Source organism: Takifugu flavidus, chromosome 9, assembly GCF_003711565.1.
Source record: "Takifugu flavidus isolate HTHZ2018 chromosome 9, ASM371156v2, whole genome shotgun sequence".
In the NCBI taxonomy this organism is placed as follows: Eukaryota; Metazoa; Chordata; class Actinopteri; order Tetraodontiformes; family Tetraodontidae; genus Takifugu; species Takifugu flavidus.
Genome location: NC_079528.1, coordinates 2,213,928 through 2,282,703, shown reverse-complemented (window position 1 = coordinate 2,282,703; position 68,776 = coordinate 2,213,928). Strand labels below are relative to the sequence as shown.

General features: G+C 44.2%; 6 protein-coding genes and 1 long non-coding RNA gene across 19 annotated transcripts in view; 1 reads left to right on the top strand and 6 right to left on the bottom strand.

Annotated features, from left to right (window-relative positions):
* Positions 1-1,654, bottom strand: part of tspan17 (tetraspanin 17) — a 12,690-nt gene extending 11,036 nt beyond the window's left edge. The window contains exon 1 of one of the 2 annotated variants that reach the window (XM_057042511.1): positions 1,077-1,654. In XM_057042511.1, coding sequence (XP_056898491.1) covers positions 1,077-1,163 — 87 coding nt within the window. In that variant the 5' untranslated portion in view covers positions 1,164-1,654. The remainder of the gene's footprint in view (positions 1-1,076) is intronic. The other variant, XM_057042510.1, reaches the window with a different exon arrangement.
* Positions 1,655-2,829: 1,175 nt separating this feature from the next.
* LOC130530920 (synaptopodin) lies at positions 2,830-16,986 on the bottom strand. 2 transcript variants are annotated; one of them, XM_057042508.1, is made up of 4 exons: positions 16,816-16,986; positions 12,782-13,871; positions 7,189-9,191; positions 2,830-5,367 (listed from the first exon to the last, which is right to left on the bottom strand). In XM_057042508.1, exons 2-4 carry the CDS (start codon positions 12,951-12,953, stop codon positions 4,216-4,218), a joined length of 3,327 nt encoding a protein of 1,108 aa, XP_056898488.1. In that variant the 5' UTR covers positions 12,954-13,871; positions 16,816-16,986; the 3' UTR covers positions 2,830-4,215. The 2 variants fall into 2 exon arrangements, with proteins under 2 accessions (XP_056898488.1, XP_056898489.1); XM_057042509.1 differs by lacking the exons at positions 12,782-13,871; positions 16,816-16,986 and adding an exon at positions 11,060-11,623.
* Positions 16,987-34,752: 17,766 nt separating this feature from the next.
* On the bottom strand, positions 34,753-41,480 carry dctn4 (dynactin 4). 2 transcript variants are annotated; one of them, XM_057042378.1, is made up of 14 exons: positions 41,302-41,480; positions 40,565-40,635; positions 40,271-40,449; positions 40,092-40,135; positions 39,815-39,922; positions 39,361-39,381; positions 38,716-38,789; positions 38,195-38,307; positions 38,007-38,116; positions 37,820-37,893; positions 37,500-37,554; positions 37,048-37,155; positions 35,967-36,064; positions 34,753-35,890 (listed from the first exon to the last, which is right to left on the bottom strand). In XM_057042378.1, exons 1-14 carry the CDS (start codon positions 41,434-41,436, stop codon positions 35,671-35,673), a joined length of 1,410 nt encoding a protein of 469 aa, XP_056898358.1. In that variant the 5' UTR covers positions 41,437-41,480; the 3' UTR covers positions 34,753-35,670. The 2 variants fall into 2 exon arrangements, with proteins under 2 accessions (XP_056898358.1, XP_056898359.1); XM_057042379.1 differs by lacking the exon at positions 39,361-39,381.
* Positions 41,481-41,665: 185 nt separating this feature from the next.
* Positions 41,666-43,249, bottom strand: LOC130530861 (uncharacterized). Its single transcript, XR_008951934.1, has 2 exons — positions 43,122-43,249; positions 41,666-42,571 (listed from the first exon to the last, which is right to left on the bottom strand). It is a non-coding gene; the product is annotated as an uncharacterized LOC130530861 (long non-coding RNA).
* Positions 43,250-43,269: 20 nt separating this feature from the next.
* gpx3 (glutathione peroxidase 3) lies at positions 43,270-45,922 on the top strand. Its single transcript, XM_057042381.1, has 5 exons — positions 43,270-43,430; positions 44,391-44,541; positions 44,646-44,763; positions 45,089-45,188; positions 45,455-45,922. The coding sequence occupies exons 1-5, from the start codon at positions 43,347-43,349 to the stop codon at positions 45,665-45,667; spliced, it is 666 nt and encodes a 221-aa protein (XP_056898361.1). The 5' UTR covers positions 43,270-43,346; the 3' UTR covers positions 45,668-45,922.
* Positions 45,923-46,379: 457 nt separating this feature from the next.
* Positions 46,380-55,067, bottom strand: tnip1 (TNFAIP3 interacting protein 1). Of its 9 annotated transcripts, none has more exons than XM_057042368.1 (19): positions 54,771-55,067; positions 53,773-53,955; positions 53,166-53,309; positions 52,962-53,047; positions 52,816-52,875; positions 52,014-52,223; positions 51,623-51,717; positions 51,095-51,263; positions 50,802-50,951; positions 50,638-50,703; positions 49,429-49,560; positions 49,013-49,141; positions 48,792-48,926; positions 48,578-48,703; positions 48,375-48,458; positions 47,981-48,097; positions 47,741-47,866; positions 47,408-47,492; positions 46,380-47,259 (listed from the first exon to the last, which is right to left on the bottom strand). In XM_057042368.1, exons 2-19 carry the CDS (start codon positions 53,918-53,920, stop codon positions 47,108-47,110), a joined length of 2,214 nt encoding a protein of 737 aa, XP_056898348.1. In that variant the 5' UTR covers positions 53,921-53,955; positions 54,771-55,067; the 3' UTR covers positions 46,380-47,107. The 9 variants fall into 9 exon arrangements, with proteins under 9 accessions (XP_056898348.1, XP_056898343.1, XP_056898350.1 ...); XM_057042363.1 differs by having other exon boundaries at positions 47,741-47,956; positions 48,047-48,097; XM_057042370.1 differs by having other exon boundaries at positions 47,741-47,956; positions 48,047-48,097; positions 50,802-50,894.
* A 3,741-nt stretch (positions 55,068-58,808) lies between these two features.
* On the bottom strand, positions 58,809-67,778 carry anxa6 (annexin A6). 2 transcript variants are annotated; one of them, XM_057042374.1, is made up of 25 exons: positions 67,640-67,778; positions 66,925-66,978; positions 65,649-65,733; positions 65,450-65,544; positions 65,225-65,338; positions 65,051-65,141; positions 64,906-64,985; positions 64,768-64,824; positions 63,738-63,831; positions 63,507-63,602; positions 63,372-63,430; positions 62,918-63,040; positions 62,763-62,821; positions 62,112-62,190; positions 61,543-61,624; positions 61,361-61,455; positions 61,171-61,284; positions 60,858-60,948; positions 60,699-60,778; positions 60,467-60,520; positions 60,295-60,388; positions 60,112-60,207; positions 59,973-60,031; positions 59,760-59,897; positions 58,809-59,140 (listed from the first exon to the last, which is right to left on the bottom strand). In XM_057042374.1, the coding sequence occupies exons 2-25, from the start codon at positions 66,925-66,927 to the stop codon at positions 59,081-59,083; spliced, it is 1,998 nt and encodes a 665-aa protein (XP_056898354.1). In that variant the 5' UTR covers positions 66,928-66,978; positions 67,640-67,778; the 3' UTR covers positions 58,809-59,080. The 2 variants fall into 2 exon arrangements, with proteins under 2 accessions (XP_056898354.1, XP_056898355.1); XM_057042375.1 differs by having other exon boundaries at positions 59,775-59,897.
* Between the last annotated feature and the right edge of the window lie 998 nt (positions 67,779-68,776).

Sequence of the window (68,776 nt, the reverse complement as noted above, 5' to 3'; positions counted from 1 at the left end):
CGCCCCAGGACAGGACGTTGTGGACCGGGGGAGGACTCGCTCTTCTCGTCTGTCCGACCCTCAGCAGAGAGGCGGGAGGAGACGTCTCCCAGTGATGATTACAGGAAAAAGCCTGCAAGCCAGAACATGTTCCACAGGTTCAGACTGGGCTCAGTCAGAAGGCACGGACCTGCTGTCAGACTCTCTAAAACCAACTAAATGAACCTTCCACGACGCCACAGCCCCGTTGATTGATCAGCATAAATGAATTACACACTTTTAGGGAACATTCGTCCGATGGAGATTCCCGTTCCCTGTAAAAGTTCCTCGGAATGAACACACAAGTGGGACTTTCAGAACGCCCACTGTGGCCAGAGGTCTTTGTTACCACCCTGGCTCTTTGTGATTGTGGGTGTGCTGGTGACAGAAACAATGGTGTCCCGCAGAGCCCGAGCACGACGCTGGGGGGGGGGGGGGCGCTGTCTGGAACGAGAAGGGCAGGGTAGCATTCAAGCCGATACGGCTTATTCCCCCTAACAGGGTGTGGGAAGGAACACACAGACACGCCATCCCTTCACCCACAGACGCTATAATACTGGGGGCGCACTGGGGGGGGGGGGGGGGTCGAAGCAGGCTCAACAGAGGAACTTTTCAGGCCAAGGGGGGGATAAAGACGTCTGGCCAGACAATGCAGAGAAGTCTGACATTTCTCAAACTCCAACAATGGCACCGATCCTTCAGCGCTTGCAAAGGTAGAACGGGAAAAGAAGCAAAGCGGATAAGACAACAAAAGGAAGGGCAGAAAACTTGAGAGAGGGCTCACATTTCCATGTTGTTAAATGTTAAGCCTGTAATACACCTGACTGTCGCCCTTTGGGAATTTATCGAGACAACTCATCTCAAATGACAGAAACTTTAAAATGACAGAAACTGCTGAATTATACGGAGATAAAGTACCTTTCCTGATCGCCATCATCATTGGTTTAGATAGGGATGAGCTCGGGCATGATACCACAGCAGTGCCGCTAACGTTAAGATAACTTTGCCCCAATATTGAAGACAACTTTATGATACCAACACTATCGCCATTTACTTACCCAGAATAAAATGTTGAATCCAAACAAGAAGTATTTCACGCAGCAGCTTACTTCTGCTCCTTTAAAATGATGGTGTTTCCTACTCATTCTTCCAAAGCTAGTGGTGGCTAATTGGGAAGCTAGGTTAACTCCTACGGCTGGCACTTCAAATTCTTAGCCAAAGCTGCAGCTCTTTAATAAACAAAGCCGACGGTGCCTCCATTAGCCAAACTCTGCCAGGTGCTCTCGCCTGGCAGCAGTAAGTCAAGCAAGTTATTCGACCAACTATCCCTTTTGCAGTTCTAGCTTGCTAGGCCAGCTAGCTTCACAACTTCTGTAATTAGCATTAGCGGCTAACAACAACAAATGCAGGGACGCGCAAAGGCACAGACGGACATCTGCGCTTGAGTCGATATTCAAGTAGCCTGGCGCTTAATTCGCAAACGCAGGGGGACAGAGGCAAAGCTGGCCGCCCCACAGCTACCTAAACGCCTGCTCGTTTATCTCTGTTGCCGCATCGCCTCTTTCAAGCCTCTTCCTTGTTGTTTTGTGCCGTAAAACAAGCCCCTGCTGTCAAACGGGGAAACCACAACGTTGGCGTTCGCCCTTTTCACCTCGAGAGCGCCCCCTTGCGTCTCGATGGGGGCTGGACATGAGGAGTACTCCATCGCTCGATGAACCACGCATTCAGAGTTCACGTGTTCCGACACTTGGTGCAGGGTGGATGCATTTATTAAACGTCAGACAGACACGCAGCCATGTCCTGCGTGTGTTCTGTGAAATAAAACGATGCATATTTATCTCAAGTGAAGCACAGTTTTAACACTTTTCCCCCACTGATTTATGATCAAAGCCCTCAGGCCAAGGGGCTGTGATCATATGCATAATGCTAAAAAATGGCCTTATCTCACAATGGCAAGGAATAATCCAAACATTCCTGGATCCAGATGGTAATCTGCAGAAACACCAGAATTTGTCGGATGCAATTCATCAGCATTTAGCCGAGCTGGAGCGTGAAGGTTACACAATTTGGCAGGCTGCGACCACATTTTTGAGCACTGTAGATTACGATGGCGTTGACACTGTTTACTGAGAAAGAAAAGCAAATTTCAGCTGCAGTGTTGCTCATTTCTGGACTTTTAATTATTATTTTTTCTTTCTTTCTCAGCTGCATCAAGCTAACTTTCAAAACCGCCTGAGACGTTTGTCTTTCTGCATTTGAACTTCTGTCAGAAGTCCTACAGGTGGCAGTGTATGAGCCTGCCATAGATGGGGGGGGGGGCAAGTTTCCTTTTCACTCTGGGGGATCCTGTCTGGGGTCTTTCACTCTCCATAATAAGATGGACCAAATTGGACAGTGAAGGATGGCACAAAAATGGGTAATTTACATCTACTAATAGCCTGCAGAAAAGCAAGGGCTGCCATCATACACACATTTATTAGAGGCTAAAAAGAAACACAGGCTACATAATTTATGAATATTAATGGCTGTGAGTCATTTCATTACTGTGTTGGTGCTGCATAAGTATTATAAATGCATTACCTCTTTGTGAACACAAGGTTCATTATAGTTTATTAGGGATATCAGACAGCTGAACTATAGCATGTCAATTATTTTACAATATTAATAGAGACTGTTAATGTGTCTACAGAGTGGAAGAATAATAATTTGAATCCTCATTTGTGTATCATTAGAAAATTCATTGTCTTGGAGATTAAAAAGGACAGCTGCGTGTGGAAGCAGTATAATAACGGTCGTAAAACAGGTACACCGTTTAATTCGGTGCATAATCACGGTTTATTTTGCATTCATGGCAAGTTGTGACACGAGGGTAGAAGAGCTGAACTGGAACAGATGACAGGCGTGCAAGAGAAAAGCTGGCAAAACTTTGATGTGCGGCCGTCGTGTTCTGTTTGAGGACGTGTTTGGCTGGTCCAGAGGTGACCCGGGTCTGAAACCGAGCTGTGACAGCGAGACCGGGACAGATTTAATCCTGCTGAAGGAAACAGGTCACGGCGGAACAGGTGTCCCCGTCACTCAGGAGACACGCAGGAAGTTCATGTTCCAAAATGCGCTGATGCCTTTGACCCACGTGTCAGTTAGCGGAGGAATGTGAAAAACGACATTTTAACATAGTTACACATCTGCTTCTGTTTTGTGCTGCTTCTATAGCTGCATAGTTTAAAATGCCTCCTGAGCCGTCAGAATCAATGGAAATCAAGTGCAAATCAGTCATTAAACTGGACTTTGGGAGTTCTGATTGAATTTAAAATGGAATCATTTCCTCTGACTGTTTAATGGCATTTTGCTGCCTTCCCAATAGTAAAGATGTGAGTTTACAAGTGTGCACAAAAGCAGATTAAAGAACCGCTGATGTAAAACAGGTTGTTTGTGTTGAATAAAAAGACAGAACCAGCTCTCGCACACGAGGCTGCAGTAGTAATATTACAGTCAGCTAATGCTTGTTGACTAAGCTGCTAATTGATCCTTAAATATGTTGTAACCTCATTGTTTCCTTTATTAAAGGGTGTTTTCATGGCTGTATCACCTTCCTTCTTACACTTTCATTCAACATTTACTAAACAGATTCTCCACCCACAACAACGCACCGGCACTGCTCCTCTGTGGCATATGTTGCACAACGCGTGAATCTGGGTCACATGGTCTTTTAAAAAGACATTAAAGGCTTGTTTTCACTTTTACGATCCGATACTATCGCGCCATCCCACCACACAGTCCAACATTTGTACATATCCTGAAACCTTCAGCCTCTCTTCCACATTCACGTGCACATTCAAAGCTCTAATCCTGATTTACTCATATTTAAAGCCAAGTAAAAACACATTAAATAGAAGCACAAACATCAAAAAAAAAAGTCAGTGCTATTGAAGCAGTATATTGTTGGAGGTTTATATCTTTGGTTATTTTCATGGGATGTCTCGGGGTGTAACAAGCATACAAGCCGCAACATCTTTGTTACATAACAGGCCTGTTATTGTCAGTTTATAAGAACAATAATAACTCTAAGATACGACAGGATCGCTCTAAGTTACAGAGAAGTAACCCATCTTTGGTTGAACGTTGAAAATGAAGAATCATCAGAAGCTGCTTCCAAGGCCTCAGATGTGTTCGTGCTTTAAACGCCTGCTGGGACTGCCCTCACAGGTCGGTGGAGACGGTACTTCTCTTCACCCTCAGGCTGCCCCCCCAGCCACGGGGACAGGTGTTGTAGGACTGCAGCCCGGGGGATCGGTGGCCGGAGTCCTCGGACTCCACGGAGGCGTCCGAGTCGGTGAGGGAGCGGCTGTTATACAGCCTCACTGGGGAGCAGATCCTCTGTGTTGGAGTTGTGGGGGGGCTGGTAAAGGTTGGAGACTGGGCCCCCAGTGCTCGTGACTGGAAGGGACTGATGGGCTGCTGGTGACAGTCATAGCTGGGTTTCCCCACAGGTGAGATGGGGAGGCTGTGGCCGCTCAAGGCTCCAGGCGAGGGGCTGTTCTTACGCTTGGCTGCATTGATGATGTTCTTCGCCAGGAGGCGGTGGTTGGCTTTAGAGTCGAGGCTGTTGATCACAGGGGACACGCAGCAACTGTCTCTTGGTGTGTGGATGGGAGAGGCGACGGAGGACGTGTGCACGGGCTTAGTGGCGGGGAAGGACAGTCTGGTCTGGGAGAGTCCCGGAGACTGCGAGCGCAAACTCCACGGAGGAGAGGCCGGGGACGTAGACGTTTGTGTCGGTCTGGATGTGGAAACGGAGATTACAGGGGAAGCATTCTGGCTTGGCATCGGGGACTGGCATCTGGAGCCCCACGGAGGAGAGCATGGGGATGTGGTCGTGGAGGTTTGGAACGGTTTGAATGTGGCGGGAGACTGGTTTGTTGGGGAGTGGCACCTCGAACCCCAGGGAGGTGAAAAAGGAGCCGTCTTTGAAGTCTGGGACGGTCTGAAACCAGGAACGGGCGAGACGCTGGACGACCGAGTGTTTTGGGTCATCATCGGTGACTGACATCTCGAACCCCAAGGAGGAGAGCGAGGAGAGGCGGCTGCAAACGTCCGGGGTGACGCAGATGTTGTGGTGGAGGTGACGGGAGAAAAGTGGACAGTCTGAGTCACCTCAGGAGACAGACATCGGGGACCACCGGGCGAAGACATGCGAGGAGCAGCTGGGCAGCTGGAGATGGAGGTGGAGGGACGGTGACCAGGAGTCCAGGCTGCTGTGGCCCCCTCTGGGCTGCTGAAACACTTGCTAAGGCCGGATGTCCTAGTTTGAGCTGGAGTCTCACTCACAGATGGGCCCGAATCCTTCGGTGTCTGTCGGATCAGCACAAAAACTATTGTTGAGATTCATGGAAACACGAATTACACATTCAGTATTTAAGCTAAAACTTACCCCAAGGTGAAAGGCTTATGGAATAAGTATTATGGAATAAGTAACCAATGTACTATCTAAATGATATTTTTATTTAACGGCGGAGTCACTCTAACAGGGATCCTCAGTGGGATCAAGGTCATTATTCTATATCTTTTATTCCATGTCTTTCTGCATCAAACCCCTGCCAACAGCTCCCACTGGCTCAGTCTTCTCTCTCTCTCTCTGTTTCTGTCTCTGTTTCTTTCTCTCTCTCACTCAGGTTACGATCATCTGGTTTTTCAGAGGCGCCTCACCTTTCGCAGAGATATGAAATTACACGAGTGAGGCACAATAACAGCCGCTCACATAGTGATGAAGATCAACGCTGCCCACATTTGTGATGATGACATGAAGAGCACTGCTTTTAGTTGAAGGAGCTTACATATAAGATATTAAAACATTATTGTCTGTAAAAATAGTTGTTGCTCATTGAAAAGTGTGTGGTTTGGTTAAAAAAAAGGGTTGGGGTCAAAGGTCATCCCATTAGTCTGAACTCCTCAAGAGTACCAAGACCAAAGGTCAGGTGTTAATACAAAAACACATTACTCAAATATTTCAGTGCACAATAAAAAGCCGAGGTGGAATGATTGGAACACAAATAGTGCAAAATGCGTGTTGTGTATGTTCCTACGGTGCTGACTGCAAGCTCGGTAGACGTAATGCAGGAAAGTAAGCGAATGAGCACGAGCAAAGGGAAAGAAAACAGTCAAGTCGGGAAGTTTAAGAAGGAAAAGGAGGTCACAGCAAAGACAAGAAAGCTTTAATCAGAGACAATATTGTGGACAGAATAAACACAGAAGAAAGCAGTGAATCAAAGTTTGAGAACGTAAAGGAGCAGAGCATTTGGGTGCCTGTAGAATTCTTCTTAAACCTTTGTTTTAAATCACAAAATGGTCATTATATGAAGGCACATGATGCTGGTTAGTACGCAGCCTGCAGATTTGAAACATCAAAGAAATTCCATCTCAACCATAAAAAGGTATGGTAGATGATGCTGGAAACCAAAGAAATTCCCCTGAAGATATGTGACATAAAAGGAGTTCTTGCTCAGTCAGTGAGCAGCATTAAATTGCAAATTGAAGATCATAAAGCAGATGCCAGACCATCTGCTCAAGTACTCTCAAATGGCATAATGCACTGTATTGGGAGGCAAAGTGGAAAATGTACGAGGTTGTTTTCCATCATATTTCAAAATGTCCTGAAAATTAAACTGTTTTTCCAGCACTAATGTGCTTAGCCGCTAAGGTATGTAGGCACTGATGCCATCTAATTGCATTAAGGCACATTCCTATTTGAACTGTTAGTGATGTTAGACAGTTATTCAGGAGAAAACCGGTTAAGAGTTAAACTGTAACCACTGTGATTGGATTTGAAGGTGCACTCTGCCATGATGCTGCAGCCAGTTTATCTCTTATTGGTGCAACATACTAGTGATGCTGGTAACAGTGCTATCTAACAACCAGTGCACATCACATCTTTGCTCTGGACAATCCCTTAAGATTAAAGCAATTTTGCCACGGTGTCCAGGAGCATCTCCAATATATACGATAGCAATATTTCATTTATCATACGTGCGTGGGAAAAGTTGAATGCTAAAGGGCAGCAAAATAATTCTATCTCTAGTTTAAAATAAATGCACCAACCATGTAATCTACTTTACACAAAAGGCCCTGCTGGTATAAACACACATCCTAAAAACGGTAGAGAGGAGGGCTCCACACCTGTGGTACAATCCCTGATTTCTTGGCAGAAAATGTAGGCCTTGGTGCCTGGACCCCTGACCGGGGCGAGGACACTCTCTCTGGAGAAAAAGCAGACATTGCAGAACTGCTCCTCGGTGCTCCTGAGCCTGGATGTGACACGGTCTCTCCTCTTCCTCTTGCAGGACTCAGAGGCAGCTGTGGTGACGTACACTGGGTTCTAAAGTTCAAAGTAGAGCTGTTAGGTAAGGAAGCTTGTCTTGAGAAAGCTTGGGTCAGAAGGTTTCTGGAGTGCGGGGCTCCTCTGGGTAGGGTACTTATGGGGTCCATGACTGGTTTAATGATGAAGAGATTGGAGTCTATTTGGTAAGGTCGGTGGCTTGAAAGATCCATCTCTATCTTAGAGCAACCGTTTTCTACAGGAGGTGGTTCTGGAGCTGGTTCTGGTGCTTTAGTCTTCTGTCTTGGGCGTTGTTTGGCTGCTTGTTGGGCCTGTAAGTTTTGTGATAGCTGAGCACTAACGTCAGAGTTTTTCACAATGGCTTTGACTCGTCCAGGCATAGTTGATGGGTATACCCACGATGGAGGCAAAGACATGGTAGGAGATGGAGAGCGCATCTGTCCACCTTGGTTTTCTACAACGTATTTCTCCATCCTGGACTGACGCTTGGCAAACAGCTCTGCTCCCTTTCCTGATACATTGATGAGAGTCTGTTCGGGCCTGTGTTCGGGCCTTGGTTGGGTCCTGGAGCTCTTGAGACATGATACCCATTCTGGAGCTTTTGCATCTTCGACCTTTGCCTCCTCCTTGGCGAGGAAGTTGGAGGCTTCTGCTCCCAGTGCCAATAGCTCTTCCTCACAGGCTGGTTCTGGGACAGATTTATGTCCATGTTTCTTCCTTTCATCCACCCCCTGCACCAGCAAGAGTAGGTCAGGATTCGGAGATACCACTGGTTTCTCTTTGAATGTGAACATCGACTTCTTAGTTGCTCTTTTAGCGGCACTTTCCTCAAGTACTCCTGTTTTTATTGGAGTTGTTGTCCTTTTTTCTGCAGCTGACTGAGCTGCAGGGGGACCATAATTGGGCATGGGTGGGTACTGGGATAAAATGGAAGCAGGAAACTCAGATGGTGGAGGGGAGGAAGGGGACATCACAGGCGATACTGGGGGTGGACTGGAACAGTAGGTCTGCGGTGGCTGGTTGGTAAAGGCAGGTAGAGGGGGTGTAGGATAGGATGGTGGTGGTGGAGGAGGGGAGAATGCCAACAGTTGGGGAGCAGTGAAAGCAGGGAGAGGGGGAGTATCATAAGACGGAGGAGGGGGGATGTCCATGACGGGACACCCTGCCTCTGGAGACTGCACCGTCAGCGGTGACAGGAAAGGCCTGGCGGTTCGATTGATGATTGTGCTTGTCTGTTTGGAAGTGGACACACACACTCTCTCTGGTTCAAATGCACCGTGACAGCCATTAACCTTTCCAGGGAGAACTGGCCCTGGATGGCTCCCCTTTATCTCTACTTCCTCATCAGCGTTGCTACTTTCAGGGGCAATCTCATCCTTGACCTCAAGTTCCTCGTGGATTTTATCTCCCACTTCTTCCTCCTCTTCCTTGACAGGAAGGAAATGTCTTTCTTGGATGACCTCCATGTCCTCTCGCTTGTAGAATTCCTCACCTCGGTCCGCCACGTCGTTACGTGAATGCACTGTCCCAGGAACTGACAAATGTGGCTGGGTGGTGCTATTTTTAAAATCCTGTCCTCTGACGCTTCCCTTACTGTTTTTCCCTTCCCATGTTACATTGATAGATGTTGGGTTGATTTTTACATTCTCTGGTCTGTCCTCCTCTGACCTCCCTCCACAGCTTTCACGTGTGAAGGCATCAACCCTCTGTTTGCGACGGTTGAATAGCTGCACGCCCCTGGAGCTGGAACTGGACGGGATGGTCAGCTGAGCTGCAATGATCTGACTCCTGACACGAGCTTCTTTGAGCTCCTTCTCTGATAAACTTGCACTCCGGGTCAAATCTGGAACAAAGAAAAAAGAAAGGGGAGGAACAACTTCATCAGTCAGCCATCTGATTAAAGATAAAAGAGACTCTGACTTAAGGACACTTAACAATGTGCCAAACCTTCTTTTGCAACAAAGGCAGCTCCCTCAGCATATAATTAAGTCCACCACATGAACTTTCATGTACAAATAGAGACAACCAAAAACGACAGATCTTCAACAAGTCTGGGCTTTAATATTCCCTTTAAAACCCACATAACTGTGTTTTTGCCATATGGCTCTGATTACTTTTGCTTTCTTTGAGGCACTTTTTTTATTATGGCTGCTCCGGCAAGCAAATAGAGCTTTGTGGACACTTGACTCAGCAGATCAGAGCTTTGGACAAAGAACTACTTCAACTCAACAAGCATGAAGAACTGTAGTCTTGCGTTATTATAAAGTTCTGCATTTGTCCTGCAGAGACAAGAGAACTTGTCTTTCATTTTAATGATTGCCATGAAATCATAGGATGATGCAGAATCTCGTTAAAACCACAAGATTTTTTTTCTGCGCTTAAGAGCCCCATTCCAGCCCACAGAGTTATTTCCTCTGCCATCTGCAGTAGTCCCTCCCTGAGCATTCCTCCACCACCCAGAAAACTCCCTGTCTGAGCTTCCAGCATGTCTTTGGTTTCTCTTTGTTACTAATCTTTGTGTTACTCCAACTTAAGACCTTTTTACTGTTTTGAAAAACGAACACTCGACGCTTCCAATCCCAGTTAATCTGACTAAATCTGAATCTCTGAGAGCAATGGATGGAGGCTTTGATGGGCATTGTTATACAAGCTCCTCGTGATAACACATCTGGCAAATTATTCATCAAACTTCGTCATCTCAGACAGCTGACACGACGATGAGTCTTTCTTGGATTTACCAAACTGATGGACCAGATGGTCTGCGTCATTTGATAGTATCATATGCCAGTCACAATAATTATGCCTCAATTGTCCCTGTGCTCATTCTGTATGTATTTTTTGTTGTTTTTTTGGTTTAACAATGACCCAATCAAAGGAATACTCTCATCTGTCACTGATTATACCAAACTGTTATGATAATTATAATACCTTTTTGCAGGTTGTCTGTTGAATACGATATATTTATGATCTCGTCATAAAAGGAGACTGTTTGGATAATAAACATTTGCAGTCAGTTTACATGCATTTAATTACAGGCTTCGTTCATGGTGATGTTTAGTGAGCATGAATTAATCATGCTGAAAGTGACAGGGATACATGGCTGACAAGCCAGCATGTTAATATTACAAGCCCCCCACTCTTTAGAGCAGCATAACGACGTGCTCGACTCAGTGAAACAAGCAGAATATAAATCTTTATGTAAAGATGCTGAGCTGTTATTGTTTTATTTTATTTTTTAAATAGGGGCGCATGTTACAAGCAATTTCATTTTATTAAACGGTGGGACGGTTACTATGTTCAAGTGAGAGGTCAGCAAGGTTTAATTTCTCTCTCTCTCTCTCTTTTTAAAAAGACAGTCCAGTAAGAGCCGCACTGAAGGGAAAACGCATGATTGACTCAAATAGAATTTTTAGAAAAAGATCTTTGAAGAAAGAGGTGAATGTTTTATTGTTGTCACTTCTGCCTTGATATTTATTGTCATAAGTTTTACATTCTTCATATTTTGAGACTTCAAAATTTGGATCAAACTTAGGGAAAAACATGACCCCAGAGTCAAGGTCCCCCAACAGACTTCTCACTCTACATAAACATCTCACTGTATTGAGTCATTTTCCCCCAGCTCAACAGCAGGAAGGTCAAACTCATATTTAAAACATCTAAATGATTCCGGTTAACTAAGCCTATAATCTTGCTGGATCGCCCTCGCCTTACCTTTGATGTGTCGCTGCAGGTTTCTAGTGCCTCCACCAAAGTTTGCGATCTAACTGCGACTCAGAGCTCAACACCCTCTTTCTGTAGCAAGACTGAGGATCGGATTTCTTTTTCTCGGCAGTCCAGCGTGCAGTCAGGCAGGCGGGCAGGGAGGGTGGGAGTGGAGACTGGAGGCTGCGTGACAGTCAGCCAGCTCTGTTTCACTCTTTCACGTATGTGCCAGTTTCCACAAATGCATCTTTTTATAAAAAAATTAGACATGCCTCTGAGAGAAGAGCTCAGGGCTTCTGACACTGACTACACTGTGTTTCGCTCCTGTGGAGGCGTCCAATCAAAGCATGGAAAACATGGAGCTAATCTCTCTGTCAAGCGTGGTCAGTTGCTGTTTTAGACTGAGGAAACAACTGATAGTCCAGATTAAGTGTACTAGAAGAGACCTAACATCTGACCTCTGCTGCCCCGGTGGATGTTTCTGTGTTTACTGTGCACACCACCCAGTCCTCTGCCCTCCCTGAACCCACTGGGACGGACCGCTCCAACCTGCGAGGGCAGGATTGGAATTTCCTGTCCTCCAGCAGAGGCAACACTCAGACCTGGGTATTGATGCCTCTAGATGTCTATGCCCAACCCCACTTTTCCAAGCTTCCTAACTTGCTCCCTCGACCCTCTGGCGGCCGTCCCATCCTCTCATCGCCGCGTGGGTGAGACCCGACAGCGAAACTCCCCCACAGCGAGGAGGGTTTAAGTCAGGAGGCCGAGCCTGCATTTGTGTATCAAAGGTCAGATTACGTTGTCGGATGTTATCTTTCTCTGGGCGATGGCTGCAGAGTGAGCAGGATGACAGCGCTGACCCCCGTGGGTGACGTGTGAAGCGGTATGGAAAGACATGGATTAACAGAGGTCCTGGGATCTTACCGGACTCAATGTGACCTAAACTCTCACTGGATCCCATGGGGGGATAAAAGACCACAGCTCAGAGGTGGAAACCAAGCCCCGTGGCTCATACTGTTACTTTTGTGTGTGCAATAGGTCCCTGCGGACTAGTTGGTCGGCACTTTTGTGATGTTTTTCATGAACTGTGCTTTATTTCAGGACTTTAATTAGCGAGTACTGACTGATGGCATCAACACGGAGCTTGAGAGACCACAGATGTATATCAGCAACAATTATCTGATGACCATGCCCTTTCTCTAGAACACATTTTCTCTTTGAAAAGTGGATCTGACAGATCCTCACAGCACAGACGGCATTATCCTTTCAGCTTAGGGCCTTTTTCAAAATTTTTGTACTCCCCTTTGACAGCTTAATGTCCAGTGTCATTATGAAGAGAGAGATTTCTTGTAAGGACGAGGGCCATAAAAGTAAAAAGAATGTTCCCAAACAGCCTTTTTCCACAAGTTAGCCCATTATCTTCAATGGCTGTGTTGTATATTAAGACTGGCCTTTAGCAGTACTGCTTAATTGCATTTCCATTGCTGTTAGGGCAGTTTGTGTTTTTACGGCATGGAAACAGATGTTTCTTGGGGAACCTCAGTCTGTTGATTTGCAGTGAAGAGGCAGGAGTGCCTGTTTTCTATATTTCTCTCCATTTTCAGTTTCCTGATAGGATAATGTACTGCGCTGAGGTCTCGAGGGAGCCTTCCAAGCAAACTGCTAGAAATTCAGCTTTGCCTCATCTCACACTCCCGAAATTAGGGCAGAAAACAGCAGATAAACTCTTACTTGCTTTCCGGCTGCTCATCTCGTCTTTGTTGAATCCTGCCCTCTCCCATGGTGCATTACAGTCTGTCCCAAGGGGGTGCGTGGTTCGCGTTGCACTGAAAGACTTTCTGAGTCCTCCTGGACTCCAGCTCTCCCCTCTTTTGACAGACATGTGTCCCCGCTCCATGTCCATCCCTACTCTCTGTGAAAACAGTAGAAACTACAGCAGAAACAAACCCCTCGGTGGGCAGAAGCCTCAGCGTTTCATCCCAGCGGGCTCAAGCTTCTGTCCCAGGAAGATTAAACTGTGTGTCCGTGCCTGATACCACCGGTCGGAGAAGCGGTTTAGAAAGCAGGCAAACGAGGAGAAGGAGCAGTTCGGCTTTTCGAGGTGCCTCTTCCTGTGATCGTTCTTCTCTCGTAATGTTTCTCTCAAACGTTCTGCACTCCTGCTTCCCTCTTTTTTTCTCTTCTATCTAATAGGACCTCCCAGAAGAATCATATTCAGTGCATTCCCATGGACGACTGCCACAAAAATTGCACAAGTTTGTTGTGCTGACTTAAAAACCTGGCAGCGAGCACTGAGAAACACTCGAGTCTTCTCTATTTGCATCTCTCTCACTCAACCCCTTGTTGCCCCTCTTGCTCCTCGGCTATTTTGGTCACCGAAACAGGCTTTTCGTCTGCATCCAACCTCCAGCGAGTCGATTATTTTTCTTTTACAGAGAACGATCTGCCCCTTATCTCAAAGATCATAACTCTGCAGTGACGTGAGGGGAGAGCTTTGTAAACGGTGGCTTCCTGCTGTTAGGTGCATGTGGGCAACTTTTCACTTTTGAAAGGTCAAAGCAGAGACTGGTCTCTTTTCAGAACATTGTACTCAATTTAAACTGCTTTACTCTGGTGTCCTGTGTTGTTTCTCAAAGATTGAACCCAGATGAGGCCTCTATAAAGTGTAACCATAATGTGGAAAGAGTGTTCCTGTTTCTTCAGTCTTCCAATGTTTAGTTTGAGTCCTTGGAAGTTTGGTGGATACTTCTAAGATGCACATAAGAAGATGAGAAATTGCTGCTTTTTATCAAATTCCTCTTTGTTTTCTGCCCAGAAGCACCTGCAAGAGATAAAATGCAAGACAATGATTAAATGTTAGTATCTATATTTCGTGTGCGTGATATCTGCACTCATTTCTTTAAACTGAGGCAAACAGCAGGCTTGATTTTCCTTTTCTCTTTGTGCAATGTTCCAAGAGCACAGGAGTCGAGGAATAATGGCTAAAGCATCATGAGGGCTTGACCTCTGTCCAGCAGGAAGTCTGGAGTTCATATGAACTAGGACGGCTTTGGAAAAAAAGGGTCTTGAAGAGCACTTTGCTGCACTCCTTGGCTCATCTGTTTTCATGACCAGTGATTTATTTCAAATCAATGCCTCTTTTCAACAGAGAAAGTCAATATTTCGGTCGCTGGAAATGTGGCTCACAACCGCAGTCGGGCTGAAAGGAGTCTAAAACAAAAGTAAAATAATAAGGCATAAAAAAGGAAGCAGAAGTCTGAATGCGACAAATTAGTGTTGTCTCTACTCACAATGGGAAAGCCACAATTCAAGATTTTAAGCTCATAAATCAGCAGTAAAGCTGAAAATGTGTTTTTTTTCTGCCGGGCCCTGGGGCTTGTGAAGTGATGCAGAACACTGAGGAAGTCAATCCCTTCATCATGACATGAACAGACCATAATTTGCACTTGACATTCTTTTGATTAATTTTTTATATATATATCTGTGCAGCAGTGTCACGTTACACTGATGACTGACTAGCAAATTTGTAAAGATAGACCAGTGATTGATGTTTTTTTTATGTTCTTGATCAGACTTGCCTCAGACTTGCAATTACCCAGGAGCTCACATGCGAGGGGGTGTGCAGACAGATGTGCACGAATTACTCATCAAAATGTACTTTTGCCCACCCTTCGCAGGCCGAGGACCCCTGAGGGAACATCTTCACGTCCTGTGAAGTTGATGCCTCGCCGGCATGGCAGCTGAGTCACGGCGCTGCTCACTGGCCGCTGACAACAATTGGCCTTAACAAAACAGTGCCCCCGCCTCCCCGCGCAACAAAAACAACAAAGCCCTCCACAATTAAGCCTGCAGGGGTGACGGTGTCAAACATGAGCAGATGAACGCCGCCATTGTTTTAGGAACCGGAGCGTCTCCAGATGCATCGATATGGTGGCCGCCGACGTCTCTTTCCATTAGCATTCGATCATGCTGCCATTTCTTCATTCAGACTGCTGCTGCAGATGTTCCTTCTCACTTGTCGAGGGTTCACGCTACACCTCCAGCTGATCCGTTAAAATATGACTCGATTGCTCTCTTTAATGAAGCACCGGACCAGGAACAAATGTGAATTAAATTTGACACTGACACGAGCAGACATGTGGGTGACTAAAATGACACAACACAGACATATGGACTCTTGAAATCCTCATCTGTTCATTTTATTATTTCCACTGGTCTGAGCCTGTTAGGATCAAATTTGTGGTTGGCATTTCTTTCAGCCTTGTAATATTCCCTCCTAGTGATCCTATCTGCTTCTCATAGCTGAGATCTGAGGTCATCACTCTTGTCCCCGCTTCTCTTTAATTACCTCGGAGGTATTTCACAGTGCATGCCCACCTGTCAGGCTCAGTTCCCACTCTCTTCCTGTGCCACCCATGGACCTTCATCATCAGAGCCAGGGATATAATTCCCCTCTGGCTCTCTCGGGCTTGTTAGCTTGTAATCAAAGCGTTTTGTGATGGTAAAGCTCTTCCTCAGCTCCTCCTAACATGACTCGCATAGCAACAGTAGGCCGAATAAAGGTCGCTGGCAGCTTTTCCTGCCATCGCACATTAGAAGACAAGGTGGGAATCAGATGGGATGTCTAATAAAGACATTTTCCCTCTGGGTTTGGCATCTACATATTATCACTTTGCCCCTGGCTTTGCCCTGTGAATGTATAGATGCATCATTCAGCCGTTTACCTCTGTTGGTCCTGGGTGTATATGTTTCAGGCACATCCCTTGTATTTACTCATTCTTGGTTTGTTTGTGGGTTTTTTTAACGTGATATAGAGTTGATTCAGCTGTAACCAGCCTTTTTCTCCTTCACTCAGTCAACCCGTTCAAGGACAAACCTCTACAGGACAATTTTGGGTCGCGCTCCAATCCTGGCAGTCCTGACTCATAATTCCTCAGGAGGTTGACAGTCAACATGCCCTAGCTTGTGTTGGCTGATGACTGACAACTAAAACATTTTGTGGCGCAGACTCCAAAAGAAAACAGAGCATAATTGCTTTTTTCCTTTGTTTCTGTTGTTAAGCTTAAGAAGTGTGCAAAAGCAGTCAAGAGGGAGGAAAAGGTTGCAATGCTTCTTGCACACAAGTGGAGAACTTCACTAAGTAAATACTTGGAGTACTTCTGTGTGATCTTCTGCCAAGTGGGAGGAAGCATCTAAACCCATCAGATTCATCCTCTGAAAACTATTAAACATCAAAGGGGAACGAATTGAGCACTTTAAAACCTGCAAAATGTGTTCTCTCTTTACCCGTACTATGTAAAATGACACATTCGAGCAAATTCGGGTGTTGCCAGTAGACATGGCAACATGGATGACCAAAACCCATAGTTGGGCTTTTATAAAGTAGTTTTTAGGCCTCACCTGCTGTGCTAACAGGAAGCAATTAATTATATATGAGAGTCAATCCAGGTCCAGCAGCCAGATCTTTAATTGCACATGGCTTCTTCTGTTACACAGTGAGAGTTGAAGTATATAACGTGGCTGCACAGCAAGGTCCAAACACTGAGGACAATAGGCTCACATTTCAAACCATAGCGCTAATCTAGCGGCCCCCCCCCCCCAACACACACACACACACACACACACCCCTGCAAAAGCTGGGCACACCGGAGGGGGAAACAGCAGCCACAGATGTTTGTCATCAACTCCAACAAAGAATTTCAAAGTTTCGCTCCTCTTTGCCTGCGCTTGGCTGCTCTCTCTCATGTACAAAGATAGTTTCTTACCCCGTGAAGCTAATGGGCCACAGGTGACGAAGCCTGCAGCAGCCAAAGGCAGATAAAATTCCAGGATCTGCTGCTCCTTCCTGTTTGGCAGTTGTGGACTAGTGTGCAGCTCACCTGTGCTCCTGTGGGTCTCCCTTTGTGAGACAGCAAGTGTGTACTGCCTCTTTTCAGCTTCCACAACTTCTACATCTCTCTCTCTCTCTCTCTCTCTCTCTCTCTCTCCCCCCCCCCACCCCCCCATCTCTCTCTGTGGCGAAGCAGACGAAGGATGGCGGTGGGTGGGTGGATGGGAGGGGGGTCAGTTGGAACACAGAGGGCTCTTTGTCTGGGATTTTTTTCATATGGTTTCCTTCAAGCTTGCATACTGAACACATTATTTTATAATATATTTTTATATTCAACACAGAGATGTTGGGACGTGGGGGGGGGGGGGGGGGGGGGGGGGGTGCGGACGTGGGCCCCAATCTGTTGTACTTCCCACACTTCCTTTTTGGATCCATTTTCCCGCCATGCACAGCAAAGAATCGCAAGCAAAGAGTTGACTCTTTGCAGGGAGTTGCCCAGATGATCCCGGTGCCATACTGCTGCATGCAAATGATGTCAAATTTAAGCTCTGTATGGATTTTTGAAGGTCAACGCCAAGCGTATGATTGAGGTAGAACTTTGTATTTTCACTCATTGATTAGCTGCTAACATCCCACGCGTGTCACCAAAGGTCAGTAACCCTGAACCGTTGAGATTCTCGGAATCTTTATTGATCAGAGCTTTATTTTTATAGATCTGCAGGGAAATTGAGCCATCTCGAAGACTCACGGTAAAAGGATTTCTATAGGTTTGCTCCATCTACGCTACACAGTTATGGGATGTAGATGATGAAACTTTAAGATTGAATCTTTAAAGACCTTTCACCCATTCAATAAATACCGCACTCATCCTGCTGTGGTTGACCACTCTGTCAATTCGCAGCTCACACAAGGTTAACCAGAGCACAAACCTTTTTTCCCCTTTTTCACAGACCACCACACATTTTCAGGATTCTTTGTAATTCAGATTTCTGTGGGGTGTGTTTATCTCCGCGTTTCTTTTCACCACCTCTGCTCGTCTGATGGATAGCCGCGCCAGACGACTCAGACCATCCATCACCTCAAGGCCCTCCGTACTCTGTCAACAGCCCTTTTCTCCTCCTCACTCTCCCTCTCTGTTGTTTTCAACCATTTTCTCCTCTTTCACCACGCATCTTTCTGCCCAGATTGATTTTTCATCTTCTTCTTCTTGCCTTTTTTTTTTTACTCTGAAGTGTCCCACTTTAGTCGTCAGACCTCCGTTTTGTTTTCTGTTCATCTCATTTTCTCATCAATGCGCTCTCTGTTGACCTGGCTTCTCCTGACAATCCCATGCAGCTGGAAGGATGACCATTAGATGCTACATCTAGGCTTATTCTTTCTTTTCCCTCTCCACCTCTGCAGCTCTTCAGGCCTGGTTTAAAGCAGCTCTGTCTGCAGAAGCATATCCTCCAATCAGGCTTTTATGACACTTCTCTGTATTCTGCATCAGGCTTCTCTACACTTGAAATAAGGGTGACCAGCCATCACACTAATCTTATTAAAGCGTAAGGTTAAAACATGCCTGTGCATAAGTGAGCACATCTACCTACGTCTACCCCATCCAAGCAGCATGCTAAATCCATCGCTGCTCGGAGTGAAAACTGACTGACTACGGCGAGACCGCTGGCTCAAATCAATTTGTATCATGAAATCTTCAAATCTATATTGCTCCAGTCTTCCTCTAGATTTCGCACCTCTCCGTGTAGGAGAGCAGGGAGCGGAGGGACATGTTACTACACATTCCTTCTGAAGAAGGACTTTCCTGAGAACTGACAGGGTTTCCTGAGAACTGACAGTGTTGCTGAATCTCTTACGCAGTCTGGGTTGAATTTCCTCCCGCAACAGCTCCATCTAAGGCAGTTATCAGGGAGGCCTAAATTGATTAGGCTCATATGCACAGTCCACTCTTTGCTCCCCTGCTCACCATAACAACCTGCAGCTTGTCCCCTTGAATGTAACGGGATACACACGGTTCAAACGCACCTTTTTACACAATCAACACCGGCTATTTCCATTAATTATGAGGTGGAGTTTGGCGCTCTATTTTGTGAAGGAGAGGATCTCCCTACCAGCTGTGTTACATGCCAATCATCTGGGACACGGCACATGTAAGACCGATTCACTTACAGCGCACTCGTGTTTCAGCCCCGCCGCTGCTTATTTCCATCTGAGCAGACATCTGTATTTCTCATAAAGCACTTGAGAGGGTGTCGCGGTCTGATGCACAGATGAATAACGGCTGACTGTGGGAGGGTCCACTTGTGGTTTTATTAAACAGCAGGCCCAGAATGTGACCGTCCAAGACATTCTGATGACAGTTCTTAAAAATATCTTCCTATTTCAAGGATTCCTGAATTATAAAAATAACAGACATTTTGTGGCTGCAGTCACAAAAGTCGGACATTAAAACCAGATATCCTGCGTGCCTGTGATCTTAGACCAACAAATATACTGAACAGAAACTAAACAGGCACCAAAACCTGGTTTTATAAACCTCAGAGTAAGAGGAAAAGTAGTTCGGTATGTGTCCAACACATCTCAATAATAATTCTGGTGTATATCACACGCAGAGAAGCACTGTGACTGTGAGAGCCATTACACCAATGAGAGAATCAGGTCATGAAAAGAGCTCATTTTAACAAGTCTCACTGCTTCTTAATTACTTCCACAGTGATTGTGTGTGTGTGGGTGCGTGTGTGTGTGTGTGTGTGTGTGTGCGTGTGTGTGTGTGTGTGTGTGTGTGTGTGTGTGTGTGTGTTCTGACTGGACCAAAAACACAATCAGCTGGCTCTGGCTGCCTCCTGAAGTACTCACGGGGCCAATTGTGCCGTTTACACATAACAAAGAGAAAAATAGCAAAAGAGAATGAATCGGCTACATGGCAACGCGGCCTCCTTCTTAATCGGGTCTTGGCTACGGCGTCGCTCAGACACAAGCGATTGGTAATTATCGCAAATGACTGTCTGGAGCTGGCTCTGAACGCGGCCGCTGCCTCCATCGCTGCCAGCTCATCTGGACTTGATTTGTAATGTTTTAATGTCAGAAATATTTGATGTGACTGATTAAAGTCGTGCTCGCCGGTGTCCGCAAGACTCCTGCAGCCAAACACCGATGGGGCACCGATGGGGATTTAAAGGAAGAGCAAACTGGGTTTATATCATATCGCATCAGAGGCAAGGCCAGAGTTGCAGCAGGCTCGGGTTGTAATCAGAACCTGCCTCATTCAGTGCAGCAAATTTCTCCATAATCACACTCTTGGTGGATTAAAGAATAACAGGAAGTGGGTGTGAGTGTCAGCTTTATTAAAGAAAATACAGTCCTCCTCCTACATCCTCACACACATTCTCTGATTTCTTCCTTTGCAACAACACAAAAGAAATGCGCACCAATTTGGATCGGTGGCTGTGACGTCCTCTTCTGATTCTACTTGGTTCCGCTTGTGTCAGTCCAAATGCCTTTGAGCTGAGTAGCCAGGCTTCGGCAGATGGTACGAGAACAAGGCAGGAATTCTTCTCCCAGCAAGAAGCTTGCTCTTTGTTTGGAGCGACGCTCTGCAGAACGTAATCAAAAATGTCCGACAAACCAGTGCCATCCGATCTGATCCGGCTCGTTGAAACGAAAGAGCTGATTTTTACACAACGGTGAATGAATGTTACCGCAGGGAAAGTGCTGCAACTTTTTAGGAAATTTAGCAGCATGGCAGAGTGAACTCTGGACCTGTAGAGGCTGGCTGCTGGAGTCACTATCAGAGGAAGCCGCTGTGTTGTCTTCATGTTGCCTCAGTAGCTCATGCTTCTGCACAGCTCCCCAAGAATTATTCATGAGGCAGCGCCGCAGTTTCCTCGCCGCCTCCACCTGATTTTGTAAAGCCCAACAGAAAACATGGAACGTCGCTAAGTGCGAGCGCCGTTGCTTCGGTTCAGTCGCTCTGCAAACAGTAATTATATGAAAATATGAACGCTCATCCGTGTTGAGGGGTCCCTTGGGTGCATTTGTGCCGTTACTCTCCTCAGTGCCTTCTGTGTGAATCGTGACAGAGCAATTAATCTCCTACTTCCAGCTAAATTTCTAAATTATCATGTTTGGCTGAATCTCCTTTCCATTCTGTGGGGTTTGTATCTAGTCTCAAGACACTAGAAGCTTTGTTTTTCTCCGCCGGCCTCTGTAAAAATGACCCGCGAGGGAAAGTTTCGATCTCTCGCATGGGAACGACTTAACTAACAAGGTTTGCAGAGTTGACATGAAAATCAGGCAGCTGCAAAAACATTCCATGTTAAATGATGTTGTTACATGAGCTGCAGCCTTTAGGATGATTTCATTCATAATGTAAAGTCCATTCAGGACTTATTTGAGAGGAAAACAATCCAGATGAAGCTGACTGCGGCTTATTCCTGGTGCCAACCCTGTGAGTCAGACACTAATAGATATTTCTGATGCTCACCTGTGAGCAGCTTCTCTCACAGTGTGTTCTCCTCATTATCGGTTTAATGGTGCACCACTGGGCTGCTCTTCATCCCCGCGCTTTGCTCAAATACGCCACTTTTTCCGTTAATGACAAAGTGATGAGAGCCGCCATGGAAGAGTCGGCGGAAAGCTGCTTCACCAAAGGTTTGGCAGAGTTACGTCTTAAGCACATGAGCAACCTCAGAACACATTAAATTTCTGGGGGACGACTCCGGCATCACTCCAAGATAAAAAAGAAGACGGAGTTCTTGTCTATTAGGAGTCTCTTTGGGTTCCTCTCTGGTCTGACTGTGACAAAGAAGTTAAGGCTCCGGATGTCGGCAGGGCTTTATCTACTATTATTGAACAGGGTGAAGGTTTAGCAGGAGTTAACCAGATGTCTCTCTTCACACCAAGCTGCAATTCACCTTAAATTCTGCAGATCTTTTCATCTGGGTCTTTTTAAATCCTATAGCATGTTTGAACTCTCCGGATATTCCAGCAAATGGTTCTTATATGGAATCTCTGACCTGTGAGAAGAACCCTTTTAGAACCAGTGTAGTCCCAATAAGTTGAGATCTGATCAAATGACCGTCTTCACCAGACTCTGGCACGTTGCAATATCTCTGACGAATCCCTGAAAAACAGGGCTGCACCATCCTGGATCCAGCACTGAATATCTTTAGTGCTGCGGATTTATAAGCAGCAATCTAGTAATTGCAGTACAACTAAACTCCTTTTATACCTCTGAGTGGCCGGACCATTCCACCACAGTGACTCACTCAGGAGTGGTTTGCACTAGTAAAAGAGCTTCAAAAAATCCCCAAATCCAATCCCAGAAGATCTGGGGAAAGAATTTCCTCTGTAAAAAGCTACAGGCAATTTGAGCAGTGTTGTAGCTCCGTCAAGGGAAACTTCTGACACCAACATCAGGGTTCACATGCAAAGTACGTGTGTGTACACGAACCTTTACAGAGAGAGTGACACTTCCAGGATTTATGGGACTCTACAAAAATAAAGAAACGATGCAGTTTACTCTGGAAGCAATGGAAAGTCACATTATTAATTTGGTGTGTGTGTGTGTGTGTGTGTGTGTGTGTGTGTGTGTGTGTGTGTGTGGTGTGTGTGTGTGTGTGTGTGTGTGTGTGTGTGTGTGTGTGTGTGTGTGTGTGTGTGTGTGTGTGTGTGTGTGTGTGTGTGTAAAATTCAAATTACATGCTGTCAGCTAGAGCGTCAGTTTGATCAATTTTGCTGTTTCTTCAGAGTGGAATGATTTTTTTTCAGCTATTTTTCGTTTCTTATTGTCTCTAAGAGATGCGAGTGGTTGAGCGTGTCTCGCCGCAGCTTCACAGCGACGGCACTGATTTTACGATTTTAATGATTTCTGCATTCTGCATTTGCTCGGCTCTTATACGTGACAGTATATATTTGGCTGAGCATTGGACTCCAAATCATCTCAGCTGCAATCCAGCCAGTGGAGATCCACGCCAGGACGTCCAGTCTGGTTTTCCAGACTGTCTAGGAATATGTTGAGGTCGACACCACTGAGATCAAATGACCGAGGCTGAATTCTTTTTCTCCATTGTGTGTCTTCATTCACGATCGCATTCAGCCCTGGAAAATATCAAAGGGACTGTTAGAGCCAGGAAGAGCATGTCAATTTCAAAGGCCTTTGCCTTTGGTTTGTTTCGAATATAAGTAACTGGATCAAGTGCGAGCGGCTGCAGTGACGGGGCCTGTGAGAACCAGCCTCAGGGAGGGAAAGAGAAATGTTAACAATTTACAGAAACATAGAGAAAATATCCTTATGGGAGAGTCCTGGAACGATATGATAGAATGGGGTTGAATTTTAAAATGCTAATTGTATACAGAGACCCCGGCTCAGACAGAAGGCACTGATATTTAGTCTCTTTAGCGACCCGACAGGCTCTGAATCTCTGATCATGTGGTTAATGTGGCATTAAAAACTTTGAAAATGATCATATTTCATCGCTCTTGTTTGTACTCACAAGTCAGCCGTTTGTTTACTGTTTGGTCTAAAAATGTTGGCAGCTATCAAGATCAGATAATCCCCGTCTCAGATAACATGTGTGGTCTGAGACTGTTGTGGGTTCGACGTCCTCTCTGGACTCCTTTCAGTGTCACAGGTCAGAGGTCAGGTGACAACTTTACTAAATTTATTCCACTATCTCATTGGAGCTGCACTCATGAAGCAGGAGGTCTGTGCAACAGGGTGTTTTCCTGCACTCGCAGTCCTCCTTGACAGCCATTTTATATCAAACGGACAGCTGGAATGGTAACAACAACCAGCAAGGCAGAAAATTGTTTAATCATCTATTAAATTATTTCTGTAAATAGTGAATGGACTGTATTTAAATTGTGCTTTTCTGGGGGTTTTGGCATCAGGGATGTAGCTTCAGGGGCTATGTTAGTGTTCAGTAGCTTGCTCAAAGACACGAAGTAAGCAGTATACAGGGTTCTGGAGTCGAACCAACAACCTTCGTATGACCCATTTAGCAACATGTCTTTAAACACAGTCAAATAAACAGAAAAATAACACGAGTTAAAGCAATTTGAGCATGCAGTCATGATTATCATTGCAGGAATCGCATGACATAATGAAATGGGAAGACAGTTTTCAAAGTGAGGCACGAGCACAAGTGGAACTTGTTTTAGAAGGAAGGGATCAAGCCTTCGTGAGTGTTGCCTCTCTGCTGGGAAGAATGTAAGACATCAAAATCTTGGTAGGTTTTCTGGGTTTTTTTCATCTTGCATTTTTCTTTTCTGATATCGTCAGCCAAAGCTCTTCCTCTATTCTCGTGTGACTCTTTAACACACAACTTTAAACCTCTCGCCCGGGTCCTGAATACCAGACGGGCCTGAAAACATTCTTTAATCCCACATAGGGAACAACGTGGACAAACGTTTCCACCCTGGAACTTTGCCTTTCATGTTAGATCTGTTCGGCTCCAGCCAGGTGGGTCAGCTGAGGAGACCTTCACTCGACACTCCTGTGCAGATGTGCATGTGTGAATACACGTGTACCTGCACACACACGCTTTTATGAGACCTGTGAAGTCCGCCTCAGGTGTGTACACTCAGCTGCACCTTGCTGACAGCAGACGGCGGTGGAGCGGATGTCTGGAGAAGACGTTGCAGCTCTCCATAAATACCAAACCTTCCATTATATCCTCCATATCATCACACGGTGTGGACTCAAGTTCACGTCTTGTTGTGAGGACCACAGACTCTAGTCTAGCCACATCTGCCCAGCACATGGGTCAGCCTAATTCACTCTTTATCATCACCAATTACACAACACGCTTTTCCACCTCATCCAGTCTGTAATGGAAAACAACGCAGCGCCTCAAAAAAAACCTTTTACACATCAACCCAACCACACAACCTCCCACCTCGATGACACCACTGTGGCAAATCTGAGCTGAATAAAACCTTTTTTAGCCATCCCCCACAAGGGTTTCAGCTCCTGCCCCACACGGATGCAGGAATTCCAGACAGCGGGGTTGTAACCAGACACAACATGCTTTGACCTGCTTTATACATGGTCGGCTTCTTCTACTGCTGTTTCTATTTTTATCACTTTTGAGAGTGTTCTCTAAAACAAACAAACAATAATAATGATTCTTAGATATGTGGGAAACTGAGTTGTGTCCCGGTCTAACCAGTCCATTCAGCCCTATGGTTCCAGTCCACCCATATGGTAGTTGACTGCTGAGAATACGCCATTAATCTTGGACACAGGGGAACACATAATAATAAGAGAATCCTGCCACGGCCGGTGAGGTAAAGGAGGAAGAGGAGAGGACACATACATCATGAATGCAAATACATCAGTTCTATTGACGATGCAGAGCACAAACTGAGCAGGTCACTACAAATAAACACAGAATATGTTAAAGAGACATTAGAATTCTGGACAGATACTTTGGTCAGAGTGGTTCAGAAACAGAAGCCTGGTAAATCTGCTTCAGATGCTCCACAACAGTTCTGTTTAAAGGGCCTGGAGGTCACGGCTGCAAACGCAAACAAAGCTTCAGAAGGACGGGACCACACTGGCAGCAACGACTAGCTACACATGTCGCGCGCCCTCGGGAGCGTGTGGCGAGCGTCTGTTTGAAGGTGTGTTTGGTCTACGGGCAGAAAAGCGAGCGTTTGCGGTTTGGCAGAGAAGAGTCCCTGAGTTTGTCACTCTCATTTCATCGAGACGCGGCATCTCCAATTTTGCTCTGGCGACTCTCGTCGTCCATAGCCGCCCGGGAAAGTTCCGCCAGCAGATTATAATTCAACCCAGACGCGCTTCAAACCGGCCCGTTTTACAGGCTGCGCCGTCTTTACTCACTTATTTTACAGAGCCTCGTAAAAACACGCAAACGCCATCGCGAGGCCATGTTTCCAGAAGAGGCTGTGAAAGAAGAAAAAAAAACAGCAGTGAATTTGTTACTTCGCCATGAAGTCAAGAGGTGTAATTTGTTACTGTCATTTGTTTCTTATCGCGGTTCCTGCAGCCCCGGTTTTTCCTGGGGCTCACTAACATTTCCAGCCATGTTCCTTTGATTAGGGGCCCATCTGACTCCAATTAAACCTTCCACATGCAAATCCACAGACTGCTCTGGAGTGAGATGGAAAGTTTGCTGTTTCTCCTTCCCGTCTCTTGCCCCCTCCTCCAAACCAAAACTCCAGCCTTCAGGAACTTACCAGCCGTGTGAATCACAGTGAAGATTTCGATTTTAAGACCCTGGAAACAGTTGTTTACTTGTTAACAATTTCCTGTTTTGGTGTGAAACTCCAGGCTGTTCCTCACAAACCTTCTCACCGCCCAAAAGTTTAATCCGTCTGTTTGAAAGTTTGAAAAACGACGCAGCCAAACAAAGACAGCGCTGTATTTCCACGGGTCAGACTTTGAAGGGAAATAAAACAGCGTTTCACGGTGGTGGACAGGCGCTGACAGCGCCGTCAAAGTGGACAGAGCAACAGGAAGTGATGCGACTAACCCACAGATGCCAGGCAGGAAGTGACGCAATGAGACTTTGAGGCCCGCAGAGCATCAGCTGATGTGAACCCTAACCCAGAAGAAAGGAAATCCACAGCTCTGAAACGATGCCCAGCCTCTTTGATAGGTGGAAATAAGGTATAGTGATCTCTCTCTCGCCTCCACAGTCGTGGAGGATTTCATTTCTGGACGGTCAAAGATTGAAAACCAGCCGTTGTATTTATGATGTGAGGTTCAGGGTGTCAGGAATAATCTGTTCTGGTCACGTTAACTATGAAAAGCCACTAATGGTAATTATCGTTGGCCAGTGTGGATGAGACGATGATAGAATACCACATCCTGAAGAAATCCTTGATTAGTCAGAGAATAAGTCTTAAATTTAATGAGTAACTATAGTAACTATATGGAGGTATTTGGTCTGGGCCTCAGTGGAGAAAATACTGGAAGCAAATCAGATTCTGTCCGTTTTTCTGTAATAACAAGCAAAGACACACGGAAACTGTCAGAGTTGCGTTGAACCAAGTAAAACAGAATCAACACATGAACCAACAGGAAATGAAAGAAACATTAGGGAGCCATGTTTTAATTCCCTTAATCAATTACTTTAATGAGCACCTTTCACTTCAGTGAAAACAAAAAGCCAGATAACATCTGGACACATAATAAATACTGAGATATTTCTAATGAATGAATTGACAGTATAATAACTTGGGACCGACTGCTTGTTTTCATAAGTTTGTATTTCCTGTACGTCCGGCTGGGTTTTCTTTTCTGGATTAGCTAAGTGTTCCGCTCGGTCCAACTAAAACAAAGATGACGGCGGCAGCTCGAGTCCTGCCCTGGACCGCCTTCCAGTCTATCTGCTAATCTCAGCCCAGATCCTGTCCAGACAATGCCGACTTCCCTGCGCTGCACCAATCAAAACACATGCCATTATACAGCAGCCGCGTGAGCGGGCCGGGGAGAAAGAAGCGGAGAGGAAGGTAACACAAAGAGAGAGAAGGTGGAGGAGGAGTTACCAGGACTGAAAGGCCATGTTGAGCTGCTGAAAAAGCCAAAGTCATCAAACGATGTGTAGTCTATGTCGACCACCCTCTCAGCTTTTGTTTAGTCCTTTGTATTGTTTTCATAGCCACGACTCTGCTGACTGCACTGCCTCCACCATCCAGTGCCTTCAAACAAAATCCATTTACTGGGACAGAGACGGGGCTCCAGAGACACCGGAGCTGTGTCCACCGCTCGGATTGTGAAGTCTGACAAGGCCCAGCTCTGACTGAGAGATCCAGCCCACTGGGTTTTAAACTTTTACAGATGTTTGGAGAAAGTGGGCATGAAGCAGGCAGGCCGTAATGGCCGATTAGCCAAACAGGAGCTTCTATATCTGCCTCTTAGCAACGTCTGAGGGCTCTATGACGAGCTGGAAGTTGACAGAATGATTTGTAAGAATTTGGATATGAGAACATGTGCATTTGATGGTTTTGGGTGTGTGTGTGTGTGTGTGTGTGTGTGTTCAGGGCAGTGAGCCAATCTAATCTCTGAACTCTTCGGCGTCTCTGAGTGCTTTCCAGATGAAGAGGAGGGTCCGGCGAGGAATGTGATTTTCGTTTGAGTCACATTTCCTTTCTGAAAACAGCCCGAAACAACACAACGTTACCACCGAAAAATCTGGGAAGGTCTGAGTTTTCGTTCCACTCGAGCAAGAACGTGACAAAACAACGTGGACTCATCAGCGCTGCCGTGACCAGCAGCAGGTGAAAGAAAGACCTAATAAAAAGCAGAGTAGTTTCCTTTACCGTTAAGAAAAGAATCAGAAGGGAGAAACGTCTCAACAGGAAGCTTAATCAGAGAGAGAAGAATCCTTCTGAGTCCTGTATAATACTGTATAATCATAAATGGCAGAGCTGCGTGAGTGGAAGAGGTAGGTGAGACGAGGCTGATTGAGACAGAACTGAAGAGAAGTAGAAGGGAGGACGAGAGGTTGTGGGTGTGTGGGGGGGGGGGGGCTCTGTGGGGATGTTGGATTGAGTCCATGGGTGAGGTGTGATTGGGACTCCTTCCTCGTGTCATTTCCTGGCCTCCCGCACAAGGGACGTCGATATAAAACCAAAGAGGGCTACGGAGGTTTAACATTCCCCACAAAACCCTCTCCACCTCCTCCTCTTCCTCCTCCTCTTCCTCCTAAGCAGCCTAACAGTCTGAGTCTGACTCCATTTGGGAAACACAGTTACCCACTATCACTGGTGCCAAACATTTGCAGAGAAAAGGGGGAAAAGTTTGACAGCGAGCTGGACTTCCCAGCACCGAGCGCGAGTCCAGAGACGACCAAGAATGTCTGAGCGACGACTTTCAAGGTCCCGACTCAAAAACGAGTGGAAAATCAGATGTTCAGGAGGGGATGAAAAGAACCGTAGCTGGATCTGGTAAAAGAACAGCTCGTGTCATCGACTGAGCTGACCTTTGACCTGGGAAATCTCCTTCTGATTGCCTTTTTTTTTCTTTTTCATTTATGTGTTTTACAAAAAGTCTTTCAGAAGCCTTTGAAATGTCAATTCTTGCTATAAAGGAAGCCTTTTGTATAAGCTAAAGGTTAAGGCTCATGCTGGGGTTCTGATTGATTTACTATTCTGTAGCTGCTCAATAAACCAACATTGTTGAGTAAAACGAGGCAAAAAGTCACCAAAATGAAATATTTACTTCCGAAACAACGATAGAGATGTCGTACAAGGAAGAAAGCAGCAATAACTGCCAGGAAAACATACCCTTAATGTACAGATTGCTTCTACACAGGGTGAACTACACCTGTAAAAAAATAGAAATACAATCTATCATAACATTAATCCTGCAAGGAGCCCAAATGCACTGAACGTTGGAAACTTGGTGATCAATCAAGCTGATGCGAGCCTAGAAATCCACCCCGGAGCGACACGCTAATGTTGTTATTGGGAGCTAAATCAAAGGTGCAATCCGACCGTGTAAAGGGGAGCAGATCCAGAGAGGCAACTTAACTCAGAGGCATCATGACTGTTTTTGTTAAAGACTCGTTCCCGGCCGTTGCTGTTTCCCCCCTCATGTAAATCTTTTTGCAGCTTAAAGCAGCGCTAATCCAACCATGTGTAGATCCCCGAGCAGGCAAATATAACAAGCTGGGGGTTGAAAAGGTTAGGTTCCATATTCCACCCGCCTGTCTGCAGGTATTTAAGTATATCTAAACACTGCAGTCATACACTAAATTACACTGTTGATGACCTGCTGCAGCCGAACAAGCGTTACTTTTGTGCTACGAAATGCCAAACCCCCCTAAAGCGAGTAGCATATTTGGAAAAACGACGGGCAATAACAATATATATTGCACGGCAGCGGGCAATTATGTCGTTTCAAATATTTTTTAAAAAGCCATTAGGCGTTGATATCTGCCTTCTGAAAGTGTCCCTGGAGACGCCCACAAATATAAACAGTCTGAATGCCTTGGCTGCTAACCCAGCCAGTGGCAGCCTTCTGGGCCGATCCGGTTCCAGTGCTGAACGAGGAAAATGAGAAAATAAATAGCCCGCAGTGCCAGGTTCCCCTTCAGGTTCCTGACTCAGGAGCCCTGTTGCAGCCCAGGGGCCATAAGTCCAACTGAAAAAGCACCACCGCGTTCAGCCCCTGAGGTGTCTGGGACTGCGGGGGGTCCTGACTGGGGGCGGTGTGTGACCTCCCGGTTCGTTCTCCAGAGAGGACTGGTTAGAACGCTTAAAAAGTCGTGCCTGGATTCCAGTTTCGTGACCCAGTTCGGCGCCGTGTGCTGGCAGAAGGGCCCGAAAAGGTTTTCTCGTTTGGCAGCTCTCGCCTGCAGAGCTCACCGGCTTAGCAACGGCGCTCTTATTTTTACTCCCCTCTAATTAGAGGCTGGGTGGGACGGGAGGGGTGAAGAAATGGAAAGATGGCCGGGGCAATGAGGCGAGAGAGAGAGAAGAAACAATGACAGCGAAAGCTGTGAAGGAGAGGAAGGAAGTGATGCGCGGCGAGAAATGGCAGATGCAGTTTTGATGCTGTGCAGAGGGGGAAGGAATGCTTTGTTTCGCTCTTCGTGAGGTCATGTATCAATAACCCCCAGCATCAAAATACTGGGCAACCCAGCAAAGTGAGAAAAACATAGCTTTTGGAAACAACGAGGTGTTGGATATTTGCTGTTGAGCCCTGTTAACGGTGGGGCGTGAGCTCCAACAGGCACACAAAGCCTGACGCCCACATGTTAGCAAGCTGTCCATGCAGGGAAATGTCCACCTGTGCCTCTGAAGTGTGAGGAACTGAGCCCAGAGGCGCTCCTGGATGCAGCGCCGAGCAAGTGGAACCATCCGAGGCTGGAGATGGGGATCGTGCAGGGAACGTGTTACTGCCGCGCCAAGGTCGGCGAGGCCAGGAACTCACAGTCACGCTCACGCCTCCGCTGGCACCGAGTCAGCTGGAGGTGTGAGCGCGCTGCCCTGTCCGCCCAGCGTTCACGGCCCCATGAAACAAAGATGTGGGTGATTCAAATCTGCCACGAATGAAATTAGATCCAATTAGGATTCCCTCCTGCGACGTCGTTATCAGAGGATGTTCGGCATTAAAGGAGCGGCAGATGCTTGTGATTGGTCCCAGACCAAAATATTTCCCCTTCTGTGGAGATTTATGTTCTCCCCCTGGGAGCTCCCTTCCCTCCCATTATTCATCCTCTATTTCTTTGACCTTCTTCACCTGGAAACCCGGCAGCGACACATCCGCTGAGTTTCTTTCGTTAAAAAAGCCCCTCACTCACCACTGGAGCTTACCCTTTCCTTTTTATCTGCGACTTGTGTTTTACCTCCTTAGTCTCCAGAATCATGCATCAACCGTCTGCAAACTCACGCGTCAAAAATGCTCATTGCAAAAGTTATTGTTTCAGTCTTCAGCAATCTTAAACATCGTCTCCGTGTGCAGATTTTTTTTTTAGAGCAGCGGATGTGTTAGCATTAAGATTAGCTTGGTCTCAGCTAACTACAAATATTGTGATGCTTGTTTTTGCACTTTATCCTGCAACTGGCCACCACATTCTCATGTTCATATTCAGAAACTCCTGTGTTACCAACTCCATCTTCTGTTTCCCTTTTGAATTGCTGTGAAACTTTCTTCCACAATCATGGCAGTTCCACCACCCTCTTTTGACGCAATACTTCAAATTCTCCCATCAAATTCGGAGTGCTGACACCAAGGTTGCTGCTCTCCCTTCCTGTAAGCAGGAAATCAGATCTGTGAGCTCCATCAGCAGGAAATTAAAAGGAACAGCACTGCAGACGGCCGGTCTATAAGAGCCAGCCATGTCAACCGGTGAGCAGCCACAGCGCCGCTGGACGGTGCCCTGTCTTCAGACTGCCGATAAACAGCTGCCCTCGGACTTTTGTGTAAATAATAGATGCTTGGAACTTCCAGCTTCATATCCCGGTCAATATCATCTCTCCCGGCTTATCAGAGCTCATTTCTTCTATATCAGCTTCTGACTCTGAAAAGCTTCATAATGTAGCCTCTTTAATGTCGGCTCCAAATGAAAGCGCCGCGATAAACCATGAGATCAAAGATACGATCTGAGAGCGCATGTTAAACTTCCGCCAGCCCTCCTCGCTCACGTGCACTATAGGCCTCAAAAACATTTGAATCGGCTTTTTTTACCCTACGAACTCCCATCTGAGGGAATTATTATCATCCTAAGTGCTCTCTCCACCTCCATCATGCGCCAGTGATAGAGGCTGCAGCAAATCCTCATCTACATTTTGACATTTCATGTTCCTGCTCCACAAATCCAGCCGCACTCTCACCGAATTCCCGGATCGATTAACTGGGCTGAAATATGGCACCACTCAGTGGTGGGAGCCTCTCTGCATACATGTGGACACGCAGTGTGTATGGTGGGTCGTGTTTGACCGGAGCACCGCAGGTTTGGCTGCACGGAGGAGCTGCAAAAGGCCAAACGTTACCAAACGTTAATGGAGCTCAGCAAACCTCCGCGAAGACTCCTGTGACAAGTGTCGCCCCGACTGAGGCCCTTTCTTTGTTCAGCTTGCAGGTTTGCTGGTGGCTGCGTGGGTTTGATTCAGGTTGTCATTCGAGGACCTTCATTTTCAAGCTTTTAGAAGCTTTCTGGCATTTGAATCAAGATTTTTCTGGCAACTCTAATCATGCAAAGGCTTTCCTCTAAATGTCAGGAGACTCTAAGAGCTGCTGTGGCTGCTGATATACGCACGTGTGTGGCAACGAAGCAGTGGTCCAGCACAGTTAAAGCAAATATCTTTCAAATCATCTCATTAAAATTCTGGAATTACAGTACATGGAGTGTTTGCAGCTCATAAATTTCTTATTAGGCCGATTAGAGACTCGGAATGGCCTCTGGGCGTGTGGGGTGACCTGGCCTGGGTGGTGCCCACCAGCACCCTCATGACCCTGTTTCGGAATAGACAGCGATTAGTGAAAGCTGGATGGATGAACAGTAATGTGTTCTCCCAAGTATTTGGACGCATAATGAGCCAAACTGGAGAGCAACTGGAGAGCACAGGCTGAAAATCTGCAAAACATGTCCGCCCTTCTGCAGACCGTGCTGCCAGTTGATGCTGATTAGATAACCGAGTCCTTGTCAATCTGGGACTGGGACTGTTGGGAGTCGGCAGCATCATTTCCATCCATCTTATGTGGCACTTGTTCCTAATCAGGGTCACGGCGGTGCTGGAGTCTATCCCAGCAGTCAGTCGAGAGGCAGAAATACACCACTGGCTCGTCAGGAGCCATCCACCTATCCATCACCCCCCCCCCCCCCCATCCTCCACCTCTATTTGGAATAAGTAATCTGGACTCAGCTGATTCTTTTACTTGACTTCCTGTAGGTTTGGCAGCTCCCCTGAGGCCTAAACCCCCCTGGGGTGCCGGCTTTGGGTCTCAATGCTGCTCCTGAAATCCTGCTGATGAATTCAGCAAAGCGCGCACGTCCAGTATCTGTGAGAGGGGGCTCGGAGCAGGTTTTCGAGGCTTGGCTGGTTTCTCAGAGTGATCTTTTTTCGGCCGGCCCTCCAAAGTCAACATTCCAACAACCCACTGCCATCTGAGTGCAGACGGAAAGGAGAAGCAGAGGAAATGGAGGCTGATGGGGAGACAATGACATCAGGAGAAAGAGAAAATCTCAGGTTTCACAGGTCTGGCGTGCAAACAGGCATTCATGCACCAAGGATTAGGGGCAGACATCATTAATTTCCCCTAATTAACCACATTACGATGGTCTGGTGGTCATTAAAAACCCAGACTGGTACCAGAAAGCTCATCCAAATCAAACCATCATCTGCATTATTAATGAGCCATGTGATTAGGAATGAAAACATAATCCGTTTATGACGATAAAAGCTTTTTTTCCTTGTTTGCCTTCAAACAAACAAAAACATCAGCACCTTGATATTATTTTCTAGTTAAACCACTGGCGTTATAAACCAGTCAAAGGTCACATTTTTCTGCTGTTTGCAGAACAAGGTCCTACAAATAAGAAGAAAGCTGATGCTGAGCTGCTGAGCATGAAACAATTTCATTCTTGATCCAGGAAAATATTATTCCGACCAAGAAGAATGCAAAATTTCTCTTCCAGACTGTGTTTTTGGGCATCGTTCAAGGTTCGCTCATGATTCATAAACCTCCACCGACATATGCATTTCACATCTTCCTGTGTTATGAAATTAGAAGCATCATGTGCAGCTTCAGTGCAGCATTTATAACAAAAGGAAAAGATACAACACATGCACCCCTCTGAAAGGCAGCCTCCCACACAGCAACGAGCACCTCTGAAACCATCCACCGCAGCGAGGCTGAGACTCAGTTTCACGTCTGCTTTATTGTCTCATCTTCAGGGCTGATTTACAGTCCTCTTCAGGCCTTGTTTATATCTGCTGCAAAGATAAAATAAAATTCATGGCTCCACTGCTCAGCCAGAGTTAGTCTCTTTACACAGCAGTCAGGCCTCTTTAGACAGATGCATCTCTCTCTCTCTCTCTCTCTCACTCACACACACACACACACACACACACACACCACACACACACACACACCTTATCTGTAGAGCATCGCTGATATGTGGTGCGTTCAAATCATCAAGGACATTTGGACCATAACGACACTTAACCTGACGTTTAAAAATTAAAAAGAAAACATCCATCGTTGCTCGTGGTATTAAAGTGTTTCTCTCAGGGAGCTTTTGTCAAGTATCTCTATAATTTAATGTATGTTTCCGGCTCCTATAGGTTCATACGTGTTCCTATGTCCTCACGTGTAACGCGTCTGAAACCTTGAGCCTGCAGCGCCCCCCTGTGGTGAAACACAACCTCCCCTACAGTAATAAATCCAGGAAGCCTGTTTCGTTGATCCACTAGTTTATTACAGAATAATAATAGCTTGTTGGAAGGCTCTGCTTTAATAGCGCACATGAAACCAGCAACATTTGGGACACTGACAGAATTTCAACTCAAAACATTTTTAAAATCACGAAATTGTGTCTAAATACCTTAAATGACCAGTTGTTGCACAACATTGTCATGAGCTCTTGACATTGGTTGTTATGCGAAAGGATAAGGAGTAAAGGATCAGGGTCAGTGCACTGGCATTGCCTAACAAGAGATATTTAGTGTAAGCATGCAAGTTGTTGGGATGCTAATTTAAAGCGCAGCAGTGTGTATGTGTGTGTGTTTGTGTGAGTGTGCAACACAGCTGGAAAGAGTTCACGTTGGACTTTTGTGATTTCTGATTCTGCTCATATGCTTACACTCGATTAACACCATCTGTTATTCCTCCACACTCATTAAAGTCCCTTTTCCAGTGAAACAAGAGCAGTGAGGAAAGATTTTAAGTGACAAAAGCCGTGACAGTTGCTCTTTCAAAGAAAAAGAATCGCATTGAATCCTCTTATGTCCAACAATAAAACGTTTTTTTTTTGTTTTTTTTAAATAAGCAATCGATAAGTTAATTCTGAAAGTGTCTTTTCAGCCAAGTTGCAACGGAGGCTAACTGGACAATAAAGTCAATTGTCACGGTTTGATAAAGCATTTAGCAAATATAATTATGATAATAAAGAACTGAACTATGGTGAAGGGGTGTTGTCATATATAAACTGGGTCAGACAATCAGTGCAAATCCTGTCTGTTCACCATCATAGCTGATAAACTAAAAACCTGTAACAACTGAACTGGTTCTCTAGTTTCAAGTACACCAGAGCAGAATCAGAAACCATTGGTACATGTGGATGAATCCCAGTTTACACAGAGCCGGCGTGAGTATTCATGGAGCCAGTGGTCCCAGACTCAGATCGACATGGTGCGTGAGCCAGATGGGCTCGGCAGGGGTTTCGGCTCCGTCCTCGCTCGGCCTGGTGGGAGCCGCAAGGTTCCGGAAGTCGTGTCGCATCTTAAAAGAGACCACGACGTCTGTGTCGTGTTCTCGTTGAGGGATCACTTTGATGAAGAAGCCAAGTTTGTTGGATTTTCTAAAGGCAACGATGCTGGAGGAGAGAGAGCGACGGGTTAAAACGCCTCCAGTCTGAGGGGATTCTTTCCTCCGTGTGATTGTCCACTTACTCTGGGTCATCCTGGAAGTCCTGAGGCTCAGCCAGTTCATCGTACTCTGCAGCAGCATCCTTTCCTGCCAAGACCAGTTCCCTGGTGGGGACAATTATCTAAAAAATAAAACAAACATTTTAATGAGAAAGAATAAATTAATAAATCAACAATCGAATTAGTTTTTTTTAATTGTGCAAATCAACTGTTGGGCCAAAGCTTTACGAAATACAACATAAAAAGAGAAAATGAACTGAAATAAAGCCTCTGGTGGACATGCACTGATAAACATCAACACATTTTGCGCATTCTAAAAATCAATAATCTCAAAAAAAGTAGTTTTTCTATTCTGAAAAAAGCTTGTTAATGTTTAATAAGTGTATTCGTTCATGTGACGACACCTGGCTTCATAAACAATTAATCTGAGCATGTCCGCCCTGCAGACGCCAAGTGCGCTCTTAAGATGTGGTGCACTTTATTCAAAGATGAGTGAAACCATCCATGAGACGATTCGAGCTCACAAAAATCAACACGGCTTCTCGCTGCCCTGCAGCTGTTTGCACATCAGATGGAGCAGAATGACAGGAGCGCGTCCTCTGTTTGGCTTTAACCTGAATGGAAATTGCTCACGAAGCTGCTCCACTTTGGCCCGGGAGCTCACCCCTGCTCCTTCTGGCCCATGAGTTCATATCTAAAGATGCCAAGACAAACAGCCCCCCCCCAAGTCACCGAGACCCACACGGCGGGCGCTCAGCAGACCGTTTACTGCAGGAACACCGTGTTCTTCGCTGCCTCGGTGACAGCTGACAGATGGAAGCAGAAATGGGACACGCCTGCTCGCATATGAGACGATAAGGAGGCTAAACGGAACAGGCGACACACAGGGGCTGAAATCTCTAGCTGGTTAAGAAGAACGCAGGAATGACATTGATCACATTGTCAGCCGGGCATTAAACAGCTGCTGCGGTGACTGTGACAGCTTGTTATACTGGATTAACCCGTGAAGCCGCTGAAAGCTGCACAAGCTATTATAAAGCAATATTAAAACGATTAAGAAAGAATCTTGATCAGAAAACATTTAAAGTTCCGTGTGGTTAAATACCCTGGCTGTGCTGTTAATAGTGTCAGGATCTTCGTCCTCGCAGGCGGCCAAAGTAACGTGGGTGATGGACTCCACCGGGTTGGTCAAGGTCAGCAGCACTTGGCTCTCCTGAACAGATAAGAATGAGGGGAGGGAACAAAAGTTTAACCTTGACCCCTGTGGTTTTCTAAGCTGACATCACTGGGATGCAGGATGGGCCATCTTTTGACCCCCAACGTGTAGGATGAAGGATGAGCTATGACTAAGAAAGCCGAGGCAGGAACAGACTCCTCTTATTCTCAGCGGAGCTCTGACTGGCCTGAGGGTAGAAGCACCGGGGAAAAAAAGGGAGATTTTTGAGGTTTCCGTGTTCCATTTTCAAATTGAAACTGGATTTGCCAACCTCCGTCAGCTTAAACAGCGGTTCTCCCTCAGGAACAATCTTAAATGGCAGAGGCGGTGCACACGCTTACCTTCATGTATCGGAGATTTGGAATGGACATGATTCTCACTTCAGGGATGTAACTCCTTTAGAAAGCATAGAGGGCATTTTTAAACATAGAAAACACTGCATTTGGAAGGCGTGTTCATAATTAGAGGAAAAAACACAACATTCCATTTAGGATTGAACAGTTTCTGGAGGGAAAGCTACATCATGTAACCACACTCAGCTCAACTTTGGAGATCTTAATCAAAACAAAAACTAAGCCAGGCCTCGGGCTCACCGGCATTTGTGTTAATTAAAATATGGTCACATTATGTATGAAACACATTTTTAATGGTGGATACTCACACAGCCACCAGCTGAATTTTAAACTTGATTGAAGTGGGATTAAACTCTGGCTTGCTCAAGTTGTGCTCACACTTCTGCGGGAGGGAAAAATCGAGATAAAGAGCGTTATCGCGGGGTCGACGTCTACATGGCTGTGGCAGTCTTTGATCGACAGTCTTGGTTGGTGGGATGCTGGAACGACGCTCACCCGGCAGCGGAGTGAGCGCTTCATCAGGAGGTGTTTGTGTCTGGGGTGGAGCTGCGATGCCCAGGCGGGTTGGAAATCGGGCTGGAGAAGCCGCTGGCGGAGCGTAGTCACTGGAGAACATACGAAAACTCAGTTTAGTTCTTAATTATGTCGATAAGAGATCGGCACTGTTGTGAGGCCGAGCGCACCTTCAGTTAAGCTGATGGGCCTGGAATAACAATCTTCAGGGAGGGGCTCCACCTCGTCCAGGGCCTGGGCAGGTTCGATGCTGATCTCCTTCTGATCTTCTCCCTCTTTGAGGCTATGCATGTTAAATATACAGCTATTAGCAATCTGATGAAATACTTATGGGCTGAAATCTGAATTATTCAGTAATCACATTCAGATCCAAAGTTTTCTTAAACAAACTTAAAAGCTGTCAGGGTTTCCCGAAAAGCCTTTTCAAATTTTGCTCCTGCGTCTTACAGTGTCATTTGTCAGCAAATTATTAATTTTCCCATATTGTGCGGGGTCCTTGAATGCATCTCTCTGGTGAAACACTGAGATAAATAAAGGCGACACTGAAGAATTATGTATGAAGGTGTCAAGACATGTTTCAAGGTTTGATAAAATTGATGTTCATGACATGCTGCAAGGTCATAAATCCATTCGTCCATGTCAGCACAGCTACTCTGTGTTCCAATGTTTGTGTGAATAAAAGGCCACTCACGAAAGGCCACTCAGGCTTGATATGGGAACTCCAGGCCTCTGTCTCTGCAAACGCGTTCCGAGGCCATATTTCTCCTGAGAAGATAAAAGAGGTGGCAGCAGAGATCACTGAAGGTGAAGCTGGACTGACACCATACTCAGACCAGCAACTTTTCACAGCTCTTAAATGCTAAAAAGAGACATCTCACAACACAAACATGCTGGCTTTTCACTAAGAGGAGCCCGTCTGCCCAGGAGGAAGAAAAATACTGTGGCAGAGAAAAATCAGCAACAGCTGTGAAGTCAGTTAATCTGTTACACAGATTGAGGAGGCTGCAGCCAATTCAGTCTGTGGCCGAAGGTCACCGGTTTTAACTGAATTTGAATAGAAAAAAATAAGGAAATCGTCCCAACAATGTCTATATGAATCATTGGTTCTTAACGGTGCTGAAGTGACGGTGGATTAACAGCACTCCAACCCTAAAAGTGTTTCTCTTTCTCTGAGCAGCATAAAGGCTCCCATTGTGCATCTCAGCCTCATTCCCCCAAGGAAACATTCATGTGATCTGTGAGCTCACACTGCTGCAGCTAACAGAAGAAGAGGACTGAGGAGAAGACGGCACTACGGCAAAATGAAACTACTCCAATTTTGAAAAATACAACTCACCACCACATGAATAGTGTGTTGCTGGGGGAGGTTAAATATATATATAAATATATCAGAGTGCATAAGCAAAGGAAAAAAGAGAGAACAAAGAAGCAGGTAAACCAGAACAGTTCAACAAGCATTAGTCACATTTGGTGATATGCGAAAAATACACATCAAAAACTGCAGCCACACATTGTTTTAGTCATAAAAGAGGCTCCTGCACAAAATATTATAGCAAAATAAAGGAGGTGGTGTGCATATCCTGACTAGAAATAATTCAGAAATCGTACAATCTTTTAAAATCATCTACATACAGATAGAGCAGATCATATAATTTGCATTATCTCTTCACTGACGTGCTGATCTTAAATGCCCTTAGTAACACCATTTGGAATGTTGATAAATCTACTACTTGATTTTGTTCTATTTAAAGAAAATGGACTAAAATATCAGAAAAGAAAGAGCAGAGTACCGAAAATGCCAGAGGCATGCACTGTCGTCTCCTTGCCAGTTTCTTCCGGTCTCGTTCCTGCTTCTCTCTGTGCGCCAATTGCTGGTAATACTCAATTAACTTGTTAATCTGTCGAAATAATACAAATATTTAGGAAATAATACAATATTTAAGCACTACAGAACGTCTTTATGCTTCCAGGCAACTGTATTTTTATTGAAACACATATTTGTTAAAATCCCAGTTTGCATGATGAGAAGACATGTGATAATAAAATGGCCATGAGGCAGGAACTCACCCGTTGAGTATGGGGATTCTCTGGCTCTTGCCATCCACCACTGGCTGCAGTGAGCAAAGTACACAAACACGTGAGATGTCAAGGACGAAGACAACAACTTTCTCGACAAACTGGAAAAGATTACTTGTACCACTGTAATTCTAATGTTGCATTTCTATCGACTGACTTTTAGTACCCACCAACAGATTTGTCAGCCATTCCCACATCCCTGGAGGTCCAGCGACAGAAGCCACAGGCCAGGTAATAAGCCTTCTTCATGGCTGTCTTGGTTGGGTCATCAGGCAGAGGAGCTGGGACATTGGTGGCACGAGTAGACAGCGTGTGCATGCAACACGGACAATCGAAACAATTCGCACACCTGCAGTCAAGCCAAGAAATGAATGGAAATAACTGGCTGTGCAAATCCCTTTAAAATGCGCAATAAACTTGACATGCATGAATGTTGTATAGTCCTGCATATGGATTTTTTTTACCTGTTCTTTTTGAGCTTTGCTTCTGCAGATGGCATGTTCTCCAGACAGCTCGGACAGTAATGGGAATCCACCTAAACACCCAAATTATGGTTTTTAGAAACGGAAAATCATTAGATCCACTTCTTAAAGTTGACTCTACACTGATTAGTTTAGTATGACGTTGGCAGGTACTGTCGCAAGACGAAACATAGTCATTAATGCATAAAGTCATATAGTAACAATAATGCTGGCTAATATATGTGATATAATGTCCTTTTTTAGGGAGGAACGATTGAGAAGGAACTGAATCGTAATCGATTAATAATCAGAGCTAAATCAGGCTGGGTGTGGTGCTAATAACTGTATAATCCTCTCAGGCTCGTCCCCGAATTTCAGCTGCGGAGAATCATATACAACATATTTCGTGTTCGTACTCGAATATTAAATAAAGAATAAAAGCAAAGCTTCAGTAGAAAGAACCTAAAAGGCTTGCTAGCAAGTTTGGCCAATTATGCTAAGCTAGCAATAGCTCACCCTAACCGGAAGTTCGTGTCCCTGACAGCCAATAAGATACTAAGATTGTGCAACGAAGTCTTTATTGACCAGTGACTGAGCCATACGCCGAGAAGCACCGCTAAAGATCCCGCCTCCACGGCGCAGCGAGCAACCCGGCTAACAACACAATAATCGCTGAGTAGAGACAGCTAACACCTAGCTTGTCAAACCTAAGACGGAAATCTGCGAAAACGTTTACGTACCTCGTGAGACACACATTCTAAGGACCGCAGCTCGCTGCAATACCGACAGAAATACAGTTGAGATAAAGGTGCGCGGAGCTTTTTCTCTCCACGAACCAGATAGACGACCCTATCGGGCTGCAGAAGGGACGCCATCACTGACAGCACTGGCTGTGGGCGTGGCAAACATCACGGCGAGGATGGACGTCACAGCCGGTTCTCAGCGGAGAAATACTGACCCCACATGGCGGATGGGCGGAACTGCACATCCTCGCCGCAAGCGCTCTTTGAGTGATAAAGATGTGAAATGTGTTACAACACAATTCCTTACAGTGGTTGTGGATTAAATTCATTAAGTGATGAACGAGAGGATGGGACACAGGTGTTTGGGTTTTATTGACTACTTTATTTGGCACCGACACTTCGCAGCAATTTTTTTTTTGCTTTTATATTTAAAAAACCACTTGCAGATGGAAATGTTAAAATACAAATAAAAGATTCATAATGCATCCACACTTAAGATTAGTGAAGAATTAAGATTAGTAAGGAATTTGTCTACATTCGGTTGTTTACATTTGAATTCCACGGACAGTGTAGATGACACTAGAACAGCACATTTTGTTTTCAAATGTCACAGTCTGAAAATAAAACATGAAGAATATAAATTTAAAGACTTTTTGCTAGCTGGCAATACACCACAGTTTATGACTTTACCTTTTGTGTGTCCTTTCAGCATAAATCCACAAGCCCCCAGTGGGATTAGAAAGAAATAACCTTAAACTAAATACATTGAGGCAATTATTTTGATAGCTGTGCAAGCAAGTTGCTGTACTTGGTTTGCTGGGCAATGACAATAAAGGTGATTATGTGACTAAAACTACATTCATTAATCATTCACGTGTACAAACAGATTTAAAAAGTGGGAAGGTTTTAATTTTTAGCAAATCTCTGATTAAAGATAAACAAATGTAAGAACACTCTGGCTTTACAAGATTGTCATGCCTAAACCAAAGGTACCTTTAATAGAACTTGAAGTTATGGCATAAACTAGAAAATTAAAAAGGCTAGAAAATTAATTTTGCTTGATCCTTTTCTTGATCCAGTGTTTTTTAATTGTGTTCCGCTGTTATTTCCTTTTGCTGCCTGGGACAGTGACGTGTTCCGACAGCAACAGAGAGGGGCCTGCGGAGTAACACAGGGCAACGGCTGAGGGCAGGGTCACCATGGCAACGGCTGATCCCGGAGAAGAGAAGTGATCCGTGAAATAAAGTTCAGACAACAGAAGTCCTCCCTGGTTGAGGACAGGTAAAAGACTCCATTTAGAATTGCAGTCAGAACGTCTTCTGAACCTTTAACTATTAAAAAACAAGAAAAATATCAAACTAGATCCTTTCATCAATCCACATTCGGTATGCCAGAGAGCTGCCAATGAAACCAAACCCTCTAAAGGTGATAAATATGTTTCTGCAATGGGGAGAAAAGGGGTGAAGACTCTCACTGCACCTCAGATCCAATTGGAGATGTTTGTTTTAAGGGAGAGACAATTTCTTCTTTCGACTCAGAGACAATATTTGCTAATTGTCCTAGTCAAATGTGAAACGTTCTTCATAAAATAACAAATTAATCCGCTCCGGAAAAACGAGACAAATGCTCAAATTGGTGAAAAGGTATTTTACTCATTTAATTTTCACTACGGTATCTAAGAATAAGTAATCCTCTGCATTTATCCCCTTAGGTTGGACGCAGAGGATTACTTATTCTGCTGGTAGATCATATTGATTGCTTAGAGTCGACAGAGACTCAACTGCCTGGATGGACAAATAGAGTAGCTACACACATACCGAGTGGGGACGAGGATGCTGGTCAGAACTAAAGAGACCCATGCACCACCACATTTGTCTGAATTTTTCTCGTTAATGATGGATAAAACACCGTGACAAGTGCAGTGACGTCAGCAAGTGCAGTGGCGTCAGCGCCCCTTCGCCCCGCCCCCCGTCAGAAGGCGTAAAGTCCATCCAGAGGCGCAGTGATACCTCGCTGGAGACGGACGGAGGCGGACGACCACCATGCGGGGCTCCTACCTGCCGCTGCCGCTGGCGCTGTTGGCCCTGCTGGGGTCCTGCAGCAGCCTGGAAGTTCCGCTCAAGCAGGTGCCTGTCGATAATCGCCCTAAACTTTATTTCTTCTCTTGGGATTACATTTACAGTCAGTTTTCAACACTTCTGGATTTTTGTAATAGATATAGATCTAGATATAGATCTTTCAATGAAGGACTGACTGAGTGATTGTAAAGTAGGTTTTTGTGGTTTCTTTGATTTTGTTTTTTTTCATTTTTTTCTTGTTCTGCTTAAATCAATATGATGTGTTTTGGGCGTTGTTATTTGTATTACTAGTTGACACTGCTAACAAACACAGAGTATCCTTATGTTCCGCGTGTGTATATTGAAGGGCTTTGCAAATTTGCTTTGACATTGTTTTAAAGGCCAGCCTGCAATTTTGGTAGGATTTGTTAATGCAGCATTAGTATCATCAAGGACTCACTCCAGGGACCCAAGAGACGAGAAGGATAATAGATGTGTGAATGTCGTCACGGTGCTTCGGACTCTGAGAGCAATGCTCTCTTGTTCTGTTTGCACTGCACACTCACATTTTGGAGCACAACAAGAGAATTGGGAGAAAGATCAAAGGTTAAGGTTATTTCTAGAACTTTTTTCATCAACATTTATTTAACATTACTTGATGTTAACTACTAACGCAGGTTCATTTCAGGATTTGATATGTGTCACATCGGAATTTTACTTTATATATAAAAAGTGTAACAGAAGCAAGTTCCTAAACTGTAAAATTTGTTCATGTAGATCTGCTTTGTAGCTGTCTGTACCAATATTGACACATATTTTAACACAGATTGATTAAAACGTAACAGAATCTTGCAGATGAGTCAGCATCTCATCAGGTCTGAGCTATTTGCAATTATCTTTGTCCAGCAAGCGTTCTAAAGTGTAATGGAAACCAAAATTGACCCCTGAAACAGTAATTATTTAGTCTAAACATGCAGGTTATTGTGCAGTAGATACGCTGTCTAACCTTGCCTGTGTCTGTATAACCAGTTCTGTGATCCAACGACCAATGGTACCATTTACGACTACAGTGCCCAGGTTCTAAATGGGCCCCTCAAAGTGGACTTCAGCGATTTCAGAGGAAAGTTCGTCCTCTTTGTCAATGTCGCCACATACTGATCGTACACCTACCAGTACAAAGGTGAGAAGAGGCGCCACGCACGTCAGAACCTTCAGTTCCTATTGAAAATGAATCGCGTCTTAGTAATTTTTTTTATTTTATTTTTTCCCCACACTGGCCATCAGATCTGAATGCACTACAGGAAGAGCTGAGAGATTGTGGATTCATCATTCTCGGCTTTCCCTCCAACCAATTCGGGAAACAGGAGCCAGGAGCACCTGCTGAAATTCTGCCAGGATTAAAGTGAGAAACGCTGAGTTGGGTTACTCTGTAATCTACTGAAACATGTTCAGTAACAGAACCTTTAGAAGTGGATCCTGTCAGTCAACATGGCTTCATTTCATCTAGAAAACCCGTGTGTGTGTGTGTGTGTGTGTGTGTGTGTGTGTGTGTGTGTGTGTGTGTGTGTGTGCGCGCGCGCATGCAGAGAAGTAATCTCGGGTTCCATGACCTTTTTTTTTAAAGTACGCAGCCCAACCACTGTAGATTTATTGTCTTAAAGAAAATGTCGGCCTGCTGTCCATTTACAAAGTGTTCAGACCTTCACTGCCCTCTTCCCGGATTCCAGGTATGTTAGACCAGGCAAAGGATTCGTGCCAAACTTCCAGCTGTTTTCGAAGGACGACGTGAATGGAGAGAATGAACAAGGAGTTTACACCTTCCTTAAGGTAAATGATCCTCTGCATTTCTGAAGGCTTTTCACGTGATGGGGACGCCCCCTCATGGTTGGTGACGGTATTGTAAGCGGTCCCTTAAAGTGGGATTTACTCATTTTACATTTTAAGGCATTGTTTTTTTTGCAAGTACTCACATTTATGTGCAACAATGTGCAATTCACCACTCTCAAAAAAGTCACTCCTTTTTCGTGTGTCTGATTATTAAGTCTCCATACAGAGGTTATTTACTTTCATGTCCTCTGTAATGTCATGTGCAGAACTCCTGCTCTCCAGTCGGAGGGGACCTTGGCGACCATGTGGGCAGGTTGTTTTGGGAGCCCATGAGGATCAGCGACATCAAATGGAATTTTGAAAAGTTCCTTGTGGGACCGGATGGGAAGCCAATAATGAGGTGGCACCCATCGATCGAAGTGCCTGAAGTCAGGGCTGACATTTACAAGCACCTGCATGAGAATAAAATTTTGGATTAGATTTTATTCCATCGTAGTGAAAATAGTGAGTTAGCATTATTAAGCAATGTCAACACGTTCTGACCGTGAAAATGGGATGGTGAATGAAAAAGAGGCTTGAAAGCAGAAACTCTGTGGTGCCTATTTTGATCCTGTTGATCAGGGCAGCTCTTTAGTGCATTCAGGCTGCCCTGCTATCCAACAGTGTCTTTCCATCTTCTCATCTCAGAACCTGTTGGACATTAATATAATAAATCATGAAAAAAGCATTCAAAAGTCTCATTTTTTCTTTCAGAATAAACCTCCATTTGATTCAACAATGAAGTGTAAACATGAATGATCAGGGTGACATGCTAGTAAACGTTTTTTTTTTTTATTTAACCAGTGAAGATACAAAAAAGTTTTGAAAAGAGCTACAAGCTAAGAAAATACAATTGGCAGCATTTACAATGAAACCTTCAAGAGAAGCTTCATTTCAGCTCTTGACCATCAGGATCATGTTTAGAAGTGAATCTGATGAAAAACTATGACTGTGCAGTGTCTTCCTTGTGAGGAGCTGTCCAGGTAATATTGGCTGTAAGGCCGAGATGCTGGAATCTTCTAAAAATAATTTAATTTCAGCACCAGGCTGATGACAACTCACATAATTGTGACAGAGCAGGCTGAAGAGATGTCGGCGCTAATCCTGATACATGGAAAAGAGTGTCAGAATGAGCGATCGAATCCAGTGTGGTCAAGTAAAAGTGTTGTTTAATGAGATTAGGTCCATCATAATGGAAAAAAAAAGGCTTGTATGTCTCATACAAACATACAATGTCAATATCTACAATACAATATTGGGATTACACAACAACATAGAACAGCATTACTAAAGACAATGATTTACATATAGTCAATGCAACTATCAAAACAGCAGATTATAAATAAATTATCAATCACAATCATGTTTTTGGTATGACTCATTTCCCCAAATTATTGTATTTCAACAACCACTTTTGAACATTTACACACATGGGACAGTTCTATAACATTGATGGTACTGCAGAAATCAATGTTTACATTGTAAATTCTGATTTAATGTACCAATAGAATCATCGTTGGAATGAATAAGTGCAGTCTTCATCATACTGGGGAATGGCTTACTTTAGCTCTACAAGTGTCATGTGTTACATTTGCAGAGAGACTATAGCATAGGTGTATGTCATGAAACAGAACGTTAAATTATTCCAACATATTTAACAGATTACTTCCGTCTGATTAAAAAAAAACAAAAAACCACATGTATTCAGAATAGTGAAGTGTCTCACAAATAGCCTTATAAAACCCAAGTATAAACAACATTACAATAGTATATCTACAGTTCGGTAGGAAAATTATAGATCAAATCACACCTTGTCAACTCAAAAACAAACTGTTTTCATGCTACTACCCAGACTCCAACAGGTGGGTACAGTGATGCATTTAGTGCTTTCCAGGGTCAATATTCTGACGCTCCCTTTTCCCAAATCCTGTTCCTCCCGTCCCCGCGGCTGCTGCTGCTCCTCCTCCTCCTCCTCCTCCTCCCCCTCCTCCTCCTCCTCCAGCTGCTGCTGCTGTTGCTGCACCAGGCTGATCTACAGACGCACAGAAGAGCACCACAATCGTCACTGCTGCGCACATTTCAGTTGGGTTGATAGAAACCAGAACAAGTGAGAAAATACCAAAGCAGTAATGGAGGCTATGAGAGGATGAATGACTGATAGGTGTATGATGGCCTCATACCTGCGTTTTCTGGTGGTGGTCTGGAACTCTCGCCCACTGCTCTGGCTCCTCTGGGCTGTGGAAATGATGACTGCCATGGAAAACCCTGACCAAAATAGATGACGAGGGGGTCTGAGTTCAAAATACTAAATGCACGTATTCACCACAACAAGCAGCCCTCAAAGTTTTGCCAGAAGCCAAGAATGATTATTGATTATGAGCAACAAGTAGACCTGATTGTGCCTGAATAATGCTTCCAATGGATAGGGGGAAATAGAGGAAGAGAAAAAGAGCCCATTTTTCTCAGTGTACCAGAATCACTCCAGAGACAGAGGGACCTTTGAGGACCCTTACCGGGGTGACAGGCTGGAAGTCTCGTACAGGGGGTGGTGCTGCGGTGGCTGCGGCTGTGGCGCCTGGTGCATTGGGCATCCGGGGAGGGAAGTGTATGGGCCAGCCCTCAAGGCCCTGCGGTCCCACCTGCACAAAGGGACCACAGTAGGGAGGGCTCAGCGGGCCATTCACTGAGCCTGACGTAGGGTCTGAGGTACGTCTTTCCTGCTGCTGCCCCTATGAGGGATCATAAGTACACACGTGATCCCTGATCTGTGTACAGCTCCTACTGTTGATGGCCCTGTCATGGCAGGGGCCACTGCTGACCTTCGACCCTGCAGCGGCTGCGCCTCCCACAGTGGAGTGAAAATGTTCCACCTGATGATGCCAAAAGCACTGACAGTCATTGATGCCACAGCGAGGCTCAGTTCTGGAGTACCGATGTGCTCATTAAATTTATTACTGTGAGCTCCTTGTTGGGGCTGCACTTTATCACAAGAGGGCGCTAATCTGCAAGGTTTAAAGAGAAACTGAGTTCTGGCTCTGTCGGCCATCTCAGCCACCTACCTGATCTGGTGGTACCACTTCATTCAAAAATACAATAAAATAAACAGCACTATCTGCAACACTGTGCTACTCTTGGCTGCAGCAGTACCTGTTTATGATGCTGCATCTGCAGTCTCTCCAGCTTGCATCTCTCCGTTCGTTCTCTCTGACACTCATTCTGCGCCTGATGAAGCTGAGCCAAAAAATAAAAGTTTAAGAGAGCAGTTCAGTCGTAACTCAAGTCAAACTGAGGCCTTTGCTAAGTCACGCGAGGCCACATACGGGAGAATAAATGCAGTAACTATATCTTACTTGATTGGTCAGATTAGTAATCTGGCCCTGCAGTCTCTCGACTTGCCGCCTCAAGTCTTCTTTTTCCTCATTCATTCGCTCTCTGTCACTCCTCTCTTTTCTGAAGTCCTCCTCAAAAATTTTGACCTGAAGTTGGGACATATAAATGAGGAGTACATCCCACTATTGCCACAGAAGCCCTGAAACTTTCTGTGCCATCCACACAATATCTGACCTGTTCCTTCAGCACTGCTATTTGCGTCAGCAGTTCCTGTTTCTTCAGATTGTTGGCAGCGTCGGCAAAATTACCCTGGCCAGGTGGTTGTTGGGAGGATGAAGGTGAATGAAGGTTTAAGGCTTCTTCCAAAGCCTAATGTGAGAAAAATCCAACATGACCACATATAGGCGCGGATCATTGTTTTGTTTTTTCCTGTTCCACAGGTGTTCCACACTCACCCTGTTGAGGCGTTGAATTTCCTTCTCCTGATACTCCCTCTGTTTGCTCAGGGGCAGCAGTTGATCCTGCAGGTAGCGAATCTTCTGCTTCAGCTCCGTGGTCTCAGAGTTGAGACACTCTTTCTCACCCTGAAACACGCAGACATGCTTGAAAAACACGTTTTCTTTTCCGTGTCCTGCTATTGTTAGGCTGTACACTGGCACCGGTAAAAACAAAAGATACAGCAGACATATCAACTGCTAAGCCTGAGCCACCTGTTGCCAGCTCCACCGTTTCATTTCCTCATTTGAACCAACAAACGCACACGCTTGTACAGATTTTACTAACAGAAAATAAAACTCCATCACTATCCCAGCCAAAGCTTAAAGATCAGAGCTCAGAATTGGGTCAAACCCTTTTGTTTTCCCAGTCTCACCTGTACATTTTCAATCTTGGACTTGGCCAACAGCAGCTTCTTGTCATAGTCTCGCTGCCTCTGCTCTCGTTCTGCCTCCAGCTCCAGCACAGTTTTCTGGGACTCAGCCAATCGTTGTCTGAGATCTGTAATCTGATGGACAACGTGAACTTGTTTACCTGCTTGCAGAGACGAGATCTCAGAGACAAACCGCAAAAATATCAACAACGCAATTTGGTGACACGAGCTCTTCGGTAGAGATGATGTAAATGAAACAAATTAAGAGTTAACAAAATAAAAACCAAACCACAAATAACATAAGCAAATGTGCTTTGGTGTTAACTATGAAGAACCCCAATGACGCAAATGGATATATCTATGGTTGTGTGGTTTAGACCCAAGGTTGCATCGTGTCTCGCAAAACAGTGTCAATGTAGGTTTGTTTGAGTTTGGTGCATGTATGTGTGTCTGTGTGCGCGTATCTGCCCTCTGACTGCACCACAGCAGGAAGTCAGAAGGTATGAGAGAGGTGAGGGGAATTTTTACAAAGGTGTGACAAGCTTGGTGGTTAAGATACTTTCAGATAGCAAACTACAACATGACTACACTTTTTCCACAGGAGAAGCAAAATAATTGAATGCATTATTTTTATAAAAAATGCACTCAACAGACATGCATGCTAAACCCCTGTTAGCTTTTATTTAAAAACGATGCAGCACTTTACATTCTAAAGCTCTATGGTAAGATATTGCACTCCTCTTTTCCTGCTTGGTAAAGAACTTTAAAGCTAATTCTGACCTGTTATTAGTGTTAATGTACATTGTTGGTCACTGGGCAGCTGAAAACAGTTCACAAAACTGTTATTTTAGACCTTCATTGGCCTTTACAACATGTTTTTTACAGGGACTAAAGGACACTTCACAACGTACAAGTATCTATCTATCTATCTATCTATCTATCTATCTATCTATCTATCTATCTATCTATCTATCATCTATCTATCTATCTATCTATATTTCTACTGACATTTTAAAGTGCTTTGTTGAGAATCTTAAGAACTCATTGTAATTTTGAATTTTGTTATATGCCAGTGAAAGCAAAACGATTACGAAAGGGCTACAAGAAGTTTGCCATGGAGAAATAGGTTGTAGCTCTCATTCTGCAACTGTAAATCAGCCAAGTACACAGCATCTTCCCACACTCTCCATCACAATGGAGTCATTACAGTACCTTCTGTTCAAACTGTGACTTCATGGCGTTCCACTGAATGTCCCACTGTTTGTTCACCTCTAGTACCTGTAAAAGGCAGTGAAACAGTGAGACTTGGGAAAAAAACGACCACAAGTTTTCCCCAATGGCACAAAAGGGACGAGCAGTAAGAACAATAGACTCACATCCTTTCTCTGCTTCTCCAAAAGCTTGATCTTCTTTTCATATACCTCCACATCACAGGGCTTAGATGGGGTTTTCTCTGCAGCTTTTCCACTCTGCAGCACGCAAAAATATTCCTTCATTACTCGAATAGGGAAGTTCATCAATAGTGTCTATTTTGATTTGAGGAAATGAAAAGAAAAACCCATTTTAAATAAGAGCCAAGAAAGTTGTACAAACCATGTGTAAATAACTGTAAATTAAAAAGACACCAAGTAGTAAAATGTTGTTGTTTTTTTAGTATAATTTTCCCTACCTTCTGGGGTGTGCTGACCTCCATCTTGGGCCGTACGGCGGGCGATTCCTCCTTCACCGGCTCCTCTTTAGCCTCTGCAGCTTCGGCATCAGTTGGAACTGAGGATGATCCAGGCGTCGCTGCCGCCACTCCACCCGTCACCAACTCCTTCAGTTTCTGATTCTCTTGCCTGAAATCAGGCCAGAAAGTGAAAATGGAACCTGTTTGGAGCATTACCAGCATGTGTTCGTGTTTTGGAATAGTCTGGGATGACCGTTGGGAAGACCCTACAATACAGGCTGGCTAAAACTGAAAGCAGAACAACTTCCCGCAAAATGTAAGAGAATGCTCGGCTGTCAGCATTGGTGATGTAAACCAGTCAGAGGAACCTCTAAGAGTGAGGATGTTATTCCAAATTTAGTAGGTAAGAGCAGCCCAAATGAATAAGCAGTAGTGATCTTTGTACAAGACCCTTTTAGAATGGGACCTTATTGGATGGTGTTTCAGCCTAACAATAGAAGAAGAAAAAAAGAGAGAACTATAAATCACCTTAGATGTTCCAAGTCTCGATTCCTGATGAGATGATCTTCTTCCATTTTCTTTCGGAGCTCATTGTTCTCCTGCCTGAGCTGCTCACAGAGAGTCTGAATATCGTAAAAGGAAAGGCACTGTGAGTAATAAAACATGCTCATATTCTGTATAAAGACTGTGATAAATATTTAAAGGCACATATCACAAAGGAGGAGTTTCCATTTTCAGATTATAACTATCGCACCAACAACACCACATAATCATTCCTAAACTGGAGCCTAATATGCCACTGGAAGTCCTACGTCTCAAGTTATTCCCATTGCTGGCAAAACGACAACTTTATCCTAAGAAGCTACCTTGAGGCAGAAACACAAAATGGGCATTGACCACCAGTCATTAGGCTTCCTACCTGTAGGAGGGAGGTCCTCTGTTCATTCTTCTGCACTTTAGAAGAAAGATGGTGAAACTCTACAGCCATCCGACCGAGGTGAGCCAACAGCTGGTTGGGGTTGGACTCCTCTGCGAATATACTGAAAGAGCTCTCGAGTCTCTTCAGCTGGCTCGCCAGCTCGATGTTCTCCTGAGGCAGGAGCGGGATAACTCCTGCTGCCGACCCGGCCTGTAAAGATGGGAACAGATGAGATCAGAGCCAGAGATTCCTTTTAAAATGACCCAGCATGTGTCAGGACAAATGGAATGAGTCATCTTGATGCCATTTCCATGACACGTACCGGCAGGATTTGATACGTTGAACCAGTTTTTCCTGCTATATTCAATGTAGTGTAAAACAATGAAAACTCTTTAACTGAAACCAAAAATATTCTGGCCTAGTTCATATAAAACGTATATTAGATCAGTCAGTACCATTAGATTTAATGTGTGTACCTAAAATACTCTTGTATAGTATCCTAGTAACCCATTCCCTTGATGTAACAAGTTAAGGACTCAGTTGCGCAATTCTAGTCCGTAATAATCTTGGACTTTCCCAAGGAAGACTCAGGAAGGCTATCCCAGTACTGAGTTTGTCAATGACTCATGAAATTTGTAGTTTAAACATCACTTTGGGCAAACATTGACACAACAGCCAACCACGTGCTGTATTTATGATTAGCAGTGTATCTTCTGATCTGTCTCTCTGTCTAAATAGATAACTTAAGTATCACCATTTCCCATCCCTTTGTCTTAACTAACATGGGGGTTTGGGTACGTACAGTCAAGGCATCTGTGGTCTTCGCATCAATATTCCCAACCTCTAATTCGGGAGAGGCTTCCTGTAAAAACCCAAAAGTTGGCTGTAGGTCAGATGATACAATGCTAATTTATTTGTAATTTAAAAATGTATTTAAAAATTGCATACATTGGGCTTCTCAGGCTGAAGTGTCTTCCCTACACAGCTTGTTTGTTCTTCCTCCTGCTCTGCAGTAGGGTGTAAACGGGTTTTGCCTGAGATAAGCAGGAATAACGGTTAAGAAAACGTTGTTACACTTATATAGCTGAACTGAGGAAAACTATGAAATCGATCTACAAAATCAAAGAGTAATTTGTGGCCCATGTGACCTACTTTGTGTCTCACTCTGAACAGGCCCTCCCATACACAGACTAGCTGCAAAGCTGGATGACTTGAGGGCCTCGTTGTCTCGCACAAGTTCCTCCACTCGTTGCCGAAGCCTTGAAGCCTCCGACTGAGATTCTTCTAACAAATCACCTGCGGGGCACCAGGAGATCTTTTCTCTGTCTGACACCACTGTGTATCTTTTGACTTGAACAGTCCTCAAACACTATATGATCAACTTTAGTGAGAAATTCTATAGACGCAGCACTTCTTCGGATGAGTCAAAAGAGAAACAATCAGACTAGTCACATTACTGGTATGTAGACATTTCAATAAATGCAGATCATCGGGTTTTACAACATGCTACCTCATTTACTGCTTTGGAGTTTCCCCACAAGTATTTATAGTGCCACTGCAGACACATGGCGCTGAACATTTTCTTTGCGTTGTATAAAAATACATAAAATCTAGTAACATTAGGCATCTGCTGTTCTTTTTATTTTGGTATGGCAAACTGGAAAACAAGACATTCTTCAGCAGGGACACACAGCAGATGTAAATTACCTCTATCCCCAGATTTAAGATACCGGTAACCATTTTGCTTTCGGGAACCTACCTAAGCTTTTAAGTCCCTTCATCCGCTCCCTCAGTATGCTGTTTTCCTCCAGTAGCTGTCGATAGCTGCATCCTCCGGCAGCCTCCTCCCTGGCTCTGACCTCGCTCCCACCCGGATCATAGATGCGGTATGGACCTTTCCCTTCCATTGCCAACCTTCAATTCCTAAACATTGTCCTCTGAACTGTGGGAGGAAAAATAACCCACTGAATTAAAAAAAAAAAAAAAAAAAAAAATACATTGCGACTGCAGGAAGTTACTGAGCCCGATTCGGGTTCTGATTATGAATGCAAGAGTAAAATGTCAATAAACATCTAGAGGAAGGCAAAAGCAAAACTGAAGCACGGAATGAGGAAAAGAACATTATGAAAACACTGTCATAGCACAGCTATATAACAACCCCCGAGTCAAAGGTTTTCCACTGGTAGAATCCCCCCCCCCCCCCCCCATTGTTTATCATAACACGAGCCTTAAAGTCGAAGATAAAAAGTCCAGGATTTAAATTAGGGACCACCGAAGGAAGATTTTAAAAAATATATGTTATTTTGCTGCTATGCAACTAAAGTGAAAGGCTTGGAAAGAATGGTGTATTTTGTAGTGAATTATAGCAAATGCAACGTTCATATCCCAACTAAGAGGGACAAAAGAAAATAGACTATTACACTACAAACTGGTTTAGTTTTCTTCACAAACGCCTAATTCAAAAGTCGACAGCCAAAGACAGCCAAAGACAGCATAATAAAGCTAATCGTATCTGTCTTGATTGGCTGAAGAAAGCTAATATTAGTTTTCGCTGTTGTCATGCAAATTGCTAGCAACATCCTCGTTAGCAGTCGGCTAGCTAACACAGGGGAACACAGTCTAATGACAGTAAAGGGGACTAAGGTAGTAGTTCCTCTATTTTACCCACCAGATGTGGCTTTATCGATCCAGCGACTCGGTCGAAAAGCGGAGTTAAATCGCAAATCAAAGACAAAGAGGTACCTTTTGTGTGAATACCTTTCAGCTGGAAGTGGCCCTTTCGTCTCTCTGCCCAGACATCTATCGCGGAAGTGATTTTACTGCTCCGTGCTTTAACCCATGAATGTATCTTTAGAACTGGATCCAGCGAGAGCGAGCGCTCAGCCTCGTTTCAAATATCCCCTGCCGGCCACCGTAGGTACTGCAGCCCCGTTATTCTGCGTTTCGGCTGTCTTCGGTTGGTTTAAAAGACAGCCGCGGTCGCTGGTGCCTCAGATTGAATGTTCTTCGAATGGGTAAAGGTGGTTTATCATAACTCAGTTATTATCACAATCTATGGACTACAGAGCCATCCTGCGCTCGTAAGGCGGAAGTAAGGGGCGTGGCTTGTCCTCTCCGATTCTTATTGGAATGTACAGGCGCCAGTTCGTCTGTAGAAAAGATCCAATTTGTTATTAATCCATGTTATATTTAATAAATGGCATTGGCTATGACTATAAAACATCATTATTCACTTGAAAGCATCACTTAAAGTATTTAATTGTACTTGAAGGATAGAAAAGTACCGGTAAACAAGACCTATTAAAATAAAAATCATTTACTTGTAAAATAATCCCCCACCATTTCAAATGAATTGTGCAATAGTCTGATGAGCCGTTTGAACTTTGTTTCCCTCGTTTTTCTTCATTGATAATTTTAGAAATGTCCTACTGGGGAGTTTCTCTTGTTGCATCAACAGCATTTCCAAAGAACGAGGTCAATATCTAGTTGATACGAACTAGCGGAAAACAAATGCTTCACTTAAGTTCTCAGAAATGCATGTTTTAATGTCGACACTTCGCTTCAAATGTCTTTACAATGTCTTTACATTTAATTTGTTCAAACCGATGTTGTTCTTACAGTAACATAGCAAGAGAGTAATACCGTATAAGTAATTACTTTATTTATGACTTAGAATTTCTCTAAATAGGCTCATTAGAGAAATTATTTGCCGTAGTTGATATTTCTCTGTGAGAAGCTAATATGACTATTTTAATTGAGTAATATTGTGAAATGTAAATGTCACCTTGTCCCATTCTTGGAACATAAATGTATCAGTCTGTTCCAGCTCATCGGAAGATTGTGAAGTAACTATGCAGCATAGAAACATTCAATCATCAGTCAATGATCCACTAATTTCTTAATTTAATTACAACTCCCTGACCTACCACAAAGGAGCAGTTTAAAGCAATAGTGACATCTTGTGGGAATTAACCTACTTGGAATTCACAGATGTATTTCCTAAACGCACCAAAGTCCAAAATTGAGAAACCTTTGGCCTGATACTCCTACAATTACTCCTAACCACACAAGGTTTCGTGGTATTTAGCTGAAAAACCATCCACTGAAACAACTTACACAAATACCAAATAAGGTATGATTTGTCTACCCCTTGTTTAATTCTTTAGCAACAAGAAAAAGCTTAAGGACTTCTCAGAAAGGTCTACAGGAGAACAGCAAGAGAATCCAGTCAAAGTAAAGGTGTGGGACTGGAACTGTCAAGCTCCAACATTAGCCTGTGCTCAATTCATTCCAGTTTTTTCTTTTTCTTTTTTTATTATTTTTTTTACATTAACCTTGGAGTCTTTAAAGGAAAAACCTGTGTGGTTAACACAGGAGAAACATTTTCTGTGGCATTATTTGGTATAAACATTGCTTGTGCCTTCTGCATCAATGATATTATCTTTTGTATTATGAGTAATAAGTACATAAGTTCTTTTGAAGATTCAAAGGTGTCAATTTAAACTACCAAACAGAATAACTACATTAGCTGTCTGCCCGAAAGTTTCATGAGAGAATAGAGATGGCGATGAAAGAATAAAGTCTATATAAAACTAACTAAACAGTCAATGAAGCTGCTCATGAGTTCTGTCTGGGTTCCGTAAACCACAAGTAATGGCATCTAAAGATCCTACAAGAAAACACAAGGAACTGTGCAGAAGTCTGACTTCTCCATGTGGTTGTTCAAATGTTATCTTAGTGAAATTAGAACAAGCCGTTGAGCAGGTTAACAGCCTTTTAACTGAACCCATATTCCAAAAAATTAAGAAAGTTGCAAATGCAGGCTGAAAGTGGAGCAGAACGAATGGCAAAGGCTTAAATTTCCAGATATTGAATTGGTGGAGGACTGCGTGGGGCTCGTTTTAAGGTGTGCTGGATTTATTTGAATTTTTTGGTATAAAATGGCAAAGGAAATAATTGTAATCATTGAACTGTGTCTAAAAGTTATAGGAGCATGAACAGGGATGTTACTCCTCAGTTTACATCAGCTCAGCACAGATATTTTTGCCTTCTGTCTGCATGACCCTGGTTTTGATTTTAAGACAATTCTTGATAAATAGTTATCAATAGCCTTCACTATAACTTTTAAATGGTGGGACTCCACCCTTTATTCCTGCATTCTTTGCTACAAGACTTCCTTTATAGTCTCCATCCAAACCAACTTATCTGGACCTCATTTAAAGGCTTGTCTATGAGTGTGAACTGTATTTGTTTGTTCTCTTTATCTATTAAAGTTCTCTCGCACAACGTTTTTAAAGACAATGTTAATATGTCTGGAAACATGATAATAAGATGTGAAATTAGTTCCGTTGTCCCTTGAACTTGCTAATAGCTGCAAAAGCTGCGATGCTGCAGTAGGAAACGCGTTGCATGGTGGGTGCAGAGGGGAGCCAAACATTGCTGACACAATTTCCTGATAAAAATATTCCAAAATATATTTCCGTTGCTGCAAAAGAGAAAAAAGTGGGTTTATACTGTAGATTAAGTAAAAAGGCTAAATACCACTGCTGCATTGCCGCACACAAGGGGCTCAGTCTCTGCTCAGTAGACATGAGCAGCTGAGAGTCATTAGATCTGGAGTATAAAATGATGTTTTGTACCAGACTTAATTTATCTTCATTATCTCTTGAGACCAGAAACCAGCCCTACTTTGCCTCTTTGCGCAACAGTTTAAATTTGGAATGTGACTTCCAGTCGGCTTATCAAATGATAGAAATAAAAATTTAAAGTTTGTTTAAAATCGATGATATGGATTTGGAGTGTTTACTGGGGTATTTAAGCATGTTCACCCCATCTATCAGCATAGAGAGACGCATCTTTACCATCCCATATTTAAAACGTAGCAAAAAAAAAAACAACGCAGCGCTAACACAGTAAATCTAACCTGGCCCTTGTTCAATCAACAATTTAATGAGCTATTCCGTTTCTGTCAGTGGGGTGCTTTTTTTTTTTTTTTAGGAAATTGGCAAATAAGAGGGGGAAGTAAATTCAGTGCGAGAGTTGGGGGATTCCCATAACCTAGTAAAATGGCCTGATACTGTATGCTGAGTTTCAACAGTATCTGCTGTGTGTCCGACTGTGCAGCCGGTCTTCACCGATCAACTCAACCCAAGAACAAAACACCACATAAGCTTCCAGCACACAGGCCAGACACATTAGTTTCACTACAGCAGAAAGAGGCCTTGTATGACCACATACATAGAGCACGGCAGGTTATCAGGACTGCACAGGAAATCATCAGAGAGGCCTCTCGTGCCGTCAGTGCCAGGCAGTAAGTGAAGCCAAATATATGCTGCACAAACTGTTCTGAGCCCAGCAGCTCACACTTCCCCAGCTGTCAGGAGGGTAATTCACCAGTGAATACTTAGACAATAACTGTCTATTAGTAACACTTCTACAAAAATAATTATCTGTGATGGCAAGTGACAGGCTGGCTGGGCCATTTAAAGTGGGACTGCTGCACACTTTATTTGTTGCCTTGGATTTTGGAGGCCTGTGGGGGATTTCCTTACCACACAAAACATCTTTTTTTTTTCCTTTCCTCTTTCAACCCTGAGACGGGCCAACAACAGCTGCGCGCATACGTAGGCAATGAGTTGAGACACTGACAAGAACAGCGAGCAGAAATAAATAGGTTGGTTTGAAACAGCCCAAAGTGGCCTGGTTTGATCAGGTGGATTAAAACAAACAGGATTATTTACTTCATCTCTAGTTTTGTGCCCCCACTTTGGACAAAAGAGATTTTAACATGGAAGATTCACACATAGCACAAAGCACTTTATTAAGGCATAGATGACACTTCGACGCCATCGTACAGGAGGACACCTTCCAGTCTGCGTCGCGTGTGTAGCGCAAACTAATGTGAACATTTTTATGTAACAGCTGACCGTAAAAAATCAAATAAAGCCCCGAAGCTCGGCAGTCACATGAGAGCAGGGAGCAGATACTGACATTAGCCATCGCAGTTTCACTCTGCTCAGGCTTTTTTTGGGAGGGGGTGAAGTAGGAGCCACAGTGATGTGAAGGCGTTAATCTTCCCCTCCGCAGAGGATCAACAGGGTTTTACGGTAGTCTCCTGATGTGTCACCCTGAAGAAAAAAAGAGAAAGTAGAAAACACACTATGAACAACGCAAAGATGCTACTTTCCACACCACAAAATTAGGATTTAAATGGAAGGAAGAAAGTGAACAATCTTACACAGTATATTTACAGCCAACACAGTGCAGTCATTTTAAAACTACAAACAGGGAGTTGGCTTAGGTTAGCATAAAGTAAAGGAAAACCTGTTTTTTCAGCAGTATTCCTTTTTTGTTAATTTAGTTAATAACCAATAATAATTACACTATGTACACATCAGTCTAAACTGTTATGATCAGTACTCCTCCATACTTGTTAATAGTTCTGCTAAAGCAGGTAATATCACAAGCTTTGTCTCTAGGAGACAGAATGTCTCTGCACAACTACACAGCAGAGAGGAAGTGGAGCAGGGAAATTCCTAAAGAGCTGTGCACTAGCTACCGACTCATCAATCATCGAAGGAAGCTGTACCCCACCACCTCACCACAGCAGCAGAAAAAGGATGTGCAACAGCAGCACAGACAATGGCTCATGACAAACACACAAAACTCCAGCAGAACACTCAGGTGACGGATGATGAGGCAGTAAACACACCACACCAATGTTAGTAGACAAGGACCGGGACTTACGATCATAGTTTCTACCTGGATGAATTCATGAAGGGAGACATCGTGTGTTTCCTTGAACTCTTTGCGAATAGTGAAAAGGTCAATCTCACTACGGGACACCATGATCCGAATCAGCGCCCTGTCGTCTGTACCGAGGCCCTGCAGGGGGAAGATTAGGTTGGTGAAGTAAACTGAATATCCCAAATCAAATCTATGTCAAACATTAACAAATACCTTCATGGCTTTGTATAAGCGGTCCGCAAAATAGGAGGGTTGGTTCTTAACGCTGCGAACTGCAAAGCACAGAGAGTGAGTTCAGCACAGTCAGCACCTACAGGGTAGCAAATCATAGTGGCATTTAGACAATTATTACCTATAGCATAAAAGGTGTTTTTCACATCCCCCGACATCTCCTTCTTAATGATCTGTTCGATGTCTTTGTTGGAGAATCTGACAAACTCCTGGAATACTGTAAAGAGCAGGAACGAATGAGCAGCTACCACCAGTTGAAACCTTCTATATTTCTTTAACCTTCGGTGTCTGGGTGAACTTTTACCTTTCCTAAGATGGGGAAAACTTCTGGTGCACAGAATACTCATGAACTTCACCTTCATGTCATCAGATTCTGCATTGCATGCGGCCGCCAGTTCCTGGCAAGTTACGGTGGAGCTTCATTACCATTTATAAGGCAAGATTATGCAAAAATGTAAAGTTTTACAATGACTCACTTGGGCATCGGCGTCAGCTCGTTCCAGGTCTGCAGGACCCTCCTCCCTTGCACCCTAATGAGATCAAACACACCAATTATTTCTGGTGTATTAAGAACCTTTGGTTGTCTCAGCTGTAGGTTGACATTTTCAGAGCACTTGTTAAATTGATATTTCTGTTCTTTGTCACACTCAGACAAACTGCAGACAGAAGTGGGTGTGGAAACTACAGACATTGAGAGTTCTCACATACCTGCACCAGAGAGACAAGGATTCGACAGAAGAGGCCAGAAGTGTCAGACTGAATGGCTTCTTCTAGGGTCTTTTTATAGGCTGTGGATGTAAGTGCATAATGAATGGCGTGTGAGGGGCTCTATGAGGAGATTTTAGGCTCTTTTTGTGTCCTACTCACCAGCCTGATAAGCAGCATTCATGGCCTGTATTTCATCATTGCTTCTGGTAACCAGAATCTCAATCAGAGCGTGTTCATCTGTCCCTGCACCCTGACACAAATGAAGAAATTTAAAAAATAAATGGAAACAGAAGCCCAGAAATCGGAATTCTTATCCCCTTTTCAAAGTGTCAAGATTTCAAATGTCAGAAATAATTTATTTGAAAATGAGTTTGGAGAGGAATTGACCCTTTTCCCCTTCATGATGTACACATTCATTAAATGTTAGCAATAGCCTCACATGCAGCCTGACATTCATTTGCATCAGCCTAACCTCCATTGCCTTCTTCATCATTTTAGCATCAAACTCTGCAGGAGTCAGCATAAGTCCAATGATGAGCCTCTCCAAGTTCTTTGACAGCTCAGACTTGAGATCCTTCATCAGGTCCTGAGGACAGAACAATCATAAATGTTAGTTGCAGTTGGCGCAACAACTAGTGTTCATTAATAACTTGTGACCCTACCCTCCCCAGCAGGGATTTGAAGGTCTGCCTTATCTCTTGCCTCTGAGCATTGCTTCTCTGTGCTACAATGTCGATGATTGCGTCTTCATCTGTTCCTGTGAATGTTAGAGAGCAACATTTCTAAAACACCTTTAGTGGCGCTAATGTTGTATAAAGGAGCTTCAGCTTTTGGGGTTGCATACCGAAACCCTTCATGGCTTTCCTCAGAGCTTGTGCATCGGCAGCGGGGTCGAAGTTGGCTGCAGGGCGGACGGTTGGCCTCAGCTGAGGAAGCAAAAGCAGCTTTAGGGGAAGCAGATTCACTTATCCTTCTTTTATTAAATTGCGCAACAAAACATTTAGAATAAAGGCTCAAAACAATATGCAAAACACGCAACAGAAACGGATGCGTAGATTATCCACGGACATGGTCACAGAGAAGACATCATACGGAATTACGATCGCCTGACTGACGGACAGTGAGCCCACACAACGTCTGAGGCCATGACGCTGACAGTGAAAAGGCTCGGTTAGTTCCTGTTGACCAGGATCATTCTGATATTCACTAAATGGTTTAATAAGCACACAGTTGCAAAGGTGAATATTTGTATTTGCGTGAACTGCATCAGGATGCAAACGTCACTGTCTGAAGCAAACACAGAACTATTACAGCATTAGGTGCAGCCTGTTAGATGTGAGTGTTTGGGATGCATGCCAATGGCCAAACATGCAGAAGCTTCTAAAATGGGAGAAGATGGGGCGGGGGGCAAACCTGGACTTTGGTCATGGCACTTAATTCCCACATCTTGTAGGCTATCTGAGCAGCTTCAGGGAAGAATTCTCCTGCTAAACTGCAATGTTGAGTTTGAAACAAGACAGGAAACCTTTAACAGGACAGTCTGGTTAAATTTGAGAGAAAAAAAATTTAATCTGTAACCTTATTTAAAGTAATGCTTTCACTTGGACTGCAGCCGGAGAGTACTCACATTTTATGATGCACATGCATGCTTGACTAAAATCTGTGTTTTTTTTAAAACAATTAAGTGGTTCACCACTGAGAGTCTGCTATCACCACTAGAGTCCCTCCAAAGACAGGTGGGAGGCATCGAGACAGCAGAAACTCACAGTCTGTTCTGTGACTGCAGCCCAAGATGAATCTGTTTATAATCTATTGGAAGAATGAGAATATCTATCCCACCACTTAGTTTTTCTTTATATCCTAATTTTTTAAATTGAACCTCAAATAATTTAACTAAATCACAGAGACCCTGTTTTCTGTTTATGAAGGCAGTACTAGAGAAAACCAGTAGTGAAGGAAATGTCGCAACTCTACACTCTATACAGGCGGTAACAGCACATTAAAACAGTGTTTTGTTGCCCCCTGCTGGTTGCTGCTGTAGCTTGCAACCATTTGACTACTTACTCGTCATCTCCTCCACACAGATTAAGCAGAGTCCTCTTGTAATCTCCTGACGTGTCGTCCTGATCGGTTTCAGCATACAGAGATTTGGGTTATTGATTGGCTGTTATCATTACTGAACTGAAGTCACTCTAACTACATCCTCCTCGATAACCAACCTTGATCATGTTATAAAGTGACTTTTCATATCTAAGACGGAAACATTCTCTGATGTCCAACATGTCTATCTCAGAGCGGGAAATCATGATCCGGATAAGGGTGTTGTCAGCTGTTCCAAGACCCTGGAAATAACAGAGATAACTTTTCAGGACACAGAGGCAACTGGAAAGGCTATTGCAAGAAATTAGCTCTTATTCCCAGGACTGATGATATAATTTTGTTCTTACAACTTGTTCTCAATGTATCAGCTCGGCAGAACTTTCTTCTTAAAAATACTTTATTCTTTTTCTTGCATTCTCCAAAAAACAAAGAACCTCCTGTCTTGTGCAGAGTACGGAATGGCCTCAAGCGGTCCTTATCAAGTTTATATACAGTATATCACATCAAAACAATCAATTGCACTTTGCCACTAAGAAAAAAAGATTCCCCATATCTTATCTTGGACTTGTTTACCTTCATTGACTTATAAAGACACCTGGCAAAGAACATGGGAACACTCCTCACGCACTGGACTGTATAAGGAGAGAACAAGTTAAATAGGAAGCTTATGCTTCTGCCCGACCAGATTTTGCTTTCACTGTTTCTTACCAACAGCTAGCATCAGCCTCTCAAAGTCCCCAGACAGCTCATTCTTTATGCTGTCCTCTATTGACAGCTCTGTAATCTTCTGATATTCATCAAAAACTGTGAGAAAAGAAAGCCTAATTACACGCTTCCAGGCAACGTTAATGTCTTTTCTAGTATAACAAAGATGCTGAATTGGTGTGCTGCAGTTCGACGTCAAAGAGTTCAGGTGCACCACTGTTCTAATGTTCTCACCCATGCGGAGGTGCGTCACACTGCGGTTCCCCAAGATCATGATGAATTTCGCCTCGTCGGTTCCCCACTGCTCTTCCCCGGCTGCAAACAAGTCCTAATAAAATGGGTACAGCAGTTACCAATGAATGTGAGGTGCGACATGTGCAACAGGTGTGAGTGTAAATATCAGGAATTTTCATAGACAGGCGAGCAGGTCGGGTGGTAGCAGGGTAAACAGAGAACGCTGCAATAGATGTTTATTCATCAGTCCTTGTGGAAACCCTGCAAAACATCTAATACAAATGACAGTAAATTCCAACTATGCTGGATAAACAACAGTTGTCAACAGAAATGACGGCTCGAAAAGGAGGCTTTATTCAGTTGGAAAAGATTCCCATGGGAATTTAACAGGGAGGTAATGGGAAGGAACGCCGGACACATCAGCTGGTTTTACACGACGCTGATTAATTTAATGTTCGAAACTGACGTTTGTGACGGAGTAGAGAAAACACAGAGCACAGAAGCTTGCAAAATAAAAAGTAAATTGCGATTATCAGGCATTGCCCATTAATGTCACTTCAAACCTCTGTTCAAGGACGACCGGAATGCAGCCGCTGTAAGGAGTATTAGGAAGTGACATTGGCTGGAGATAGAGCTGCAGAGCATGACACAGGAGGACACCGAGAAGCAGGAGGATTTCTTCTTTTATGTATCTGTTATGGAAGAATGTGCTGGATGCGAGCCAAGCTAATTCAATCAGTTAAATCATATTCTCACCATTATAGTTTACAGTCTTTGCTTTGTATGGGACCTGCTATCTTGTGTTTCCCCCCTCCCTTTAGGCACATTTGAATTCTGTATAACTAGCGACCTCCTAATCTAAATAAAAGATGTGTCTCAGGATGGATTCTCTCATGTTTTAGGTCATCTGAACCTAACAATAATGAACAGGAAACTGAAACTGTCATCATATATATATCAAAGTTTATCCTTAAAGTGTAAATTCACTGAGCATGCTGTGCTTCTCCACTGCTCAAGCTTAATTTCTCACCAGTGTGTCCTGTTCCACCAGGTTTGCATCCACCACTCCTGACTCATCCCTGGACCCCTGCAACCATCAAACATGCTGATCAGTCTCGTGGTTGGAAGTGTACCCTCATATAAAGATCATGTCTGGCGGTGAGCATACCTGGAGTAAGACGATCAACATCTTCTTGAAGTGACCTGAAGTGTCAGCGATCACATCCTCCTCCAGGTCGCTGCCATAGGCTGGAGACAGAGACAGAGGTAAAACACTGTCGACTGATTCAACGCCCCATTTAGATCCGTCTTACCATCTTTGTACGCTGTGACCATCTCGTGCATTTGTTGGTTGTTTCTAGATGCCAGTACTTCAATGAGGCACTTTTCATTCGTTCCGACCCCCTGCAAACAGTGAATCGGGTACGATGTACAGTTAAATGAGAGGAAAAGGGGCTTTCAAATATGGGCATTAGTGACGGTCTTACTTTAATGGCATCGTGGATTTCTTTGGCGTCGTGGTAGGCCGGGGCTCTCATCAGACTGACGATGAGACGCTCAAATTTGCCAGTCAGCTCATATTTCAGATCTTCAATCAGGTCCTGTTGGAAGAACAAAAACAAAACCCAGAGTTTAAATTACGATGGCGTATCATTTTAAGTTATTCCATGTCACCATAATATGTCTGGAAATTATATACAAAGTTATTTCACCTTTCCAAAGCTGTTTTTGTAGGCTGTAATGACTTCCTGCCTCTGGGCGTTGTTTCTTGATGTGATTAAATCCAAAATGGCCTCTTTGTCGCTACCTGGAGAACACGAGGCACAATTTTAAATGCTGAGGAGAGTCGCAGACATTGCCTGCTGATATTTGAGCATCACTTTTTTAGTGTTGGAGGGTGGACACACTCACCGATCCCTTTCATAGCATTGTAAAGGGTCTCGGCGTCGGCACTGGGGTCAAAGTCAGGAGCAGCTGTAATTGTACCTCTGAACACCTGCACATAACAATGTATAAAACCATCAGTTTGAGCCCAGTCAAATTAGCTGGGCCAGAAATATCTGAAGTTTTGTATGATCCCAGACATACAAACTAATTTATGCAAGCAGCCTCACATCTTTGGCATGTTTAAATGACGTGAACAAAAGGCAGCATTTCGGCACTTTAGAAACACACTTGCCAAAAAGTGCTGAATCGCTGCAGTTTTAACTACAGTGGCTGCAAAGGAACAAAGTTGACTGTGTCTTGAAACGAGGCAGAGGAACATTCCAGCACCCACGAGTCTTTACTACTAACAAAATAAAATATATATTTTTTCCAAAGTCCAAAAAGAAACTGACAGCTAGCATGCTAAGCACACTGTAAAGTAGACAGTATATATGATCTCTTTATTAAAAATCTTGGACTTTTATCACTTGATACACGTTCCAAATACAGATCTTCATGGATCGTTGCTATTATTTGCATAACCTAGAATTCTTTGCACGGTGGGCAAAGTTGAAGTCCGTGGATGTGGCAGAGGAGGGGCAAATGGGGCAAGCAGTGTAAAAGTCCAGGTCAGTGCAGCAGCTACCCCTGTTTCACCCCTGAGGAAAACTGTCAGACCACTTCAGGACTCTGGTCTTTAGGTTTAGGTCTTTGCAGGGGCTTCAGAAGATCTCTGGCTGTTTCAACAGTTTTAAATTAAAAGTAACAACAGAGGAAACAGCGCCGTCATCCGACACCAACACGGTCCTATTCACTACCAGATATAGGAATACGCGTCCTGCAGCTGCTGCTGGGGAGATTACTGCAGCACCGTGGAAGGCAGCCAAACTGCACACAGCACATGCTGCGACCCTGCGACTCCCCACAACAGCTGGGGAGCTTCGTACACATAGCAACGAGCCACAAACACAAGCACTAATCACATTTCCTGCCGTGAATTCGTTACATACTCTGGGCGATTATTTGGGTTATTACATGTATAATTACAGCTTGGAAAATGATAACAGATATCTGCCACAAGCCTTACGTTATTCTTTGAGTCTGCACTTATTACTGCTAAAGGCACGGCAGTGACACCCTACACTGCTGTAGGTATGCTGCTGAGGAAGGTGACCTCACGCTTATTAAAGCTGCTCCGAGGTGCACAAAACTTAATAAAACACATATCACAATGCTAAACCTTGACGTTTTACCAACTTACCATTTTTGGGTTTGGTCTTCTGTGTCAACTCTGCAGAAATCCAAAAGTTCAGTTCTAAAAACACAAATGCTGAGTTAGAGCTGAAGAATTTCCAAACCCTGCAGCAGAATGAATGAGTCTAGTAGAAGTGGGCACACTCATAGCTGTTCTAGTGCCTTAAACAAACTATAATTCAATTAAAGTCCTAGATCAGCAGATGGGATATATTGTGAGGGACAGCTTGTATTTAAAAAAATAAAAAAAACTATAGAGAAAATGATTCTTTTACGCGCTGAAACTAACTTAAAGCACAAAAGGAGGATTCGAAGGTCAGTTAAAAATAACCCACTACTGAGTGGTAGAGGGTTAAACCAGTTATACCAGGTCTGGATCCGGACCTGGCTTTGCTGGGTATCTGGCTCGGTTCACTGCTGTGTGATCCCAACCAGAATCCTTCTAGAATCACGATAATTCTGCAGTTAAAGCAGAATATTCGGGTCCAGGTTTGTCTGAAACAAACGTGAGGCTCTCCCAGAATAGCCTGCGAGGTTGGCAAGATCTTGGCTGGGGGTGGGGGTGAAGGTTTGGCCGGGGCCCTCTGGAAGGAGCCCCACCCTTGACTGCACCCCGTTAAGACTGGCCAAGCAATACATGAAACATCATGCGGTCACGCTCGTGTCCCGGCTGACGGTGACGCTGCAAACTTCTCCAGAAGTTAGCCATGTCCATGTCTTACCGTGTCCGACAGTCGGTGTCCTCCTGCGACAGCTGTCCTCCGGTCCTCCTGCAGCGGCTCCAGACGGGACCCGCTCCGTCTCTCTGACTCGGCGTCCCGTTACGTGTCCACGCGTTACGTCACGACACTCTTGTGCGGCAGCCTTTGGAGCGTGCGTGCGTGCGTGCGCAAGCTGTGGAAGAGTGTATAGAATCGCCTCTTTTTAAATAGTAAACGTGTTCACTTCCTAATTTAGTAAAAATAATGTTGCATTCAAAATGCTTCTGATAAATAAGTGGAGCCGTGAACATTGACGTAATTGGCTTTCAGACACTTGGAAAACAATATATGTCTATTGATATTAGATTTGTAATCATTGGACTCTGTCAAAATCGATATTTGATTCTGTTTCATACATATGACGATTTTTTAAATTCATTTTTCCCCTCTTAATTGACGTATTTTATTCAAATAATCATTACTCAAATGGCTAATTTCTCAAGTTAGCAAAGGGGCGAATAATGGGGAAACAGGTTTAACAGGAAAAACTGATGTAATAAAGTTACTGCACATAATAAAATCCCTTTAATTTGAAACGTGAAGTCAAATCTCTGTGTCTGCATTAACGTAGACCATGAGAAGAAGCTATGAGAGAAGCCTCCCAGCACTATTATGAGAGTTTGTCTGCACTATTTCTGTGCTGTCAGGCATCTCTTCCAGTAAGGGGGAGTGCACACTGGAATAGTTCTGTGTGTGTGTGTGTGTGTGTGTGTGTGTGTGTGTGTGTGTGTGTGTGTGTGTGTGTGTGTGTGTGGTGGGGGGGTCATATCTGCATTTTAGACCAAAGATTATTAAAGCCATCTACTATGGTCTATTACTGGTGCTGTGGGAGGCACAAACTCTGACAATCCCTTATTGGCTTCAATTTATTTCAGTTGATTTTTGCCATGTGGTTATTGTTGACAGAGCAGGGTGCACAAAAGCCACATTTTAAAGTCTATGTGTGAGGTAAAGGCCCCGGTTCAACAGACCCTGTCTGGAGGGAGATGCCACACACACCAGTAATGAACTGGGATTTCTACACGGTCCTCTTCTGCATTTAGGATGCGCTGCGGGTTTATCATGACAATATGATCAAACTATCTACATTCTCTCATT

Excerpts from the sequence above, each read along its gene's own strand:
- LOC130530920 (XM_057042508.1), bottom strand. The coding sequence starts at position 12,953 with ATGGACATGGAGCGGGGACACATGTCTGTCAAAAGAGGGGAGAGCTGG. Across the intron at positions 9,192-12,781 it reads GATGAGCAGCCGGAAAGCAA|ATTTGACCCGGAGTGCAAGT; the intron begins GTAAGAGTTTAT and ends TCTTTGTTCCAG. Across the intron at positions 5,368-7,188 it reads AATCAGGGATTGTACCACAG|ACACCGAAGGATTCGGGCCC; the intron begins GTGTGGAGCCCT and ends CTGATCCGACAG.
- dctn4 (XM_057042378.1), bottom strand. The coding sequence starts at position 41,436 with ATGGCGTCCCTTCTGCAGCCCGATAGGGTCGTCTATCTGGTTCGTGGA. Across the intron at positions 40,636-41,301 it reads TAGAATGTGTGTCTCACGAG|GTGGATTCCCATTACTGTCC; the intron begins GTACGTAAACGT and ends TTGGGTGTTTAG. Across the intron at positions 36,065-37,047 it reads CTATTAACAGCACAGCCAGG|ATAATTGTCCCCACCAGGGA; the intron begins GTATTTAACCAC and ends TTTATTTTTTAG.
- tnip1 (XM_057042363.1), bottom strand. The coding sequence starts at position 53,920 with ATGGAAGGGAAAGGTCCATACCGCATCTATGATCCGGGTGGGAGCGAG. Across the intron at positions 50,704-50,801 it reads TGGAGAAGCAGAGAAAGGAT|GTACTAGAGGTGAACAAACA; the intron begins GTGAGTCTATTG and ends TGCCTTTTACAG. Across the intron at positions 47,260-47,407 it reads ACCACCACCAGAAAACGCAG|ATCAGCCTGGTGCAGCAACA; the intron begins GTATGAGGCCAT and ends GTGCGTCTGTAG.
- anxa6 (XM_057042374.1), bottom strand. Across the intron at positions 64,986-65,050 it reads GGTCACAGCGTACAAAGATG|CCTATGGCAGCGACCTGGAG; the intron begins GTAAGACGGATC and ends CTCTGTCTCCAG. Across the intron at positions 60,208-60,294 it reads TTTTCCCCATCTTAGGAAAG|TATTCCAGGAGTTTGTCAGA; the intron begins GTAAAAGTTCAC and ends TGCTCTTTACAG.